Source organism: Sarcophilus harrisii, chromosome 5, assembly GCF_902635505.1.
Source record: "Sarcophilus harrisii chromosome 5, mSarHar1.11, whole genome shotgun sequence".
In the NCBI taxonomy this organism is placed as follows: domain Eukaryota; kingdom Metazoa; phylum Chordata; class Mammalia; order Dasyuromorphia; family Dasyuridae; genus Sarcophilus; species Sarcophilus harrisii.
The window spans coordinates 55488599-55560687 of record NC_045430.1 but is presented as its reverse complement, the minus strand read 5'-3'; positions in this window follow the sequence as shown (position 1 = coordinate 55560687).

Here is a 72089-nt window from a genome sequence, read left to right as displayed (position 1 = left end):
ACCAAAACTATTTGGTATTGGCTAAGGAATAGATTAGTTGATCAGTGGAATAGATTAGGTTCAAGGGATAAAACAGTCAACAAATATAGCAACCTAGTCTTTGACAAACCCAAAGATCCCAGCTTTTGGGATAAGAACTTACTGTTTGATAAAAAATTGCTGAGAAAATTGGAAACTAATATGGCAGAAACTAGGATTGATCCATACTTAACGCCGTACACCAAGATAAGGTCAAAATGGGTTCATGACCTAGGCATAAAGAATGAAATTATTAATAAATTAGAGGAACACAGGATAGTTTACCTCTCAGACCTGTGGAAGGGGAAGGTCTTTATGACCAAAGCAGAACTAGAGATCATTACTGATCACAAAATAGAAAATTCGATTATACCAAACTGAAAAGTTTTTACACAAAACAAAACTAATGCAGACAAGATTAGAAGGGAAGCAATAAACTGGGAAAATATTTTTACAGTCAAAGGTTCTGATAAAGGCCCTATTTCCAAAAAAATATATAGAGAATTAACTCTAATTTATAAAAATCAAGCCATTCTCCAATTGAAAAATGGTCAAAGGATATGAACAGACAATTCTCAGATGAAGAAATTGAAACTATTTCTAGTCATATGAAAAGATGCTCCAAGTCATTATTAATCAGAGAAATGCCAATTAAGACAACTCTAAGATACCACTACACACCCGTCAGATTGGCTAAGATGACAGGAAAATAATGATGATTGTTGGAGGGGATGCGGGAAAACTGGGACATTGATGCATTGTTGGTGGAGTTGTGAACGAATCCAACCATTTTGGAGAGTAGTTTGAACTATGCTCAAAAAGTTATCAAACTGCATACCCTTGATCCAGCAGTGTTACTACTGGGATTATATCCCAAAAGATTATAAAGAAGGGAAAGGGACCTGTATGTGCACGAATGTTTGTGGCAGCCCTTTTGCAGTGGCTAAAAACTGGAAACTGAATGGATGTCCATCAGTTGGAGAATGGTTGAATAAATTGTGTTATATGAAAATTATGGAATATTACTGTTCTGTCAGAAATGACCAACAGTATAATTTCAGAAAGGCCTGGAGAAACTTACATGAACTGATGCTGAGTGAAATGAGCAGGACCAGGAGATCATTATATATTTCAACAACAATACTATATGATGACCAGTTTTGATGGATCAGGCCATCCTCAGCAACGAGATCAACCAAATCATTTCTAATGGAGCAGTAATGAACTGAACTAGCTATGCCCAGAAAAAGAACTCTGGGAGATGACTAAAAACCCTTACATTGAATTCCCAATCCCTATATTTATGCACACCTGCATTTTTGATTTCCTTCACAAGCTAATTGTACAATATTTCAGAGTCTGATTCTTTTTCTACAGCAAAATAACGTTTTGGTCGGGTATACTTATTATGTATCTAATTTATATTTTAATATATTTAACATCTACTGGTCATCCTCCCATCTAGGGGAGGGGGTGGGGGGAGGTAAAGGTGAAAAATTGGAACAAGAGGTTTGGCAATTGTTAATGCTGTAATGTTACCCATGTTTATATCCTGTAAATAAAAGGCTATTAAATTAAAAAAAAAAAAAAAAGAAAGTGTTTGATGAATTCTTTCAATGTCCATTTTACCTTCTGATTCTATTACATCTGGGCGGTTCTTTTTGATAGTATCTAGTAAAATAGTATCTAGACTTTTTTTTATTTATTATTGACTCTTTTTTTTCAAGATAATTTTTGGGAAGTTTAATAATCCTCAGATTATCTCTCCTAGATCCATTTCCAGGTCTCTTATTTTTCCAAGTAGATGTTTAACATTTTTTCCCTAGTTTTTCATTTTTTTGGTTTTGCTTGACTGATTTTTGATGGCACAATGAATCATTGATTTCTATGTGTTTAATTCTAATTTTTAATGAGTTATATTCTTCATTAGCTTTTCTTTTTATATCTTTTTGTATATACCCAATTGAATTTTTAAATGAGTTGTTTTACTCTATGGAATTTTTTTCCATTTCACAATTTTTTTTTAGCGAGTTATTTTCTTTTTCCAATTCACAAATCCTACTTTCTCGGAAGTTCTTTATCTTTTCCTATTCACAAATCCTACTTTATTGGGAGTTTATTACCTTTTCCAATTCACATTTCAGGAAGCTGTCACTCTTTGGCATACCTTCTCTTTCCTTTCCCCATTTTTCTTCTAGCTCTCTTTTAAGATTATTTTATAATTTCTTCTTGGAGAGCCTTCTGTGATGGGAAGCAGATTACACCCCCTTTTGGGATTTTGTCTGGAGACTGTCTGCTATTAGTCTCCTCAGGATTAAAAACCTGCTCTCTTTCTGTATAGAAGCTATCCATCATCCTTTTGATTTTTTTTATTTATCTTTTCAACTCCATTGAGGTTTTTTTAAAAAAATATTTAATACATTTACTTTTTTTTTTAATAATTATGACTTTTTATTGACAGAACCCATGCCTCGGTAATTTTTTTACAACATTATCCATAGCACTCACTTCTGTTTCGACTTTTCCCCTCCCTCTCTCCACCCCCTCCCCCAGATGGTAAGCAGTCCTATACATGTTAAATAAGTTACAGTATATCCTAGATACAATATATGTGTGCAGAACCAAACAGTTCTCTTGTTGCACAGGAAGAATTGGATTCAGAAGGGAAAAATAATCCGGGAAGAAAACAAAAATGCAAACAATTTACATTCATTTCACAATTCAAGAAAGAATTAGTGTCTCTGTTTTCCCACATCCCCTCCAACATTCATCATTATTTTTTCCTGTCATCTTAGCCAATCTGACAGGTGTGTAGTGGTATCTCAGAGTTGTCTTAATTTACATTTCTCTGATTAATAGTGATTTGACGCACTTTCATATGAGTGGTAATAGTTTCATTTTCATCACCTGAAAATTGTCTGTTCACATCCTTTGACCATTTATCAATTGGAGAATGGTTTGATTTCTTATAAATTAGAGTCAATTCTCTACATATTTTGGAAATGAGGCCTTTATCAGAACCTTTAACTGTGAAGATGTTTTCCAAGTTTGTTGCTTCCCTTCTAATCTTGTTTGTATTAGTTTTGTTTGTACAAAGCCTTTTTAATTCGATGTAATCAAAATTTTTTATTTTGTGATCATAAATGGTCTCCAGTTCATCTTTGGTCACTAATTTCTTCCTCCTCCACAGAAAGACACAATTTTAAAAGAAATAAAATATTGCTTAAAGGAAAAATGTGTAAAACACAGAGATACGCAAAAATTGAAAGTTAAAGGCTAGAATAAATTATTTTATATTTCAATGACCCATCTAAAAATAGCCATGAAAATATTTAATAAAATATAAAACAAAATGCTGAGTGTCAATCCACCTTCATCATCCTCCACCTTTAACCCAAACTTGAGTGCCAACTCTTGAGCTCCACTTTTTTTTTCCTAGACTCAGGCTCATCATATCAATTCCTGTTCATATTAGCACCCAATCCCACACTTTCGATTACCATTTCAGAGAAATAAAATTAATTCCACACTACTTTTTCTGGGGAAAAAAAAATATCCAATTAGGTGCCCCATAATTCCAAATCATCATTAGTTCTAACTTCTTTGTCCAAAAGATTTCTCCTTGATTTCCATTCTCTTATATTAACTGTTATTTTCAGTATTACAACATAAAACAATAGAAAACAGGATTTGTCTTGCATATATCAACATTCAGTATAGATCCTGGAATAAAAAAAGGACTTAATAATTTTTTATCCTTAATTTGAAATATATTATCATTATATATAGAAGGAATAATATAGATACCTATGTACATATTCATTTCTTGCATGTTTACTAAGTAGTTTAGCAAATAAATAATTGAAGAAAAAGTTAAGATAAAAATAGAGCAGTGTAGTAATGAATTAATAATAATAATAATTTGAATCTCTTATCAGATCAGATAAAAAAGCAAATAAAATGAAAACTATGGAAGTAGTATGTTGAGGGGAAAGTATATAGACACATAAAGAAAAGTAAATGAAAACGTTAACTGTTCACTTTTGCATGAATACGAGAAATTTATGACCCTACCACCAAAAATTATAAGCAATAAATAACTTATGAATCAAGAAAAATGTTAAGAAAGAACTCATGAATAAGTGCAGAAACTCAGACTCAAGTATTATTGCTGCTTGAACTTGATAGTTTTGAGTTATAATAATGAAATAAGTTGAATAGTGCCAATATTGTGATTCCTGAGTTAGAAATTAAATAGTACAACATTAATTTATACTCACGCCTCTACAAAACACAGACAGACAGGCCATAGTATCATATAATGTATCTTTCTATAATCAAAAATATTGTGAAACCCAACAGTAAAGAACTAGAACATTTCCTAATAAATACAGAAGTAGAGCTAAAAGTTTGCCCACCATTATCTGATAGACTTTTGATCATTTGATCATACCAGTGGTAAGTGAAAGAGCTGAAATTTGCATTCAGGTACTCTGTAGCTTCAACACTCTTTCCACTGTATTACCTTTATAGCTTCCCAAATATCAGATTAAATGAATTTTCTGCAAAAGTTAATATTCTAGCTAAAATGAAAGAATGTATGTATGAATGAATGAATTCAAAAGAAACTTCTTTGAGTAAATGAATGTTTTTGAAAGAAATTTTTTTATTTCTTTATATTTTCACTGTCCATTTCAATTAAAATGTATTCTATATGTAATTAGTTGATGATTTTGAAGTATAAGGCATCTTAAAATTATGTGATATAAGACAGCAACTGTATTATTTTATATAAAACAGAGTGTTTTAGAGATACTAGTGTGAAGGGTCACTTTCCTCCAGAAAAAAAAAATGTTCCTAAAAGTCTTCCAATATTGAATATTTTTTATCTAATAATAAATTATTTTATTTTAAAGCACTTTATTATCAAAACTTATTCATAGATAGTTTAATTTTTAAATTAGAAGTCTTTTATTTTCAAAACATATGCATAGATAATGTTCCACATTCCACCTTGCAAAAGGAGATGTTACATTTTTTCCCTTCCTTTCTCCAACCCTCTCCTCCAGATAGCAAGTAATTCAATATATATTAAACATTTGCAATACTTCTTTACATATTTCCACAATTATCATCCTGCACAAGAAAATAAATGAGATCAAAAAGAAAAAAAAGAAAGAAAATAAAATGTAAGCAAGCAATAATAAAAAGAGTGGAAATACTATGTTTTAATTTACATTCTGTTCCCACAGTTTTCTCTCTGGGTGCAGACGGCTCTCTTCATCATAAGACTATTGGAGGTGGCTTGAATCATCTCATTGTTGAAAAGAGCCATATCCATCAGAACTGATCATCATTTAATCTTGCTATTGCCATATATTAGTTCTATTCACTTCACTTAGGATCAGTTCATGCAAGTCTTTTCAGGCCTCTTTGAAATCATCCTGCTGATCATTTTTTATAGAACAATAATATTCCATAACATTCACATACCATAATTTATTCAGCCATTCTTCAACTAATGGGCATCCACTAAACTTCCAGTTTCTTTCCACGAAAAAAGGGCTACTACAAATATTTTTCAGCTTGGTCCTTTTCCCACCTTTATTATTTCTTTGGGATAAAAGTGCAGTAGAAATACTGCTAGATCAAAGAGTATATAGAATTTGATAGCTCTTTGGACATCAATGTATTACTGTCCCAGTTTCCCCACAACCTCTCCAACATTTATCATTATCTTTTCCTGCCATTTTAGCCAATCTGAGAGGTGTGTCATGATACCTTAGAATTGACTTAATTTGCATTTCTCTTATCAATAGAGTCTTGGAGCATCTTTCCAAATGACTAGAAATACTTTCGATTTCTTCATCTGAAAATTGTCTGTTCATATTCATAATTGGAATTGGCTTCAGATGGATTCTTGAAAAATAAACATAAGGAATGTACTTTAACATCATTCCGGTTACAAATGTAACATGTGTAGCTTGTTTTAACAGAAATAGTTCTGAAATACATCTTGCCTTTTCCAACTTCATATTTATGTGAAGTTGCTTTTTCAGCACTTGTAGACATTAAGTTGAAAAAAAGGAACAGACTATTGGACATGAAGCTGCATCTCAGATTAAAATTAACAACCAGGGAACCAAATTATGACGATCTGTTATCTCAGCACAATTTCATCCTTCTATATAAAAAAATAATCAAAATCAGTGGGACTTGCTAAAGCACATAACAAACCTTTCCTATAAGAAAAATTGCACAAAAGCTAAAAATATGCAGGCTCCTGTGTAGAGGGCTGAAACCATTGGGTGGATGCACTGAGGTCAGGATTGCTGAGAGCTTGAGGCTAACTATTGATTGGACAATACTCTGTGGGCATATGCTTGGAAAATGGTCCTTTCCACTATCCATACTGGCTCAATGATTGCTGTATAGAGGATTGTAGGAGAGACTAGGGAGTGGAGTAAGACAAGTGAGGGACACTCTTGGTGGTAGATGAGGGGGAAGGTGGTCACAGAGATTCTGCTTCCATCCTGTTCAATCCTGCATCTAAGATCAAGAATAAACACGGAGCTTTGCTTATTCTGACTCTGGTTGATTCTGGGGTGTCCTGGGTGCTAGCACAGTCGTTACACTCCTGGAGAAGCCACTATTAACAAAATAAGTTGTCTCTGTAACGAAGTGTAGTATATTCACGTTGTGTCACACAGGACCATCTCACACCTTACATGATTGTCTTGACTTATGAGAACATAGAATTAGGCGCAGCTAAACACGATGCAGTGCATATTCCCACCAAACCAGTGCAACATGTACCTCCACCAAACTCTTCTAGCACCCCTGCGGGTTTGTATACCACACTTTGGAAAATACTGTTCTAGATGAACTTTGTTACTACTTTTTCTAGATATGTAAAATAATTTATTGGAAATTTGATTGGTATGGCACTGAATAAGTAGATTAATTTAGGTAGAATTTTCTTTTTTATTATATTAGCTTAGCACTAGATAGTTTTCCAGTTAATTCAATCTGACTTTATTTACATATTTTTTATGTGTGTTTATATATTTTATAAGTGTGCTTATATAGTTCCTGACTTTCTCTTGACAGGTAGACTCTCAATATTTTGGAGTTATACTATGCAGTTAATTTAAATGGAATTTCTCTTTTGATGCTGGACCTTGTTGGTAACATATAAAAATTCTGATGATTTATTTGGATATATTTTGTATCCTGTAACTTTGCTAAAGTTGTTTCTAGTAATTTCATATCATCTTCAAAAAGTGATAATTTGGTTTCCTCATTACTTATTCAAATTCCTTTTTTTAAAAAAAATATCTTCTCTTATTGCTAAAGCCAAAATATCTAATAAAATATTGAATAATAGTGATGATAGTGGGCAACCTTATTTTGCCCCCTTATCTTTTTGGGAATGATTCTAGTTTATCCCTATTATATATAATGTTTGCTGATAGTTTTAAAAAGAATGTTCTGATCATTTTAATAAATACCCTAATACTATACTGTCTAGAATTTTTAATATGAATGGGTGTTGGATTTTGTCAAATGCTTTTTCTATGTGATTTCTTTTTGTGATTTTCTAAGTGATTTCTTTTAGGCTGTTTATTAACATATTAATTATACTAATAGTTTTCCTTATATACACCCAGTCCTGTATACTGGCATAAACATTTTTACCTTGAAAAATAGTGTTTTTTTCTTTGTTTTCTTGTTTTGCTTTTCTTGAGTTCTGTAACTGAAGATTCAATTTTCTGTTCAGCTTTGTTATTTTCATCAAAATAAATGAAAATCCATTATTCCATTGAAAACCCATCTTTTTCCATGAAAAATAATACTTAATTTTGCTAGATAGTTGATTCATGGCTGCAGTATAAACTACTTTGATCTTTGGAATATCATATACCAGGCCCTTCAATTCTTAAAGGATTCCCCTTTAAAAGTGGAAACATCTAGGTCATGGCTAATCCTGATTATTGTTCCTTAGTATTTGAATTATTTCCTTTTTGCAGTGTTTTTTTTTGGTCTTATAATTCTTAAATTTACCGATAACATTCCTTGGAGTCTTCATTTTGGCATCTCTTTCAGGAGTTGAACAGTAGATTCTTTCAGTGACTATTCAGTGACACCCTCTACTCTTAGGACATCAGAGAAGCTTTTCTTAATTTTTTGAAAGATGTTGTCTAGCATCTTTTGTTTTTCATTATACTTTTCAGGTAGTGCAATAATTCTTAGACTGTCTCTCCTACATCTATTTTCCAGGTCAGTTGTTTTTCCAATGAGGTATTTTACATTTTCTTCCTTTTTTTTCTTCATTTTTTGCATTTTGTTTCTGGGAAGAAAAAGCTTGCAAAAATGCAAGCAATTTACATTCATTTCCTGGTGTTCTTTTTCTAGGTGTAGCTAGTTCTATTCATCACTAATCAATTGGAACTGAATTTCCAAATCTTTTCCATTCCACCAAATCTCCTTTTATTAAAGATTTTTTATTTTCAAAATATATGCATGAAAGTATTTGTGGCAGCCCTTTTTGCAGTGGCTAGAAACTGGAAAATGAATGGATGCCCATCAATTGGAGAATGGTTGGGTAAATTGTGGTATATGAACGTTATGGAATATTATTGTTCTATAAGAAATGATCAGCAGGATGAATATGGAGAGGTTTGGAGAGACATGCATGAACTGATATTAGGTGAAATGAGTAGAACCAGGACATTATTATAACTTCAACAACAATACTACATGATGATCAATTCTGATGGACATGGTGTTCTCTTCTTTTGTATAATATATGATGGTTCTCTGGGAGCAGGTTTCTTGGGGAGGTTTTCTGGAGGCAGCCTTAGTTTCAGTTCTGATCAATAATCACCTCAAACGCAGCCAGGGATTTAAGTACAGTCTTTTATTGTCTTTTCCAAAATAGCCCGGTTAGTTTTCTCAGAGGCTTTTTCTCTGCTTGGTTCCAAGAGCTCTTGCAGCTTGTATTTTTTCTCTTCCAGCTTCTGCCTCTCGCTCAGCTCCAACTCCTGGAAATCTTCTGAACTGACTGAGGATCCAAATTATTCCCAATTAATCTGTAATGAACAGAATCAGCTACATCCAAAGAACTCTGGGAAATGAGTATGGACCACAACATAACATTTCTACTCTTTCTGTTACTGTTTGCTGGCATTTTTGTTTATTTCTTCTCAGGTTATTTTTACCTTCTTTCTAAATCTGATCTTTACTGTGCAACAAGATAATTGTATAAATATGTACACATACTTTAACATATTTAACATGTATGGGACTTCCTGCCCCATACATCTAGGAGAGGAGTGGGGGAAGAAGGGGAAAAGTTGAAACAGAAGGTTTTGCAAGAATCAGTGTTGAAAAATTACCCATTCATATGTTTTGTATATAAAAAACTATAATAAAAAAAGAATGCATATGAATGTTATGGAACATTAATGTTCTATAAAAAATGATTATCTCCACATTCATGGATAATTTTTCAACATTAACCCTTACAAAACCTAGTGTTCCAAATTTTTTTCTCCTCCCCACCCCTCCCCTAGATGGTAAGCAATTCCATATATATTAAACATGTTAAAATATGTTAAATCCAATATGTATAAATATATTTATACAATTCTCTTGCTGCACAAGGATTACAAGTTTTGACTTTGTTGTCTTTGAGTTTGTTTTGATCTTTCCTTTCACCATCTAACTTTCTACACTCAGGATATTTTTCAGCTGTAACTCATTTTCCAGCTTATTTCACTTTTAACTCAATGCTAAAGTGTGACTTTTCAGAGTAGAGAGTACACTATTCCAAGCTTTAGCTTTTCTTTGCAATTATTTTCAGAGATAAGTTGTATTTGCCACTCTTCTGCTTTGTGCTCTGGTCTGCAACTAAACAAAAACATTCTTCCATCCTGGAACAATGATCAGGATCCCAGCTTCCCCACAAGTTGTGATGTGTTAATGTTCCTCGATGTTTTAATGTACATTTCTATAATCAATAGTGATTTAGAGCATTTTTTTCATATAACCCTATATATGGCTTTAATTTCTTCATGTGAAAACTTTTCACATATCCTTTAACCATTTATCCATTGGAGAATGATCAGTATTCTTATAAATTTGACAGTTCTCTGTTTTAGAAATGAAATCTCTAGTCTTGGCTGCATTGGATTTGTTTGTGCATATTTTTGTTTAATGTGGTTAAATTTATTCATTTTGATTGTTATAATGCTCTCTATTTCATATTGGTCATAGATTCTTCCAATTCTCTGTGGATCTGACAGGTATTTGAATAATTGAACTACCTGAAAGCTATGACCAAAAAACAAATCTTGATACAATAATACAAGAAATAACAATAATAAAAATGCCCTAAAGTGATAGAAGGAAAAATAAAAATAAAAACAAATCTCATCACCATCTCAAAGAGAACCTTTGTGAAAAACACACATGAATATTGTTGCAAAATTTTGAAACTCACAGATAAAGAGAAAATTTTGCAAAAAAACAAGAAAAATTAAAATATGCTGGAGCTACAGTTAGAATTGTACAGGATTTCTCAGCAGTCACAATAAAAAACAGCAGGTCCTGGAATTATAGATAGATTAGATAGATAGATGATAGATAGATAGATATAGATATATCTATATAGATAGATAGATCTATATATATATATATATATATATATATATATATATATATATATCCAGCAATCAAAAGTACTTACTAGGCCTGCAACCAAAAAATCATATCCAGCAAAATTATCAGTGAAAAAAATGGACATTGAATAAGCTTGCAGATTTTCAGGACTTTCTATCAATAAAACCAGAACTTAATAGAAAATTTAACATATAAGAGACAATATCCAAGATTAATCCTAAGGAACTTAATGCAGGTAAATTATTTCTTTTTTACACTGAAAGGTATAACATATGTTTGACTGATATCAGTAATTGGGTAGTTCAAGAGAAAAAATTTATACATATGAGGTGCAAAGAATAGACATAGAGGCATTAGAGGAGGTCTCTTAATTCTGAAAATTCACTCACATTGGGAATGGGTTAAATAGGCAACACTACAAATGGAAATTCATTTTAATTATATTAGCTTTGGACTACCCATGAGCACTTGATATTTTTCCAATTGATTAGATATGACATTATTTGTGTGAAAATTGTTTTGTAATTGTGCTTCTATACTTCCTGGCTTTGACAGGTAGACTCCCAAATATTTTATATTATCTTCAGTTATTTTAAATGGAATTTCATTTTGGATCTCTTGCTGTTGGATTTTGTTGGTAATCTATAAAAATGCTGATGATTTATGTGGATTTATTTTGTATCCTGCAACTTTGCTAAAGTTGTGTATTGTTTCAAGTAGTTTTTTTAGTTGATTCTCTAGGGTTCTCTAAGTATAACATCATATCATCTGCAAAAAGTGATTTTTGGTTTCCTCATTATCTACTCTAATTCTTTTAATCTCTTTTTATTCTTTAATTGCCAAAGCTACCATTTGTAATACAATATTGAATAACAATTGTCATAGTCAACAACCTTGTTTCACCCCTGATTTTATTATGAATGGTTTTAATTTGTCCTCATTACATATGATGTTTTCTGATGGTTTTAAATAGATGTTGCTATTTTAAGGAAAACTCATTTATTCCTACACTCTCTGGGTCTTTAATTGGAATGAATATTGGATTTTATCAAATGCTTTTTCTGCATCTATTAAGATAATCATATGATTTATTGTTAATTTGGTTAATGTATAGTGAATTATGCTAATAGTTTTCCTAATATTGAAACAGCCCTGCATTCATGGTATAAATCCTACTTGGTCATAGCGTGTTATCCTGGAGATAACTTTTTGTAATCTTGTTGTTTATATTTCATTTAAAGTTTTTGCATCAATTTTCTTTGGGGAAATTGGTCTATAATTTTCTTTCTCTGTTTTCACTCTATTTGTCTTAGCTATCAGCAGCTTATATGTGTCATAAAAAGAATTTGGTAGAACTCCTTCTTTCCTTATATTTTCAAATAATTTGTATAGTATTGAAATTAATTTTTCTTTAAATGTTTGGTAGAATCCACATGTGAATTCATCTGTCCCAGGGAAATTTTTCTTGGAGAGATGATTAATAACTTCTTCTATTTCCTTTTTTTTAAATGGGACTTTAAGTAATTTATTTCCTCTTCTGCTAATCTGGCAAATCTATATTTTTGTATGTATTCCTCAATTTCACTTAGATTATCAGATTTATTGACATATGATTGGGCACAATAACTCTAATTTCCTGTTTATTGTTGGAAAGTTTTAATTTTTAATTTTGTGAGAATAACAATTTGATTTTAATTTTTTGATTTTATTTTCTTTTACTTTTTTTTAGTCAAATTAACTGAAGGTTTATCTATTTTGCTACTTTTTTCATACCAACTCTTGATTTTATTAATTAATTAATTATTTTATTAATTAATTAATTATTAATTAATTTAATAATTAATTTATTAATTAAGTATTCTTACTTTCAATTTTATTAATCTCCCCCTTTTATTTTCATAATTTCAAATTTGGTATTTAATTGGGGATTTTTAATTTGTGTTTTTGCTAGCTTTTTTATTTGCAAGTCCAATTCATTGATCTTCTCTTTCTCTATTTTGTACAAGTAAACATCTAGAGATATAAAATTTCCTCAAATAAAAGCTTTAACTGCATCCCCCAAATTTTTGTGTGTTGTATTTCTCTTGGATGAAATTATTGATTTTATCTATGATTTGTTGTTTCACCCACTCATTCTTAAAACAGATCATTTGGGTTCCAATTAATTTTGATTTATTTTTGCCTGGCTTTTTATTACATGTACTTTTTATTGCATTATAATCTGAGAAAGATGCATTTAGTATTTCTGCTTTCTGCATTTCATTTTGAGATTTCATGTCCTAATACCTGGTTAATTTTTGCATAGATTCCATGCAGTGCTGAGAAAATGGTATATTCCTTTCTGTCTCCATTCAATTTTCTCCAATGGTCTATCATCCCTAATTTTTCTAGAATTCTATTTATCTCTTTAACTTCTTTCTTATTTACTTTGTGATTTGATTTGTCTAGCTCTGAGAGAGCAAGATTGATATTCCACCACTAGTATAGTTTTGCTGCCTAATTCTTCTTGCAGCTCTCTTAACTTCTCTAGGAATTTGAAAGCTATACCACTTGGTGCATATATATTTAGTATTAATAATATTTCATTATCTATGGTACCTGTAACCAGGATGAAGTTTCCTTCCTTATCTCTTTTAATTAGATATATTTTTGCTTTTACTTGATCTAGGATCACAATTACTACCCCCCCCCTTTTTTTTTATCTCAGGTGAAGCATACAAATTGCGCTCCAGTTTTTTTTGTTTTTTGTTTTTTTTACTTTTACTCTAAATATAGCATTCTACTTTAAATATATTTCTTGTAAAAAACAAAATTGTAGGATTCTGACTTTTAATCCAGTCTGCTATCTGCCATACTAACTTCCAATTTACACAGCATTTTTTGTCAAACAGTGAATTTTTATACCAAAAGCTGGGATCTTTGGGCTTGTCAGACACTAGATTATTATACTTAATTAATTCCACTGATCAATTAGTCTATTTCTTAGCCAATACCAAATAGTTTTGGTGACTACTGCTTTGTAATGTAGTTTTAGATCAGGTACAACTAGGCCACCTACACTTGATTTTATTTTTTTTTCATTAGTTCCCTTCTTGCCCTTTTGTTCTTCTAGATGAATTTTGTTGTTATTTTTTTCTAGTTCATTAAAATAGTTTTTGGGGGTCTGATTGGTATAGCACTAAATAAATTGAATAATTTAGGGAGTATTTCCATCTTCATTATATTCACTTGACCTATCCAAGAGCACTTAATATTTTTCCAATTAGTTAGATCTAACTTTATTTACGTGGCAAGTATTTTGTAGCTTTGCTCATATAGTTCCTGATTTTCCCTTGGCAGATAGATTCTAAAATATTTTATAGTATTGACAGCTATTTTAAATGGAATTTCTCTTTTATTTCTAACTGTTGGATTTTATTAGTGATATATAAGAATGCTGATGATTTATGTGGATTTATTTTGTATCCTGCAACTTTGCTAAAGTTAGCTTTTTAATAGAATCTCTGGGATTCTCTAAGTTTACCATCTTATCAAAGAATTTCATAGGACACCTTCATTTCTTATTTTTTCAAATAGTTTGTATAACATTAGAGTTAATTGTTCTTGAAATATTTGGTAGAATTCACATGGAAATCCATCTGGTCCTGGGAATTTTTTACTTAAGAAGCTCATTAATAGCTTATTCTATTTCTTTTTCTAAAATGGGACTATTTAAGCAAGTTACTTCCTCCTCTGTTAATCTGAGAAATCTATAGTTTTGAAGTAATCATCAATTTCATTTAGGTTATCAAATTTATTGGCATAAAGTTGGGCAAAGTAATTCCTAATTATTGCTCTAATTTCCTCTTCATTTACTGGAGAGTTTTCCCTTTTCTGTTTTTAAGACTAACAATTTGATTTTCCTTTTTCCTTTCTCTAATTACATTTACCATAGGTTTATATATTTTGTTGGTTTTTTCATAATACCAACTCTTAGTTTTATTTATTAGTTCAATAGTTGTTTTTTTTTCTTTCAATTTTTTAAATTTCTTCTTATAATTTAAGAATTTCAATTGTAGTATTTTATTGGCAGTTTTAAAATTTGCTCTTTTTCTAGCTTTTTAAGTTGTAAGTCCAATTCACTGATCTTCTCTTTCTCTATTTTATTCAAGTAAGCCTCTAGAAATATAAAATTTCCCCTTATTACCACTTTGGCTGCATCCCCCAAGTTTTGCTATGTTGTCTCATTGTCATTCTCTTGGGTAAAATTACTAATTGTGTCTATCATTTGATGTTTCCCCCAATCATTCTTTAGGATGAGATTATTTAATTTGCAATTACTTTTTGGTCTATTTTCCTCTAACTTTTTGTTGAATGTAGTTTTTATTGCATTGTGAGCTGAAAAGAATCCATTTATTATTTCTGCCTTTCTGCATTTAATTTTGAGGTCTTTATGTCCTAATATATGGCCAATTTTTGTATGGTTTCTATGACCTTCTGAGAATAAAGTGTAGTATTTTTTTTGTCTCCATTCAGTTTTCTCCAAAGATCTATCATACCAAACTTTTCTAATATTCTATTTACCGCTTTACCTTCTTTCTTATTTGTTTTGTGGTTTGATTTATCTAATTCTGAGAGTGCAAGGTTTGAGATCTCCCACTATTAAAGTTTTGCTGTCTATTTCTTCTTGCAACTTCTCCTTTAGGAAGTTAGATTTTTTTATCACTTGGTACATATATGTTTCGTTTTGATATTGCTTTGTTGTCCATGCTACCCTTTAGCAAGATATAGTTTCCTTCCTTGTCTCTTTTAATTCGATCATTTTTTGTTTTTGCTTGATCTAAGATAAGGATGACTTCCCCTGTTTTTTTTTTTTTTTTGACTTCACCTGAAGCATGATATATTCTGCTCCAGGCTTTTACTTTTACTCTGCATGTATCTTCCTGCTTTAAATGTGTTTTCTGTAAAAAAAAAAAAAAAAAAACAAACAAACAAACAAAAACATATAGTAGGATTCTTGCTTTTGATGCAGTCTGCTATCTGCCTCTGTTTTATGGGAGAGTTCACCCCATTCACATTTACAGTTATGACTGCTAATTCTGTATTTCCTGCCATCTTATTATCCCCAGATTAAGCTTTGCTCTTTCTTTTCCTCTTTATTCACCTTTCCAGTATTAACCTTATGGGCACCACACAGCTCTCCCTCTTTAGAATCCCTCCCATCCCCCTTTGAGTGCCTCCCCCTTTCTTATATCTTTTCCTTATTTCTATATTCCCTTCTATTTTGCTTACTCATTTCCTTTTCCCTTTTACTCTCCCATTTTTTAATAAGGTGATATAAGTTTCTATGTAAACCATATATGTCTAATATTTTCTCTTTGAGCCAAATCTAATGAGAGTAAGATTCACACAATATTCCTCCCCCTCCCTTAATTCCCTCAGATATGATAGGTTTCTTTTGCCTCTTCATGAGATGTAATTTCCCTCTTTTTACCTCCACTTTTCCCTTTTACTGATACAATCTCCTTTCCACTTCTAATTGCCTTTTTTATATTATGAAAGTAAAATAAAAATATATATGCACTCTTTATGTATGCCCGTAACAGAAATACAGTTCTCAAGGGATTTAAAAAAAATTTTTTTTGGCTTCTCTTGAGTCTTATATTTGGAGGTCAAATTTTTTTGTTTAGCTCTGGTTTTTTCATTAGGAATAAATGGAATTCAACTATTTCATTTAATGTCCATCTTCTTCCCTGGAAAAAAATGCTCAGCTTAGCTGGATAGTTTATTCCTGACTGCATGCCAAGTTCTTTTGCCTTTGGGAACATCAGATTCCAGGCACTTTGTTCCTTTAATGTGGAAGCTGCTAGATGCTGAATGATCCTTATTGTGGTTCCTTGGTATTCGAATTTTTTTTTCTGTATGCTTGTAATATTTTTTCCTTAGTCTGCTAGTTCTGAAATTTAGCCACAATATTCCTTGGAGTTTTTATTTTGGGGTCTCTTTCAGAAGGTGCTTGATGAATTCTTTCAGTGCCTATTTTACCTTTTGGTTCTATTACATCTAGGCAGTTCTCTTTGATGATTTCCTGCAAAATAGTGTGTAGGCTCTTTTTTTCATCATGGTTTTCAGGGAGCCAAGTAATCCTTAGATTATTTCTCCTAGATCTATTTTCCATGTCTGTTTTTTTTCCAAGTAGATATTTAACATTTTTTCTATTTTTTCATTTTTTTGGTTTGTTTGATTCTTGATGTCTCAATGAATCATTCATTTCCATTTGTTCAATTATGGTTTTAATGAGTTATTTTCTTCATTTACTTTTTTTTTTTACTTCTTTTTGCATATGTTCAATTGAGTTTTGAATTACTTGTTTTGCTCTATAGAATTTTTTCCATTTTCCAATTTTTTTCTTTTTTCTAATTCACAAATCCTACTTTCCTGGGAGTTCTTTATCTTTTCCAAATCACAAATTCTGTTTTCTTGGGAGTTCTTTACCTTTTTCATTTCACATTTCAGGTAGTTGTTTTCTTTTTCCACTTCATAAATCTTTCCTTTAATGTCATATGTCTTTTCCATACTCTCTTGAAAATCTTTTCTTTCCTTTTCCCATTTTCCTTCAAGCTCTTTTTAAATATCTTTTATAATGTTTTTTCCAGGAGAGCCTTGCGTGGTGGGGATCAGATTATATCCCCCTTTGGGTTTTTGTCTGAAGATGGTTAGTCTCCTCACATTTGGAATTCTGTTCTCTTTCAGTATAGAAGCTATATATAGTTAGGGAACTCTTTGCTTTTTTATTCATTTAAAAAAAATCCTTAGATGGGCTCTCCTAAATTTTTTTTTTTTTTGCAATTAGGTATTTTAAATATGTTCCTGTTTTTTTTCAATTTCTTTAGTTTTGTTTGACTGCTTCTTGAAGTCTTATTTATTTATTCACTTCGATTTGTTCAATTCTAATTTTTAGTGAATTATTTTTTACCTTTTGCATTTAGTCAAACTTTTTTTTTTAATTTAATAGCCTTTTATTTACAGGTTATATGCATGGATAACTTTACAGCATTGACAATTGACAAACCTCTTTTTCCAATTTTTCACCTCTTACCCTCCACCCCCTCCCCTAGATGGCAGGATGACCAGTAGATGTTAATTACACTAAAATATAAATTAGATACACAATAAGTATACATGACCAAAACATTATTTCGCTGTATAAAAAGAATCAGACTCTGAAATATTGTACAATTAGCTTGTGAAGGAAATCAAAAATGCATGTGGGCATAAATATAGGGATTGGAAATTCAATGTAATGGTTTTTAGTTATCTCCCAAAGTTCTTTCTCTGGGCATAGTTGGTTCAGTTCATTACTGCTCCATTGGAAATGATTTGGTTGATCTCGTTGCTGAGGATGGCCGGGTCCATCAGAACTGGTCATCATATAGTATTGTTGTTGAAGTATATAATGATCTCCTGGTCCTGCTCATTTCACTCAGCATCAGTTCATGTAAGTCTCTCCAGGCCTTTCTGAAATCATCCTGTTGGTCATTTCTTACAGAACAGTAATATTCCATAATATTCATATACCACAATGTATTCAGCCATTCTCCAACTGATGGACATCCATTCAGTTTCCAGTTTCTAGCCACTACAAAGAGGGCTGCCACAAACATTCGTGCACATACAGGTCCCTTTCCCTTCTTTATGATCTCTTTGGGATATAAGCCCAGTAGTAACACTGCTGGATCAAAGGGTATGCACAGTTTGATAACTTTTTGAGCATAGTTCCAAATTACTCTCCAAAATGGTTGGATTCGTTCACAACTCCACCAACAATGCATCAATGTCCCAGTTTTCCAACATCCCCTCCAACAATCATCATTCCTTTTTCCTGTCATCTTAGCCAATCTGACAGGTGTGTAGTGGTAACTTAGAGTTGTCTTAATTTGCATTTCTCTGATTAATAATGACTTGGAGCATCTTTTCATATGACTAGAAATAGTTTCAATTTCTTCATCTGAGAATTGTCCTTTGACCATTTTTCAATTGGAGAATGGCTTGATTTTTTATAAATTAGAGTTAATTCTCTATATATTTTGGAAATGAGGCCTTTATCAGAACCTTTGACTGTAAAAATATTTTCCCCGTTTATTGCTTCCCTTCTAATCTTGTCTGCATTCGTTTTGTTTGTACAAAAACTTTTCAGTTTGGTATAGTCGAAATTTTCTATTTTGTGATCAGTAATGATCTCTAGTTCTGCTTTGGTCATAAAGTCCTTCCCCTTCCACAGGTCTGAGAGGTAAACTATCCTGTGTTCCTCTAATTTATTAATAACTTCATTCTTTATGCCTAGGTCATGAACCCATTTGGTCAATTAAACTTTTATATGAAGTGTTTTGTTCATTGCACTTTTTTTCCCATTTTACAGATTTTATTTTCAATGAATTAGTTTCTTTTTCACATTTATTTTGTAAGGAATTATATTCTTTTCCCCTTTCATTGCCTGTTTTTTTAAGGAGTTTTCTTCAGATTATTTATAATTTTTCCTTTTCCATACCCTCTTGAAAAGATCTCATTGTCTTTTCCTATTTTTCTTCTCACTCTCTTGTAAGATCCTTTTTGAATTCTTCCAAGAGAACCTTATGAAATGGGGACCAACTCATATCAACTTTGGGGACTATTATCAATGGTGATTTAGAGCACATTTTCATATAAATAGAAGTAGTTTCCATATCCTCAAATGAAAAGTTTATTTTCATAACCTTTAATCATTTATCAATTGGACAATAGCTTGAAGTCTTATAAATTTGAGTCAATTCTCCAAATATTTTAGAAAGGAGGCTTTTAGCAGAATCCTTGAATATAAACATGTTTTCCAAGTTTATTGCTTCCCTTCTAATTGTATCTACATTTAGTTTTGTTTGTATAAAAGCTTTTCAACTTAATATAATCAAAATTATCTATTTTGTCTTTGCTAATCATCTCCACTTCTTCTTTGATCAGAAATTCCTTCCTTCTCCACAAATGAGAGATAAACTATCCTGTGTTCTTCTAATTTGTTTATAATATCACTCAACAGAGAATACAATTGAACATAAGAAAAATTTTGAACTAATGAAAGTAGGATCTGGTTTCATGAAGAAAAAAATAGGTTAAACATCAGTTAATTTGATTTTTAAAAAGAGAGAAGAAAATGAAATTACCAGTATCGACAATGACAAGGGTGAATTCATCATCAATGAAGGGGAAATTAACGTAATAATTAGAAAGTATTTTAAAGTTTTAAAGATTTAATTTTTTCTTTTCTATACTATCAAAAACCATAATAGTGGGGGATTGCAATTTCTCTCTATAAGAAATAGATAAATCTAACCCAATAATAAACAAGATAAATGTTAAGGAGGTGAATAGAAATATTAGGAATTGTGGATGAGGTGAATAGAAAATTAGGAATTGTTAGGCCCTTTTTAAGATCTTTGAGGACAATTGAATACAGATGAGAAAATATACAAAAAATGACCATGAATATAAAAACCACACAAGCAAATGAAGAATGATGGAAATTTACTACATAGTAAATTGTAAATGCATCTTTTTCAGATCATGATGCAATAAAATTATATTCATTAAAGAGCCAATGAAAAATACACTAAAAACCTATTGGAAATTAAATAATCTGATCCTAAAGAATTACTGGGTTAAACAACAAATCACAGAAAAAATTGATAATTTCATCCAAGAGAATGACAATGATGAGACAACATACTAAAATTCATGTTATACAACCAAAGCAGTTCTTAGAGGACATTTTATGTCTCTAGATGTTTATATGAATAAAACAGAGAAAGATAAAATAAAAAATGGGTCATGCAACTAAAAAATCTAGAAAAAGGATAAATTAAAAATTTCCAATTAAATTCTAAATTAGGAATCCTGAAAATGACAGATTAATAAAATTGAAAGTAAAAAAAATAACTATTGAACTAATACACAAACTAAGAATTGATTTTATGAAAAAATAAACATTTCATTAATTTGATTAGAAAAAGAAAAGAAAAAGCAAAATGCCAATACCAAAAATAAAATGTATGTACTTAAAACAAATGGAATGAAAACTACAGCAATAATTAGGAATTATTTTGCCCAATTGTATGCCAATCAGTCTGGTAACCTAAGTAAAATACATGGATGCTTGCAAAAATATAAATCGCCCACACCAATAAATAAAGAAATAAATTACTTCAATAAACCCATTTTAGAAAAACAAATTAAACAAGGCACTGATGAACTCCTTAAGAAAATATCTCCAGGGCCAGATGGATTTACATGTGAATTCTACCAAACTTGTAATGAACAAATAATTCCAAAACTATGTAAACTGTTTGAAAAAATAAGGGAAGAAGGAATCATACCAAATTCCTTTTATGACACAGATGCTATTTAAATTAGGAAAAGTCAAAAGAAAGAAAGAGAAATGTACATCAATTCTCCTAATGAATGTTAACACAAAAATCTTTTTAAAACAATAACTTTTTATTTTCAAAGTACATGCAAAGATATTTCCAACATTCACCCTTGCAAAACCTTATGTTCTAAATTTTTGTTACTCCCTTCTCCTCATCACCCTCATCTAGACATCAAGAAATTCAATATATCTTATATGTGTGCAATTCTTCTGTATATAGTTCCACATTTATAGTGCTGCACAAGAAAAATCAGATCGAATACAAGAAAAAAATGAGGAAAAAAACAAACAAAAGGTAAAAATACTATGTTCCACGTTCAGTCCCCAAGGTTCTTTTTCTGGATGCAAATGGTGGCTTGTATCATCCCATTGTTTAAAAGGGCCACATCCATTAGAGTTGATCATCACATAATGTTTTTGCTATGTACAATGCTCTCTTGATTCTACTCAGTATCAGTTCATGTAACTCTCTCCAGGCCTTTCTGAAATCATTCTACTGAAAGCTTCTTATAAAACAATAATATTCCATAACATTTATAAACCATAATTTATCCAGCCATTCCCTAACTGATGGGCATCCACTCAGTTTCCAATTTTTTGCCACTACAAAAAGGACTGCTACAAACATCTTGATGCAAGAATCGTAAATAAAACATTAGGAAAGAAATTACAGCAATTTTTCAGCAGCAACTTACCACCAGGATAATATACTGTGATTAAGAAGGATTTGTAGTAGGTATGCAGGACTGATTTAATATCAGGAAAACTCTCAGCATAATTGATCATATCAATAACCAAACTGACAAAATTCATGATATCCCCAATAGAGATGCAAAAAATCATTTGACCAAATACAACTCTCATTCATATCAAAAACACTACATAGCATAGAAATAAATGAAGTTTTCCTTAAATTTATAAGTAGCATATTTTAAAACCATCAACAAACATTATATGTAATGTGAGTAAGCTAGAAGCGTTCAAATAAGATAAGGGATGAAATAAGGATGCCCACAATCACCACTATTATTTAATATTGTAGAAGAAATATGGGCTTTAGCAATAACAGTTATGAGGGAGAATTTGGGGAACATGACCTTGAAAAGGGTAGAAAAAAAACTGACAGAAGAAAACAATTCTTTTTTTTTTTTTTTGTTTAATAGCCTTTTATTTACAGGTTATATGTATGGGTAACTTTATAGCATTAACAATTGCCAAACCTCTTGTTCCAATTTTTCACCTCTTATCCCCCACCCCCTCCCCCAGATGGCAGGATGATCAGTAGATGTTAAATATATTAAAATATAAATTAGATACAAAATAAGAATACATGACAAAACCGTTATTTTGCTGTACAAAAAGAATCAGACTCTGAAATATTGTACAATTAGCTTGTGAAAGAAATCAAAAATGCAGGTGGGCATAAATATAGGGATTGGGAATTCAATGTAATGGTTTTTAGTCATCTCTCAGAGTTCTTTCTCTGGGCATAGCTGGTTCAGTTCATTACTGCTCCATTGGAAATGATTTGGTTGATCTCATTGTTGAGGATGATCAGGGCCATCAGAACTGGTCATCATATAGTATTGTTGTTGAAGTATATATATTGATCTCCTGGTCCTGCTCATTTCACTCAGCATCAGTTCATTTAAGTCTCTCCAGGTTTTTCTGAAATCACCCTGTTGGTCATTTCTTACAGAAGAATAATATTCCATAATATTCATATACCACAATGTACTCAGCCATTCTCCAACTGATGGGCATCCACTCAGTTTCCAGTTTCTAGCCACTAAAAAGAGGGCTGCCACAAACATTTGTGCACATACAGGTCCCTTTCCCTTCTTTATGATCTCTTTGGGATATAAGCCCAGTAGTAACACTGCTGGATCAAAGGGTATGCACAGTTTGATAACTTTTTGAGCATAGTTCCAAACTACTCTCCAAAATGGTTGGATTCGTTCACAACTCCACCAACAATGCATCAATGTCCCAGTTTTCCAACATCCCCTCCAACAATCATCATTATTTTTTCCTGTCATCTTAGCCAATCTGACAGGTGTGTAGTGGTATCTTAGAGTTGTCTTAATATGCATTTCTCTGATTAATAATGACTTGGAGCATCTTTTCATATGACTAGAAATAGTTTCAATTTCTTCATCTGAGAATTGTCTGTTCATATCCTTTGACCATTTTTCAATTGGAGAATGGCTTGATTTTTTATAAATTAGAGTTAATTCTCTATATATTTTGGAAATGAGGCCTTTATCAGAACCTTTGACTGTAAAAATATTTTCCCAGTTTATTGCTTCCCTTCTAATCTTGTCTGCATTAGTTTTGTTTGTACAAAAACTTTTCAGTTTGGTATAATCGAAATTTTCTATTTTGTGATCAGTAATGATCTCTAGTTCTGCTTTGGTCATAAAAGTCCTTCCCCTTCCACAGGTCTGAGAGGTAAACTATCCTGTGTTCCTCTAATTTATTAATAATTTCATTCTTTATGCCTAGGTTATGAACCCATTTTCACCTTATCTTGGTGTATGGTATTAAGTGTGGATCAATGCCTAGTTTCTGCCATATTAGTTTCCAATTTTTCCAGCAATTTTTGTCAAACAGTAAGTTCTTATCCCAAAACCTGGGGTCTTTGGTTTTCTCAAAGACTAGGTTGCTATAGTTGTTGACTGTTTTATCCCTTGAACCTAACCTATTCCACTGATCAACTAATCTATTCCTTAGCCAATACCAAATGGTTTTGGTAACTGCTGCTCTATAATATAATTTTACATCTGGTAGAGCTAAGCCACCTTCATTTGATTTTTTTTTCATTAATTCCCTTGAAATTCCTGACGTTTTGTTTTTCCATATGAATTTTGTTGTTATTTTTTCTAGGTCATTAAAATAGCTTTTTGGGAGTCTGATTGGTATAGTGCTAAATAAATAGATTAGTTTAGGTAATATTGTCATCTTTATTATATTTCCTCGCCCTATCCAAGAGCATTTCATATTTTCAAATTGGTTAAGTCAGACTTAATTTGTGTGAAAAGTGGTCTGTAATACTGCTCATAAATTTTCTGATTTTCACTTGACAGATAGATTCCTAAATATTTTATATTATCAGTAGTTACTTTAAATGGAATTTCTCTTTGTAACTCTGACTGTTGGATTTTGTTTGTGATATATAAGAATGCTGATGACTTATGTGGGTTTATTTTTGCTAAAATAACTTTGCTAAAGTTGTGGATTATTTCTAATAACTTTTTAGTAGAATCTCTGGGGTTCTCTAAATATACTATCATATTGTCGGCAAAGAGTGATAATTTGGTTTCCTCATTGCCTATTCTTTTTCCTTTAATCTCTTTCTCAGCTCTTATTGCCAAAGCTAGCATTTCTAATACAATATTAAATAGTAACAGTGATAGTGGGCAACCTTGTTTCACTCCAGATCTTGTTGGTAATGGTTGCAGCTTGTCTCCATTACATATGATGTTTACTGATGGTTTTAAATAGATGCTGCTGATTATTTTAAGGAAAAGTCCATTTATTCCTATACTCTCAAGTGTTTTTAATAGGAATGGATGTTGGATTTTGTCAAATGCTTTTTCTGCATCTGTTGAGATGATCATATGATTTTTGTAAATTTGGTTATTAATATGGCCAATTATACTGATAATTTTCCTAATATTGAACCAGCCCTGCATTCCTGGTATAACTCCTACTTGATCGTAGTGTATTATCCTGGGGATGATTTTCTGTAGTCTTTTTGCTAATATTTTATTTAAGATTTTAGCATCAATATTCATTAGGGAGATTGGTTTCTTTCTCTGTTTTCTGTCTCTGTTTTCAACCTACCTGGTTTAGGTACCAGTACCATGTCTGTGTCATAGAAGGAATTTGGTAGGACTCCTTCATACCCAATTTTACCAAATAATTTATATAGCATTGGGGCCAATTGTTCTTTAAATGTTTGGTAGAATTGACATGTAAATCCATCTGGCCCTGGGGATTTTTTCTTAGGGAGTTGTTTAATTATCTTTTTCTGAAATGGGACTATTCAAGCAATTTACTTCCTCTTCTGTTAGTCTGGGAAGTCTATATTTTTGGAGGAAGTCATACATTTCACTTAGATTATCAAATTTATTGGCATAAAGTTGAGCAAAATAACTCCTTATTATTTCTCTAATTTCCTCTTCATTGGTGGAAAGTTTTCCCTTTTCATTTTTAAGACTACTAATTTCATTTTCCTCCCTCCTTTTTCTAATCAGATTTACCAAAGGCGTATCTATTTTATTGGCTTTTTCATAGAACCAACTCTTAGTTTAATTAATTAGTTCAATAGTTTTTTTACTTTCAATATTTTTAATTTCTCCTTTTAATTTTAGAATTTCAAATTTAGTATTTGATTGGGGGTTTTTAATTTGGTCTTTTTTTGTTTTTTTTTAGTTGGAAGCCCAATTCAGTGATCTTTTCTTTCTTTGTTTTATTCAAGTAAGCCTCTAAGGATATAAAATTCCCTCTTATTATTGCTTTGGCTGCATCCCATAAATTTTGGTATGACGTCTCATCATTGTCATTATCTTGAGTGAAATTATTAATTGTGTCTATAATTTGCTGCTTCACCCAATCATTCTTTAAGATAAGATTGTTTAGTTTCCAATTACTTTTTGGTCTATTTAGCCCTAACTTTTTGTTGAATGTAGTTTTTATTGCATCATGATCTGAAAAGAAAGAATTTACTGTTTCTGCTGTCTTGCATTTAATTTTGAGGTCTTTATGTCCTAATATATGGTCAATTTTTGAATGGCTTCCATGAAGTGCTGAGAAGAAAGTATATTCCATCTCCATTCAATTTTCTCCAAAGATCTAACATACCTAATTTTTCTAATATTCTATTTACTTCTTTAATTTCTTTCTTATTTGTTTTGTGGTTTGATTTGTCTAATTCTGAGAGTGCAAGGTTGAGATCTCCCACTATTACAGTTTTGTTGTCTATTTCTTCTTGCAACTCTCTTAACTTCTCCTTTAGGAAGTTGGATGCCATACCACTTGGTGCATATATGTTTAATATTGATATTGCTTTGTTGTTTATGGTATCCTTTAGCAGGATATAGTTTCCTTCCTTATCTCTTTTAATTAGATCAATTTTTGCTTTTGCTTGATCTGAGATAAGGATGGCTACCCCTGCTTTTTTGACTTCACCTGAAGCATAATAGATTTTGCTCCAGCCTTTTACCTTTACTCTATATGTATCTCCCTGCTTTAAATGTGTTTCTTGTAAACAACATATTGTAGGGTTCTGACTTTTGATCCAGTCTGCTATCTGCCTCCTCTTTATGGGGGAGTTCATCCCATTCACATTTACGGTTAGAATTACTAATTCTGTATTTCCTGCCATCCTAATAACCCCAGATTATGCTTTACTTTTTCTTGTGTCCCCCAACACTCTTTCCCATTTTTGAACTTATATACCCCACTTGTATCACAATGCTTACCCTCTTAAGAATCCCTCCCTCCCCCCTTTGAATCTTTTCCCCTTCCTTCCCTTATTACTCTTTTTCTTTCCCCTTTTCCTCTCCCCCTTTTTAGTGAGGCGAGAGAAAATTTTCTCTAAAACAAATGTCAATTATTTTCTCTTTGAGCCAACTCTGATGAGAGTAAGATTCACACAATGTTCCTCCCCCTCTCAAATTCCCTCAGATATGATAAGTTTCCTTTGCCTCTTTGTGGGATGTGGTTTTCTTCTTTTTATCCCTCCTTCCCACCTTATTCTGCCATCATCCCTTTTCCATATCTACTTCCCTTTTTTATGTTATATCAATAAAATCAAATTATACATATATTCTTTTTGTATATCAACAACAGAAATACAGTTCTCAAGATTTCTTTTTACCTTTTCTGCATCTCTTGAGTCCTATGGTTGGAGATCAAATTTTTTGTTTAGTTCTGGTTTTTTTCCTTAGAAACAAATGGAATTCATTCGTCTCATTAAATGTCCATCTTCTTCCCTGGAAGAAAATGCTCAGCTTAGCTGGGTAGTTTATTCTTGGCTGCATTCCAAGTTCTTTTGCCTTTCAGAATATCAGATTCCAGGTCCTTCAATCCTTTCATGTGAAGGCAGCCAGATCTTGGGTGATCCTTATTGTGGCACCTCGGTATTTAAATTGTTTTTTTTGGCTCCTTGTACAATTTTTTCCTTAATCTGATAGTTCTGAAATTTGGCCACAATATTCCTTGGGGTTTTTATTTTAGGGTCTCTTTCAGAAGGTGTTCGATGAATTCTTTGAATGCCTATTTTACCTTCTGATTCTATTACATCTGGGCAGTTCTCTTTGATGATTTCTTGTAAAATAGTATCTAGGCTCTTTTTTTCATCATGATTTTCAGAAAGTCCAATAATCCTCAGATTATCTCTCCTAGATCTATTTTCCAAGTCTGTCGTTTTTGCAAGTAGATAATTCATGGTTTTTTCCAGTTTGTCATTTTTTTGGTTTTGCTTGACTGATTCTTGCTGTCTCAATGAATCATTAGTTTCTATTTGTTCAGTTCTAATTTTTAAAGAATTATTTTTTTCATTAGCTATTTTTTATTTCTTTCTGTATATGTCCATTTGAGTTTTTAAATGTATTGTTTTGATCTATGGAATTTTTTTTCCATTTCACTAATTTTTTTTTAGTGAATTATTTTCTTTTTCCAATTCACAGATCCTACTTTCTTGCAAGTTCTTTGTCTTTTCCAATTCGCAAATCCTACTTTCTAGTGAATTCTTTATTTTTTCCAATTCACAATTCTTACTTTCCTGAGATTTTTTTTACTTTTTCCAATTCGTATTTCAGGAAGTTGTTGCTCTCTTGTAAGGCTTCTCTTTCCTTTCCCCATTTATCTTCTAACTCTCTTTTGAGACTTTTAATGGTCTCTTCTATGAGAGCATCATGTAAAAGAGGACAGTCTGATGCATGTTTGCTAATAGTGTCTTCAGGTTTGCTGACCTGCTCTTTTTCTGCATAGAAGCTGGCAATCATTCTTTTCATCTTTTTATTCATGTTTTAAAGCCTTTAGGGTATGTTTCCCAGGCAAGGGGATTACCAGCTTCCTCTGCAGAACAGGAGAGATGTAAACCGGTTTCCGGCTCTGAAGTATGGGAGTGCTCTGAGTGAGAGTTTTCCCTTCCTCCAACAGGAGGTGGATTCAGCACTGGGCAAGCTATCAACGTGCCCAGTTGGGCTGTGTGGGTTAGCAATTGCCATAGGCTAGAGACTAAGGAGTGAAAGTGTCACTGCCCCAGGCCAGAGCCTCTTGTGGGGCTGTGGGTATTAGCAGCTGACTGCAGACTGCTGATTCTACTGGGAGTCTGCCCGGAACTCTGCCTGGAACTGTGCCCCAACATCTCTGCCCCGCAAATCGGCCCTGCACAAGCTGTATGGCCCCAAGCTGAGCCCCTCACTGCACAGATTAGAGGCTAACCTGGGCTTTGCCCTCCTGCTGTGCAGGTTCGCAACTGCCCCAAGGAAAAACCCTGTACTGCAGGTTGGGGCTGCAAGCTTGTGGTGAGATCTGTGCTTTCACTTTTGGTTTGAGGCTCTCCTCGTAACCTAATTTCTCTCCCAGTCTACGCTGATCTTCCCCCTAGCCCTGGAACAAACCTTTTTTGGTGAGACTGCAGATTTTCTTTGGATGGTGAGTTGTTATACTTCTTATCTTTATGAATTGTAGCAGTCAAGACTATTTTTGAGGCTTGATATAATATTGATAAAGAGGGTAAGAAGAGTTTAGAAAGTCGAGTGTGCCTTCTCTGCCATCTTGGCTCTGCCCCAAGAAAACAATTCTTTAAAAAAAACAGAACTAGCAAAATTTTAAAAATACATTAAATAAAACAACTCCTTAAAAATAGAATTGATGAAATGGGAACAAATCTGCTAAAGAAAATAGTTCTTTTAAAAGAAGAATTTACCAAATTGAAAAGATCTTAAAAAAAAAAAACTAAATGAAGAATATAATTTCTTAAACATTAGAATTGGGCAAAGGGAAGCAAATGATTCTTTGTGACATCACAAATCAACAAAACAAAATAAAAGAAAGAATAAATAAAAGATAATGTAAAATACATTATTGGAAAAACAACTTCCCTAGAGAATAGATTACAGGAAAAATAAACAAGAATTATTGGACTAAGTAAAGGCTACCAATCATAATTGAAAATAATCATTCATATTTAGAAAAAGAGCCTGGAAATCATCTTTCAAGAAATTATTAAGGAAAACTGCCCTGACATCCAAAAACCAGAGAACAAAATAGTCACTGAAAAAAATTTGGATTGCTATGTGGTGTTCTCTTCTTTTTTATAATATATGATCATTCTCTTTGGGAGCAGGTTTCTTGGGGAGGTTTTCTGGAGGCAACCTTAGTTTCAGTTCAGAGTAATAATCACTTCAAATGCAGCCAGGTGTTAAAGTAGTTCTTTATTGTTTCTTCTAAAATAGCCCAGTTAGCTTTCTTTGGTTCTGAGAGCTCTTGTTGCTACCTTCAGCCTCTCTCTGAATCTTGGTTCTGCCCAACTGCAGATTAGTTCTCAATCTCCCATATGAATTCTCACTCTCTCAATCTTCCAAAGTGACTTCTGGCTTTAGCTCAACTCCGACTCATTTCCTGAAAGAGCTTCCAAAATGAAACCTCTAAGGAATATTATAGGCAAATCCTAGAATTATCTGATCAAGGAGAAAGTACTGCAAGCAGTAAGAAAGAAACAATTAAAATATCAAGGAGCAACAGTCAGATTACAAAGGATTTAGCAACCTCTACATGTTGGTGGGCAGAAACAAAACAATAGTGAAGAGGGGCAGGGCCCTTTATCTTTTAGAGAGAAAAGTATAAACATGGAGAAAACAGGATGAATGGCAAAATCTATCATCTTAACTGTGAATGTGAATGGGATAGACTTCTATATAAGTAAAAGAGTTGTTTAAAAATCAAAATGTTGTGATATCGTGTTTACAAGCACATTTGAATCAGAGATATACACACAATGTAAATATAAAAAGCTGGAACAAAATACATTGTGTTTCAGCTGAAGGCCAAAAGGCAATAGTAAGAGTTCTGATGACAGAGTAAAAAAAAAAATAAAATAAATGCAGATAGAAAAGAGCATTCCCTTTTCTCAGTGGTACATGACACATTCACAAAAATTGGCCATTAGGACAAAAAAACTTCAAAATCAAATGCAGAAAGGGAGATTTTCAAATGTATCATTTTCAGATTATGATGCAATAAAAATTATGTGTGATAAAAGATTATTGAAAAAATAGGCTACAACTTAATTGGAAACTAAGTAATCCAATCCAAAACAAAAGACTAGTTCAAACAACAAATCATAGACACAGTTGATAATGCAGTCCAAGCAGTTCTGAAGGGAAATTTTTATATTAAAGCTTTTTATTTTCAAACATATGCATGAATTCACCCTTGTAAAACCTTGTGTTCCAAATTTTTCCCTTCCTTTCCCCCACTCCCTCCCCTATATATCAAGTAATCCAATATATGTTAAACGTGTAATTCTTTTATACATATTTCCACAATTGTTGTGCTGCAGAAGAAATATCAGATCAGAAAAGGAAATAAAATGAGAAAGAAAACAAAATGCAACAATAAAAAGAGTGAAAATGCTAAGTTGTGGCCCACATTCAGTCCCCACATTCCTCTCTCTGGGGGCAAATTACTGTCTTCATCATAATATTATAGGAACAGGCCTGAATCATCTTGTTGAGAAGAACTATGTCTTTCAGAATTTATTATTGAATAATCTTGATGTAGCAGTGTACAATGATTTCCTCATTTTGCTTAATTTAGCATTAGTTCATGTAAATTTCTTCAGGTCTTTTTGAAATGATCCTGCTGATCCTTTCTTATAGAACAATACTATGCCATAACATTTATATACCATCACTTATTCAGCTGTTATCCAACTCATGGGCATCCAGTTCTTTGCTACTTCAAAAAGGATTGCTATAAACATTGTTGTGCAATGTACGACCCAAACATTGTGGGTCCTTTTCCATTTTTAATGATCTCTTTGGTATAAAGGACAAGTGAAGACACTGGTGGATCAAAAGCTATGTACAGTTTGATAGACTTTAAGCATAATTACAAATTGCTCTCTCAGAGTAGTTGAATAAGTTCACATTTTCATCAATTTATTAGTGTCCCGGTTTTCCCACATCCTATGCAACATTTATCATTATCTTTTCTTGTCGTCTTAGCCAATCTGGGAGATGTGTAGTGGCACCTCAGAAATATCTTAATTTGGATTTCTCTGATCAATGGTGACTTGGAGCACCTTTTCATATAACTAGAAATACTTTCAATTTCTTCAAATGAAAATTGTCTTTTCATAGCCTTTGACTATTTGTCAATTGGAGAATGGCTTGAATTCCTATAAAGTGGAATTATTTCTCTGAGTTTTAGAAATGAGACCTCTATCAGAATCCTTGAGTGTAAAAATTTTTTTCCAGTTCCTTGCTTCACTTCTAATCTTGTCTGCATTGGTTTTGTTTGTACAAAACTTTTTTAATGTAATATAATCAAAATTATCTATTTTGTATTGAATAATGTACTCCAGGTCTTTAGTCACAAGTTCCTTTTCTACAGAACTGAGAAGTAAACTATCCTTTGTTCTTCTAATTTGCTTTTAATATTATTCTTTATATCTAAATCATGAACCCATTTCAACCATATTTTGATATATGGTAGAAGGTCATGAATGAAGGTTTTTACAAGGGTGAATTCAATGGCGAATTTCTGTCATACATTTATATCCATCTTTCCCAGCAGTTTTTGTCAAATAGTGGAGTCTTTGTTTGTCAAATAAGATTACTATAAAGACTGACAATTTTATCCTGTAAACCTAACCAATTCCACAGGTTCTTTGACCAAATAGTTATTTCTTAGCCAGTACTAAATGGTTTTGATAACCACTGCTTTATAGTATAATTGCATGTCTGGTACAGATAGTCCACCTTTTTCATATTTTCTCAAATTTCCCAAAATATTTTTTGAAATTTTTGACTTTTTGCTCTTCCAGATGAACTTATTATTTTTTTTTTAGCTCTGTAAAATAATTTCTTGGGAGTTTGGTTTGGAATTGAATAAGTTGATTTAGTTAGGTAGTATTTTCATTATTATATTAGCTCAGCCAACCCATGAGCCCTTAATATTTTACTTTTTTATTAAAACTTTTTTTTATTTTCAAAACACATGCATGGATAAATTTTCAGCATTAACTTTGCAAAATCTTGTGTTCCAATTTCACCTTCCTTTCCCCAAGCCTTCCCCTAGATGGCAAGTAATCCAATATATGTTAATCATGGTAAAATATATGTTAAATACAATGTAGGCATACATATTTATACAATTATCTTGCTGAATAAGAAAAATAAAATCAAAAAGGAAAAAGTGAGAAAGAAAATAAAATGCAAGGAAGCAACAATAAAAAAGTGTGAACATCCCATGTTGTGATCCACACTCAGTTCCCATAGTCCTTTCTCTATATGCCTCTCTTCATCACAAAATCATTGGAATTGGTTTGAATCAACTTATTGTTAAAAAGAGCCACATCCATCAGAATTGATCATTACATAATCTTGTTGCCATGTATCTCCTGGTTCTGCTCATTTCATTTAGCATCAGTTCATGTAAGTCTCTTTAGGTCCCTCAGAAATCATCTTGCTGACCATTTCTTATAGAAAAATAATATTATATAGCATTCATATACCATAACTTATTTAGCTATTCTCCAAATGATGGGCATCAACTCAATTTCCAGTTTCTTGCCACTCTAAAAAGGGCTGCCACAAACTTTTTTGCACATGTGGGTCCCTTTCCCTCCTTTAAGATCTCTAAGAAACACTGCTGGATCAAAGGGTATGCACAGTTTGATAGCCCTTTGGGATAGAATCCCAGTAGAAACACTGCTGGGTCAAAGGGTAATGCACAGTTTGGTAATTTTTTGATCATAGTTCCAAAATGCGCTCCAGAATGGTTGATCCATTCACAGGTCCACCAACAATGTATCAGTGTCCCAGTTTTCCTATATCCCTTCCAATATTCATCATTATCTTTTCCTGTAATCTTAGCCAATCTGAGAAGTGTGTAATGGTATTCCATTGGGTAAGCCCAATTCATTGATCTTTTTATTTTATGCAAGTAAGCTTCTAGAGATATACATTTTCCCCTTATTACCACTTTGGCTGCATCACACAAATTTTGGTATGTTGTATCATCTGTTGGATGAAATTATTGATTATGGCTATGATTTGTTGTTTCGCCCATTCATTCCTTAGGATGAGATTATTTAGTTTCCAAATACTTTTTGGTGTATTTTCCCCTGGCCTTTTATTGAATGTAAATTTTATTGCGTCATGATCTGAAACAAACGCATTTACTATTTCTGTCTTTCTGCATTTGATTTTGAGGTCTTTATGTCCTAATGCATGGTCAATTTTTGTATAGGTTATGTGAACTGCCGAGAAGAAAGTGTATTCCTTTCTGTCTCCATTCAATTTTCTCCAAAGATTTATCATACTTAACTTTTCTAGTATTCTATTTACCTCTTTAACTTCTTTCTTGTTTCTTTTGTGGTTTGATTTATTGAATTCTAAGAGAGCAAGATTGAGATCTCCCACTATTATAGTTTTGCTGTCTATTTCTTCTTGCAGCTCTCAACTTCTCCTTTAGGAATTTCCATACTATACCACTTGGTGCATATATGTTTAGTATTAACATTGCTTCATTTTCTATGGTATCCTTTAGTAAGATATAGTTTCCTTCCTCATCTCTTTTAATTAGATCAATTTTTGTTTTTGCTTGATCTGAGAACTGAATGGCTACTCCTGCCTTTTTTTGTTGTTGTTGTTGTTGTTTTTTACTTCACCTGAAACATAATAAATTCTGCTCCAGTCTTTTACCTTTACTTTGTATGCATCACTCTGCTTTAAATGTTTCTTGTTTTATATATATATATATATATATATATATATATATATATATATATATACACATATGTGTGTGTGTATGTATGTATGTATATATTCACATTTATGGTTAAAACTACTAATTCTGTATTTCCTGCCACAGAGGATTATCATTTAAGCCAGGCCCTTGAGATGGTACCTTACTGAAGATTCCAACCTTCAGACTCAGAAGAGTCTAGAGAAAGCTAGGAGATAAGACAATGGGTTAATAGGAGAGACACCTATTTATCTGATTGCTCCTTCTCATTCAACGGTGTTCTCTTCAGTTTTTTGTATAAAATCAATTTATACTCTTTTTTTCAAAGAATTGACATAGTTTAGGTTTAGTATTCCTGGAAGAATTTCTCTCTTCTTAAGGTTTTTTAAACTATAAGTAAACTATAAGTAACATAAAGAAGTAAGAAACCCAATTATCCACCCCCAGACACCAAAAATGCCTGGGAGAAATCAATATTTGCAGTTTATTATAAAAGAAGATACCAATATATCTATATCTATATATACCCACTAGCCCCAGGGCTGCCCATTTACTGTTTCTTTGGAGCTAACCTGGAGGTGTTTACACTTCACAGTGGTTAATCCTAAATCAGAAGGGGGGGAGGGGGAGAAGGGAAGGGGTCCTTTCTTTAGGTCTTCTCAGGTGGTTCTAGGAAGGCTCCAAGTCTTATTTGTCTTTCCCTGATCTATATTTACCCTGAGGCACAATTTTGTTCTGTTTGTGGAAGAAATCTAGAGAGCCTGAAATCTTTTGACCTACTTAGGCATCTTCCCAGAATTCTATCCCAAGATTTTTCTACTTGCATTCATAGTTTTATGGGTTTCTTTATGTTTGTGTCTTTTTTGAGAGTCCTTAGGAACTGGAGAAAATGTCTAGTTCTCTATCTTCTTGGTCATGGAACTTGATTTCCATAGTGTATTACCAAAAGTAAATATACTGATAAAAATATTTTTTACAAAGTGATAGAATTTACTTATTTGTGATGAAATCAAACATTTAAAATATTATTGAAAATATTTTGCTATATGCTATTCTCAGAGAAATTTTTTGTAATATACTTTTATCTCTACCTACATTTTAGAGATTGATATATATGATCAATATCACTAAAAACAAAGAAATAAACAAAAAATCTGAATAAAGATTCAAAATTTTATTGATACACATCATTGTGATTTCTCCACCTTAAAATATATTCACTTACCATTGAAAGATATCAATAGACATGGCATTCCAACAATTCACAGAAGACTTATTCCTTGTCTTCTAGCATACAAAATATGTAGAAAAAGAAAAACAATTATTGTATATATTTGTGTGGCCTTGATCAAGTCATTTAACATTTTAGACTCAGATTTCATTTCTCAACTATAAAATTAAGAATTGAATTTATTTCTGAAAGCTATTCCTACTTTAAATCTATGATGTGATGCCTTCTGATGTTTGCGTGTTTCTCAGCATTCCTCAAAAATGCATTCATGGTATTAGGATATTGCAGTGGTTCTCAAACTTTTATTTTCAGTATCTCTATCCTATTAAAAATTATTGAGGATCTCCAAAAAGTTTTTGTTTATCTGGATCATATTTATAGACATTTACCACATTGGAAATTAAAACTATTTTTGAATTTGTAGACCCTCTAAAAGGGTTTCAGAGATCCCCAGGATTCTCTAGACCATACTTTGAGAATCACTGGGATATTGTATTGTGTGAAAAGTACACTATGAGAAAAAACAGGCATATTTTTAATTCAGTTGCATTAATTTAATTACGTATATTAGTAAAACAAGAAACAGTTATTACACATACTTATGAGGAAAATTGACCTCCTTCTACTATTTCCAATGCACTTCATCATTGTGAAAGACTAGCAGAAGAAGAAAAAAAAGCACAAAATATGATTGCAATTCTTTACTGTCCACTATGGGATTATAGGTGAAAAATTAAAACTGGACAATTCAATTAATATTTAGCTATCCTCTAAAGAAAAAAGTATAACACAATTAACAATAACTAACATTTCTCTAGCACTTTAAGGATAGTAAACTGTTTTATAAATATGATTTTAAGTTATATAACATTGCAACAACCAGAAATTGAAATAAGCCAAGATTAAATATCTTGTCCAAAGTCAGTAATTAGTAAGTGTATGAGCATAGATTTTAAGTCCTTCCTTACTCTAGATTGAATGCCCTATCATGTTATGTAATTGCTTATATTATACCAAATAATATTTGTTACTAAAAACATACATAAAAATCACTTTAACTTTTCTTTGATCATGTAAATTATTCAGTTCATATTAGATATGAATTACAAAAAGTATTCAGTACTTTAATGAACATCTGAAATTTTTACAAAAAATATTCAGTACTTTAATGAACATCTGAAATTTTTTCCATGTACAGAGTTCTTATGCTACCTGACACATACTGATATTTACTTATTCCTTCTAATGTGTTCCTAAAGAGTTACTATGATAAAAACAAACAAAATAAAATTGCCTAGGGATCAATCTCCTAGCAATAAGCTCAAAAGTCTCCTACTAGGAATAAATGAAGTATAGCAGCTGTTACAAAAATATCCAAACAGACATTTTTGATTACAAAAAAATAATTGAAAAGCATTTACAAAAATGCATTTAGGAAAAAGAGAGAGAAAGACACCATGGGAAAAAAAAACAAAAATAATTTACACTTAATATAAACTGAACAGGAATGATAAGCAATATATTACAGGGAAACTTTGAATATATAAAATAAATTATCCTAACTCTGCTAGTGACTGGGCAAAGAATATAAATAAAAATCTTTAAAGAAAAATTATGAAATATGAACGATTATGTTAAAAGCTACTCTAAGTAACTCATAATAACAGATGTGAAAATCAAATCTAGGTATGCCTTTCCAATTTGCAAAGATTACACAATGATGATACTAATTATTGAAAGGGTTATGGGGAAACGGATATATTAGTGTCAAAATTTATGAAACTATGAATTGGTCCAATTGTCTTTTAAAGCAATTTCAAATTATAAAGACAGAAAAACTGAACATTCCATATTTTTGACCCATTGATTCCATTGCTAAAATTATTCCCTGGGTAAAAGATAAGGGAAAAAACATTTATGTACAACAAAACATTTAGAACAGTATTTTGTTGTAGTAGTAGTATCTGTGGCAAAGAACTGAAAAAAAGTACATATTAATCAACTGGAAATAGTTAAACATAATATTACACATGAATTTTCATTCAGTGCTAAATTGTGAGGCATGTGGTATACGATACAAACAGAAAAACATGGGAAAGCATTAAGTAAGCAGATAAAATAACTCATTAAAAATCAGAACTGAACAAATAAAAATTAATGATTTGTTGAGACATCAAGAATCAGTCAAGCAAAACAAAAGAAAAAAGAAAAAAAATAGAAAAATGTTACATATCTACTTGGAAAAACAACAGATCTGGAAAACAGATCTAGGAGAGATAATCTGAGGATGATTGGACTTCCTGAAAATTATGATTAAAAATAAAGAGCCTAGACATTATTTTACAGGAAATCATCAAAGAGAATTGCCCAGATGTCATAGAATCAGAAGGCAAAATAGGCATTGAAATAATTCCTTGAACACCTTCTGAAAGAGACCCTAAAATAAAAACTCCAAGGAATATTGTCACTAAATTTCAGAACTATCAGACAAGGAAAAAATATTACAAGCAGCCAGGAAAAAACATTTCAAATGCAAAGAAGCCACAATAAGGATCACTCAGGATCTAGCAGCTTCCACATTAAAGGACTGAAGGGCCTGGAATCTAATATTATGAAAGGCAAAAGAACTTGGAATGCAGCCAAAAAAAAACTACCCTGCTAAGCTGAGCATTTTCTTCCACGGAAGAAGATGGACATTCAATGAAACAAGTGAATTCCATGTATTCCTAATGAAAAAACCAGAGCTAAACAAAACATTTGACCTCCAAATATAGAACTCAAGAGAAGCATAAAAGATAAAAAGAACTCTTGAGAACTGTAATTGTGTTATGGGCATACACAAAGAGCATGTGTATACTTTGATTTTACTGTTGTAATACAAAAAAAAGGGAATTAGAAGTGGAAAGGGGATAAAAAGAAAAAAGGGGAGGTTAAAAAGAGGGAAAATAAATCCCACAAAAAGGCAAAGAAAACCTATCATATCTGAGGGAATTAATGGAGGGGAAGGAACATTTTGTGAATCTTACTCTTATCAGATTTGACTCATAGAAAAAAATATTAGACACATTTGGTTTACAGAGAAACTTCTCTCACCTCATTAAAAAGTGAGAGAGGAAAAGGGAAAAGGAAACAAAAAGGAAAAGAGAAGGGTATACAGAAAAAATAAGGGAAAGGTATAAGAAAAGGGAAGGGACTCTAAGGGGATGGAATGATTCTAAAGAGGGAGAGCTGCGTGAGGCAAGTGGTGCCCATAAATTTAATACTGGGGAAGGGGTTAAGGGGGAAAGGAAAAGAAAAGCATAACCTGGGGATAATAAGATGGCAGGAAATACAGAATTAGTAGTTTTAACCATAAATGTGAATGGGATGAATTCTCCCATAAAAAGGAGGCAGATAGCAGATTGCATCAAAAGCTAGAATCCTACTATATATATATATATATCTTTAAACAGAAAACATTTAAAGAGGGGCGATACATGCAGAGTAAGGGTTAAAAAACTGGAGCAGAATCTATTATGCTTCAGGTGAAGTTAAAAAAGCAGGGGTAGTCATCCTTATCTCAGATCAAGCAAAAGTAAAAATTGATCTAATTAAAAGAGATAAGGAAGGAAACTATATCTTGCTAAAGGGTACTATAAACAATGAAGCAATATTAGTATTAAGCACATATGCACCAAGTGGTATAGCATCTAACTTCCTAAAGGAGAAGTTAAGAGAGTTACAAGAAGAAATAGAGAGCAAAACTATAATAGTGGGAGATCTCAACCTTGCACTCTCAGAAATAGACAAATCAAACCACAAAACAAATAAGAAAGAAATTAAAGACGTAAATAGAATATTAGAAAAATTAGGTATGATAGATCTTTGGAGAAAACTGAATGGAGACAGAAAAAAGTACACTTTCTTCTCAGCAGTTCATGGAACCTATACAAAAAATGACCATGTATTAAGACATAAAGACCTCAAAATTAAATGCAGGAAGGCAGAAATAGCAAATGCTTTCTTTTCAGAACATGATGCAATAAAAACCACATTCAATAAAAAGCTAGGGGTAATTACACAAAAAAGTAATTGAAAACTAAATAATCTCATCCTAAAGAATGATTGGGTGAAACAGCAAATCATAGACACAATTAATGATTTCACCCAAAACAATGACAACAATAAGACAATATACCAAAATTTCTGGGATGAAGCCAAACCAGTCATAATGGGATATTTTATATCTTTAGAGGTTTATTTGAATAAGATGGAGAAAGAGAAAATCAATGAATTGGGCTTCCAACTTAAAAAGCTAGAAAAAGACTAAATTAAAAACATCCAATCAAATGCTAAATTTGAAATTCTAAAATTAAAAGGAGAAATTGATAAAACTGAAAGTAAAAAACTATTGAACTAATAAATAAAATTAATAAATAAAAAGAGTTGGTTTTATGAAAAAAACCAACAAAATAGATAAACCTTTGGTAAATCTGATTAGCAAAAGGAAAGAGGAAAATCAAATTGTTAGTCTTAAAAATGAAAATGGAGAACTTTCCACCAATGAAGAGAAAATTAGAGCAATAATTAGGAGTCACTTTGCCCAACTTTATGCCAATAAATTTGATAACCTAAGTGAAATGGATGACTGTCTTCAAAAATATAAGCTTCTCAGATTAACAGAGGAGGAAGTAAATGGCTTAAATAATACCATTTTACAAAAAGAAATAGAACAAGCTATTAGTCAACTTGTTAAGAACAAATCCCCAGTGTGAAGGTTTTCCGGAGGCAGCCTTAGTCTCAGTTGAAATAAATAATTACTCCAAAATGCAGCCAGCTGATAAAAATGCAAACGTTTATTTCTCCTTCCAATTTAGCCTGGTTAGTTGAGGCCTATCTCTCTGCCTGGCTCTAAGAGATCTTGCAGCTTTGTCCTTGGCTTCTGCCTCTGCTTTCTTCAGCCTCTAGTAAGCACCAAGTTGGAAGATGCAATGAATCTCTTGCCTTGAAGATAGGTCTTGTGGGTTCCAAGAGCTCTCTCTGACTCCAAGTAAAACTCTCTCATCTGCCAGAGTTTCTAGGAACTCCTCAAGTAACTAACTCAAGTAAGTACCTCAAGTAAGTACCTCCAGTCAGTCCCACAAGAAGAAGTAAGTTCAAGCTTCAAAAGCTCCCTATATATGTGATCTCCCAAAGGTTAACTCCACCTTCTGGAGGGAGAGAGATTCTGGGTTATCTCCCAGAGTGCTCTCTGGCCATAAGGGAGGTATGAATTCGGACTAAGCCCTACTAAGCCCTGCATCCTCCCACACATGTGAACTCCATTGAGTACTTAGATACTTATGAGCTCTCTAAAGGTGTGAACACAAGCATTGTTCAATCAGTTCCACTTAGTACCTTGTTTCAAGTTCTGGCCCAAAATAACTCTTTCTAAGATTAAATTAAATCCAATGGCTTAACAGTTTGTAAAAGATTCCAACACCTAGTCTTTGACAAACCCAAAGACCCCAGCTTTTGGGATAAGAACTTACTGTTTGACAAAGATTGCTAGGAAAATCGGAAACTAATATGGCAGAAACTAGGCATTGATCCACACTTAACATCGTACACCAAGATAAGGTCAAAATGGGTTCATGACCTAGGCATAAAGAATGAAATTATTAATAAATTAGAGGAACACAGGATAGTTTACCTCTCAGACCTGTGGAAGGGGAAGGATTTTATGACCAAAGAAGAACTAGAGATCATTACTGATCATAAAATAGAAAATTTCGACTATACCAAACTGAAAAGTTTTTGTACAAACAAAACGAATGCAGACAAAATTAGAAGGAAAGCAATAAACTGGGAAAAATATTTTTACAGTCAAAGGTTCTGATAAAGGCCTCATTTCCAAAATATATAGAGAATTAACTCCAATTTATAAAAAATCAAGCCATTCTCCAATTGAAAAATGGTCAAAGGATATGAACAGACAATTCTCAGATGAAGAAATTGAAACTATTTCTAGTCATATGAAAAGATGCTCAAAGTCATTATTAATCAGAGAAATGTAAATTAAGACAACTCTAAGATACCAGTACACACCTGTCAGATTGGCTAAGATGACAGGAAAAAATAATGATGATTGTTGGAGGGGATGTGGGAAAACTGGGACATTGATGCATTGTTGGTGGAGTTGTGAACGAATCCAACCATTCTGGAGAGTAGTTTGGAACTATGCTCAAAAAGTTATCAAACTGTGCATACCCTTTGATCCAGCAGTGTTACTACTGGGATTATATCCCAAAGATTATAAAGAAGGGAAAGGAACCTGTATGTGCACGAATGTTTGTGGCAGCCCTTTTTGTAGTGGCTAGAAACTGGAAACTGAATGGATGTCCATCAGTTGGAGAATGGCTGAATAAATTGTGGTATATGAATATTATGGAATATTACTGTTCTGCAAGAAATGACCAACAGGATGATTTCAGAAAGGCCTGGAGAGACTTACACGAACTGATGCTGAGTGAAATGAGCAGGACCAGGAGATCATTATATACTTCAACAACAATACTATATGATGACCAGTTCTGATGGACCAGGCCATCCTCAGCAACGAGATCAACCAAATCATTTCTAATGGAGCAGTAATGAACTGAACTAGCTATACCCAGAAAAAGAACTCTGGGAGATGACTAAAAACCATTACATTAAATTCCCAATCCCTATATTTATGCCCACCTGCATTTTTGATTTCCTTCACAAGCTAATTGTACAATATTTCAGAGTCTGATTCTTTTTGTACAGCAAAATAACAGTTTGGTCATGTATACTTATTGTGTATCTAATTTATATATTAATATATTTAACATCTACTGGTCATCCTGCCATCTGGGGGAGGGTGGGGGGTAAGAGGTGAAAAATTGGAACAAGAGGTCTGGCAATTGTCAATGCTGTAAAGTTACCCATACATATAACCTGTAAATAAAAAACTATTAAATTAAAAATAAAACGAAAAAAAAAAAGATTCCAATACCCCAGGACCAGTTGGATTTACATGTGAATTCTACCAAACATTTAAAGAACAATTACCTCCAATGCTATATAAACTATTTGAAAAAATAGGGAATGAAAGAGTCCCACCAAATTCCTTTTATGACACAGACATGATACTGATACCTAAACCAGGGAGGCTGAAAACAGAGAAAGAAAATTAGAGACCAATCTCCCTAATGAATATTGATGCTAAAATCTTAACTAAAATATTATGAAAAAGATTACAGAAAGTAATTCCCAGTATAATACTCCATGACCAACTAGGATTTATACCAGAAATGCAGAGCTGGTTCAATACTAGGAAAACTGTTAGCATAATTGTCTATATCAATAACCAATTTTTAAAAAAATTTTGTCAATCTCTCTTTTGAATTTCAAAATTTTTAATTTGCTGTTTAATTGAGTATTTTAATTTATTCTTTTTCTAGCTTTTAAAATTTCACACCCAATTCATTGATCTCCTTTTTCTCTATTTTATTTATGTATTTAGAGATAGAAAATTTTCTTTAACAACTGATTTGGTTAACTCCCATAATTTTGGTATGTTGTTTCCTTATTGCCAATCTCTAAATGAAATTAATTTTTCTATGGTTTGTTGTTTGAACTACTCATTCTTTTTTTCTTTTATTATTTTTATTAAAGCTTTTTATTTTCAAAACATATGCATAGATGATTTGCAATATTCACCCTTGGAAAGCCTTATGTGCCAAATTTTTTCCTCCCTTCCTTTCTACCCCCTCCCCTAGACATCAAGTAAATCATGTGCAAAGCTATAAATACTTCCACATATATCATGCTGCTGCACAAGAAAAATCAGATCAAAAAGGGAAAAAATGAGAAAAAAATGCAAGTAAACTAAAACAAAAAAGTGAAAATACTATCTTGTGATCCACATTCAGTCCTCAGATCTTCTCTCTGGATGCAGATGGTTCTCTTCATCACCAGACTATTGGAACTGGCTTGCATCAACTCAATGTTGAAAAGATCCATGCCCATCAAAATTGATCATCATAAAATCTTGCTGTTGCTGTATAAAATGTTTTTCTGGTTTTATTCATTTCACTTAGCAATGGTTCTTTAAGACTCTCCAGGTTTCTATAAAATCATTCTGCTGATCATTTCTAATAGAAGAATAATATTCTATAACAATCGAATGCCATAACTTGTTCATCCATTTTCCAACTGAGGGGCATCCACTAAGTTTCCAGTTCTTTGACACTACAAAAAGGGCTGCTACAAACTTTTTTGCACATGTGGTCCTTTTCCCTTTTTTGATGATCACTTTGGGATACAGGCCCAGTAGAGTCACTACTAGATCAAAGGTATGCAGAATTTGATAGCTCTTTGGGTATAGTTTGGATCAGTTCACAAATTCACCAACAATGTATTAATGTGCTAGCTCTCCCACATCTCTTGCAAAATTCATCATTATCTTTTCCTGCCATCTTAACCAATCTGTAAGATGTATAGGAGTCGTTCATTCTTTGGAATGAAATTGATTAATTTCCAATGAGTTTTAACTTTATTTTTCTATGACCTTTTACTGTATGTAATTTTTATTGCATCATGATTTGAAAAGGATGCACTTAATATTTCTGCTTTTGATTGTGAAATTTTATGCCCTAATACATGGTCAGGTTTTTGTAAGTATTGCTGAGAAAAAGGCATTTTTTTTCTATCCCCATTCTATTTTCTCCACATATCTATCATATCTAAGTTTTCTAAATTTTTATTAATCTCCTTAACTTCTTTTTTGTTTATGTTGTGATTCAATATACCTAGTTCTGATACGGGGAAATCCCCTCACTAGTATAGTTTTTCTATCTATTTCTTCTTACACTTCTCTTAGCTTTTCTAGGAATTTGGATGTTTTACCATTTGGTGCATATGTTTAGTATTGATATTATTTAATTATCGATGATACTCTTTAGCAAGATGTGGTTTCTTTATGTCTTTTATTTAGATATATTTTTGTTCTTACTTGATCTGAGATCAGGATCACTAACCCTGCTTTTTTTTTTTTTTTTTTTAACTTCAGCTGAACCATATAATAGATTTCTGCTCTAGTCTTTTACTTTTACTCTATATGTATCGCTTTGCTTCAAATGTGTGTCTTGTAAAGAACATACTGTAGGATTCTGGCTTTTAATCTCTTGCTTCTGTTTTATAGGAGAGATCATCCATTCACATTTACAGTTAAAATAACTAACTCTATATTTCCTCCCATCTTATTTTCCCAAAGTCATGCTTTTCTCTTTCCTTTCCCCTTTTCATTTCTCAACATATTTTGTTTCTGAACACCATCTCCCTTAATTCGCTCTCCCTTTTTCAGCCCTTCCCCCTTCTACTTCCCTATAGGATGAGATAAGTTTTTAAATCAAACTAAATTATATATGATATTCCCTCTTTGAACAAAATCCAATGAAATTAAGGTCCAAACAATGAGGAACCTCATCCTCCTCTTCTTTCCCTCAACTGTAATAGGTCATTTTCCCTCTTCATGTAATATAATTTACCCCATTTTATCTCCCATTTCCTCTTCTTCCAATACAATTTTTCCACCCATAATTTATTTTTTGTATCATCACAATAAAATCAAATTATACCTACACCCTCTAAGTAGATCACTAGCAAAGATACAGTTCTCAAGAATATCATCTTCCTTTGCAGGGATATAAACATTTTAATCTTTAAAAAGCTTGTTTTTTTTTTCCCCCTTTCCCTTTTACCTTCTCATGCTTGAGTTCTGTATTTGAAGATCAAATTTTCTGTTCAGCTCTGATCCTTTCATCAAAAATAATTTAAAATCCTTTATTTTGTTGAAAGTCCAGCGTTTTCCCTGAAAGAAAATGCTTAATTTTGCTGGATGAGTTGATTCTTGGCTGTATATCAAGCTTCTTTGCCCTAAGGAATATCATATCCCAGGTACTTTGATCCTTGAAAGGGGAAGTTGCTAGGTCCTGGGTAATCCTTATTGTGGCTCCTCAATATTTGAATTACTTCTTTCTGACTGATTGTGGTATTTTCTTCTTGATCTGATAATTCTGGAATTTAATTATAATATTCCTGGGAGTTTTCATTTGGGTTTTTTTTTTTTTCAGGAGGTGATCAATGGATTCTTTCTTTTTAGTTTTTTTTTTAAATAATAACTTTTTATTTTCAAAATATATGCAAAGGTAGTGTTCAACATTCACCCTTGCAAAACCTTGTGTTCCAAATTTTTCTTCTTCTCTTCCCCTCACCCTCCTTCCCAAGACAACATGTAATCTAATATGTTAAACATGTATAATCTTTTGTTACATATTTCCACATTTCATTATGCTGCACAAGAATATTAGATGTAAAAAGGAAAGAAAGGGGGAAAAACAAGCAAAGAACAACAAAAAGGTGAAAATACTGCTTTTGATTGTGACGTTTGTGCCCTAATATATGGTCAATTTTTATGTGGGTGTCATGTACTACCAAGAAAAAGAAAAGGTATATATATATTTTACCCCCATTCAATTTTCCCCATACATGTATCATTTTCTAGGATTTTATTAGCCTCCTTAACTTTTTTCTTCTTTATTTTGTTGTTAGATTTTTCTCATTCTGAAAGGGGGAACTTAAGGTCCCCCACTAGTATGGTATTGCTGCCTATTTCTTCCTGTAATCTATTTAACTTCTTTAAGAATTTGGATGTTATACCACTTGGTGCAAATATGTTCAGTATTGATATTACTTTATTGTCCATGGTACCTTGTAACAAAATGTATCTTCATTTCTTCAGGTATTCCAATAATCTATTTTTCAGGTCAGCTGTCTTTCTATTGAGATATTTTGTATCTTCTTCTATTGTTTCATTCTTCTTGTTTTGTTTTGTTTTTTTGCTTATTCTTGATGTCTTATAGACTCATTAACTTCCATTTGCTCAATTCTATGCATGTTTTAATGCATGATTTTCTTCAATTAGCCTTTATAACTCCTTTTCCATTTGATTAATTCTATTTTTAAATTCTATCATTTTCTTCACTGAGCTCTGTTTTTGCATTTGGCCAGTTGTATTTTTCAGGATATTATTTTCTTCTGTCAACTTTTGTTCTTCCTTTCCCAAACTGTTGACACTCTCTTACACACCTCCTTTATTTCTTATTTCTTACTTTTACCTCTCTTATTGATTTTTAAAATTCTTTATAAGCTCCTCTAACAAGGCTCTTTAGTCTTGAGACCAATTCATAGCCCCCTTTTAGGTTTTACATGTATTTTGTCCTATTCTGAATTTGGTGTTTTAATCTTCCCAGTCATTATAGCAGTTTTTTATGGTAAAAGTTCTTTTTTGTTTCTTGATCATTTTCTTTCTTTCATCCACTACCCCCCATTTCATAACTTTTAAAGCTTTTTTTCAAAGCTTTTCAAGCTCATCTCATGGAGATTAGGTGGCACTGTTCCAACTTTCTTGTTAGCTTTGAACCTGTGTTCACACACAGTCACAGTAAAGCTATGACTTGCTCATAATGCTGGTAGTAGCTTAACCTAGTCCTGCCTGTTGTTGCTGGGTTTCCCTGGCTGAATATTTGCTTCTATATTGGGATCAGAGGCTGCCCTGTTGATCTGCTGTTTTATTGAATTAGGACTTGGTTGCTGATCCATTCTGTAATTAAGACCCTCCCAATGACTTTCCCAGACATTGTCTGAGTTGTACTGCATTCTTCTTTCATCCCAGTGAAACTGACTGATCCTTCTAGAAGTTCTTCCCATCTATATGGCAAGTTGTTTCATTCCATCTCTTTGTAAGTTTTTTTATGCCAGAATCTGTTTAGAGGCTTGGTTTCATGTTGGTTTTTGAGTGAACCTGGAAAAGTTCAAGCAGCTTCCCAGCTTCACTCTGCATCTTGACCTCTGCCTCAGAAGTCTATCCAATTAATTTTAATCTATCTTTTCAAATATACTTGAATTTGTTAAATATAATTTTATTGCATTGTTATCTGAAAATAGTACATTTAATATTTCTATTAGCATTTCATTTTGAGATTTTTATGCCTATGGTCTTTTTATTTATTTATTTATTTATTTTTGTTATCTGTTGTTGACAAAAGGTATATTCCTTTCTGTTTCTATTTAGTTTTTTTTCCAAAGGCTTGTCATATCTAACTTTTCTAATACGCTATTTACCTCTTCAGTTTCCCTTTTGTTTAATTTTTACTTTGATTTCTGGCATTTTAAAAGGGAACAGATGATGTCCTCCACTAGTATAATTTTGCTTGCTATTTCTTCCTGCAATTTTACTTATTTGAATGCTACACCACTTGGTACATATATGTTTAGCACTTATATTGCTTTATTGTTTATGACATGTTTTAGCAAGATTTAGTTTTCTTTTAAGTCTTTTTGTTAGGTCTATTTTTGTTTTTGCTTTGTCTAAGATGAGGATTGCTATGTTCCCCCCATTTTTTTCTTTAACATTTTTATTTCAGCTGAAGCATAATAGATTTTGCTTCAGCCCATTACCTTTGCTCTGTGTGTCACTCTGCTTTAAATGTGTTTTTGTAAACAAAATATTGAAAGATTCTATTTTTTGTTCCAGTACACTATATACTTCTGTTTTATGGAAGAGTTCATCCTATTTACATTCACAGTTATGACTACCATCCAAGGATTTCTATCTATCCTAGTTTTCCTCCTATCTCTCCTTTCACCTTTTCCCTATTCACCAGTGTTTTATTTCTGTCTAAAATCTCCCCCTTGTCAGTCCCCACCACCTCCCTTACTTAATCTTTCCCCCTACTTTCCCTGATTGATAAGATAGATTTAAAAATTCAACATATTCTATATTTTTGAGCCAATAGAGATGAAAGAAAATTCAATTGATAGTGATCATCCACCCTCTCCTCTTTCCTTCCAATTATTACAGGTCTTTTGTGCATCTTCATGTAAAATAATTTACACCATTGAACATCTTCCTTCTGTATCCAGTATATTCTTGTTTCTCATCCCTCAATTTTTTATACAATTCTCTCAAATTTACCTTATACTCATACCCTCTATGTAAATTGCTTTTAGCTACACAACTTTGACACATTTTTTTTTTAAATTACAAGTATCATCTTCTTGTGTGTAGATATAAGCAGTTTGGTTCTATTGAATTCCTTGTACTTTTTTCTCCCTTTTTTACTTTATTTATGCTTCTTTGGGGGTCTTGATATTGGAGATCATTTTTTTGTTGTTGTTGTTGTTGTTTTTGTTTGTTTGTTTCAGTCTGGTTTTCTTATAAAAAGTTTGATTTGTTTTTCTATTTCATTGAATGACTACTTTTCCCATTATTGTAGTAAGTTTAATTTTGCTGGGTGATATTGTAGCCCCATCTCCTTTTCCTTTCAGAATATCATGTTCAGTGACCTTCATTCCTTTAATGTTGCAGCTGCCAACTCCTAAGTAATGCTGATTGTGATTCTCTTATATTTGAATTAATTCTTTCTGGCCACTTGTAGAATTTTTTACCTTAACCTGATAGTTCTGAACTTTGGCTATAAAGTTCTTTTGAATTTTTCTTTTGGGATCTCTTTCTTTAGGTGACTGGTGGATTTTTAATGCCTATTTTGCCCTCTGGTTCCAGGACAGCAGGGTATTTTTCCTTGATAAATTCTTGTAACATTCTCTCCAGTTTTTCCTTTTATAAATATGGCTTTCAGGTAGCTTAATAATTTCAATACACTTTTCTGGCTCTATTTTCTAGATCAGTTGCTTTTCCAGTGAGGTATTTTATATTTTCTACAACTTTTTAATTATTTAATTTGTTTTATTAATTCTAGATATCTCAGAGTCATTAGCTTCCAGTTGCCCAATTGTAACGTTTAAGGTATTGTTTTCCTCAAATAAATTTTGTACTTTCTTTTCCATTTGGTTAATATTACGTTTTAAGCCATTTCCCAAGTTATTGGCTGTTTTTCATAGTTCCCTTGCATAATTCTCATTTCTTTTTCCCTTTTCCCTCCCTTTCATACATGATTTTTAAGCTCCTTTTTGAGCTCTTCCATGAATTCTTTCTGAGCATGAGACCACTTCCTCTTTATCTTTGGGCGTTTGACTATAGGTATTTTGACGTTATTGTCCTCTTTTGAGTTTGTGACTTCATCTTCCCCATCACAATAATGACTTTCTTTGAATAGATTTCTTTTTCCTTGTTTTTTACTCATAATTTTTGGCCTTTTCCCTTTCATTTGAATTTGAGCTCTGTTCCCATGGTAGAAAGAGTACTGTCTCAGGCTTTTTGTGCCAGTGACTGCAGGCCTTGGCTGTTTATCTGGTGATGCACTGTTACTGCTTTAGGGTGCACAAGGAACTTGTGTGTGGTGCTTTTCTGCATGGTGGCATGCTGGATAGTTGGCTCTGTCAAAGGGTATAGGCATATAGTTGCTGAGCTGGTGTTCTAATCATGGTGGTTGGTCACGTGGGGTTTTTGTGCATTTCCCTGGTCCTACACTGAAGCACATGGAGGCTTGGCTGCTAGAAGATGCTGCTTGCTACGCCCAGAGAAAGAACTCTGGGAGATGACTAAAAACCATTACATTGAATTCCCAATCCCACCTGCATTTTTTATTTCCTTCACAAGCTAATTGTACAATATTTCAAAGTCTGATTCTTTTTGTACAGCAAAATAACGTTTTGGTCATGCATACTTATTGTGTATCTAATTTATATTTTAATGTATTTAACATCTACTGGTCATCCTGCCATCTAGGGGAGGGGGTGGGGGGGTAAGAGGTGAAAAATTGGAACAAGAGGTTTGGCAATTGTTAATGCTGTAAAGTTACCCATGCATATAACCTGTAAATAAAAGGCTATTAAATAATAATAATAATAATAAAAAAGAAGATGCTGCCTTTCTGGAAGTCTCATAGCTTCTGGAGAATGCCTACTTACCTTTCTAAAAAGTCTGTGGTAATTCCTGGGTCTGGACTCCCCTGGCTCCCCTGGCTATATCGAAATACTTGAAGGGTCCTAGTAGTTAGCATCTAGCAATTCCATTACACTGGACCTCCTACAGGTTTACTAAGAAAAGGCTTTTTCCTGCATTTCTGGTAAGCTTCCTGTCCTAGACTTTTGAGATGGATGCCCCTCCTGAAGATCCTCCATGCTTCCTGGGCTAACAGATTGTTTCATTGCTGGTTCTGTCACTCTGGGACCTATTTTGGGATTTTATTTTATGTTTGCCTGATCATGGGAGGGTTACAGTGATTCACTGCATATTTTGTTCAGTTTTGGCTTTTGGAAGTAGAACAATTTATATTTTTGATATATTTCTATGTCGTATTATATATTCAATATATCTTCTTTCTATGGGGCAGGGTAATATTGGTTTCTTATAAAGGGCTCCAAATTTCACAAGTGTATTCTCTTGGAATTGATGAAGTCATGATGATGCTCTTCAGGAAACCTCATCTAACAAGAAAATTTGATATTGATATTGAATCAGCTTTGGTACCCACACCTCATAAATTTCCATAGTATTGTTACCCTCTCTATTTGGCAGAAAAAAAATACTTCTTCCAAAACCTCTGTTAAAACAAAATGTTTCAAAATCATCCATGTTTTCATTTCCCACAATCCCTTTTGCTGGACATCTTCCTTCTTCCTAAATGTTTAGTTTCCTTTTGAGTGTTGTTTCCCACCATTAGATTGTAAACTCCTTAAGGGAATGAATAGCTTTTCTTTTGCTTATGTCCTCAGCAATTAGCAGATGATCATTAATAAGTGTTTATTGACTAAGAATTGACTGACCAAAACAAGTTAGGAAGAAATTATAACATTGCATGTGGTTCAGGATTCTATCAGGATCTACTGTTATTAATATTGTCCAATATGATCACAGAACATTATTTTCCTATTGTTACTGAGGGAGTGTGCATTCTGGTGTGGGAGGTTGATTATAAATGACCATAAAGTAAAAGTAAGAGAACCTAATAAAATATGTTAAAATGAATAAAAAACTTGTTCTATATTTTAACAGTTCAGTTGTTCAAAGACATTTCCTTGGTATTCTAATATCTAATAAATATCTAAAAAAAATGTGAAAAGTAGACAGTCTTTTGTTGAGACTGTTAATTTTTTCTTGAATGAAGTTATAAATTTCATGACTATCAGATACTCAGAGTTTACAAAATTGATGATAGCTAATTTGTTAGGTAATAGGATTAATGTCCAGAAATGTATTAATAACCTACAATATTGGGACAAACCTAATAAGATGAAATATAGTAGAGGCAATTATAAAGTCTCATACAGGTTTAGGAACTCAAACTATTATAAGACATGGAAAACTAGTTGCTATGAAGCAATTAATGTAGAAAAGCTCTGTACCTTTCCCTAATCTTGATGGATCACACATACATGAAAATGCAACAATATGATGTATTGTGTTCTCTTCCTCAGCTAAAATGTACACAAAGTTAGGATATTACAGTTGTCTTAGGGATCACCATCTACTACAATATTAAATTTGCTTTTTTATGAGTATTTACTGAAGACTCAAGATAACACTTCAGAAATTTAGTCAATAAATATCTATAAAACTTTCTCCACTAACTTTTGGAATTAAATTCAATCGGATGAATGAAGAAGTGTTTTTTTTTTTTTCAGAATCTAATGCACCTTTGAGAGTAATACATTCAGCCATTTTGATAATTACCTTTTTATTCCCCCATGATGTAGAAAGCCAATTTAAGTAGATATAATTCTACTACATTTGACAAAATCTTAATTGTTCCCAGGAGCACACTAAAGCGTTAGATTCATGCAGCAACATTAAAGTCACCTAAGAATGCAGAATAAGCTTCTTCTATTTGGTCTTACCATCAGATTTCCTGTAGTAATGTTACTATTTTGTCTGTAAAGGGGTAAAGTGGGATTGAAAAATGCTGATGATATCTTGCAATTACTATACTTAATGCATCTTAGAAATGAGGATATTATTACTTTTAAATTACACATGTTAAGTGCCGAGTAGACAGGAAAACTATATGACATAATAGTATTGACACTTCAATATTTACTTGTGATGTTTGTTGTATTTCCTTGAAAATGGAAGGATTTTTTCCAAATAGCTAATTTTACTAAAATTTTCTTGAGATAATTTACAAATGATATAGCCACATAAAGTAGAGACAATAACAATTAAAAAATGCCACTTCTGTGTCTTTAAAAGAGAGTAAAATTTAGTAATATTCTAAGTCAAGGATTCTTAAACTTTGTGTATCTTAAATTCCTTTATCAATTTGGTAAGCATCCTCAGAATAACATTTGTTAACTGAATAAAATAAAATAAATAGATTACAAGAGAACTCCATCATATTCAAATGAAATTATTAATTTAAAAAATTCAAACACACTAGGCTAAGAACTTCTGCATTAATGATGTCTTCCATTATTGAAATTTAACTGATATTCATTACTCCTGGAGGGGGATGGGTGCAGTCAGATTAAATCAAGGTTAGAAGGTCCTCATTATTTTTTATTAGTGCTGCCCTGACCCTGCCAATCAGTTGACAAAATTGACATCTACAAAATTTATTGGCCACAGAACTTTGTTCAAAAATGCTTTAGAATTTTTTAAAAAGGTCCATAAACTCTTCAAAAAAAATTGAATCAAATGATCATGAGACAAGTTTGTCTGCTCACTTGCTAAACTCCACTCAATCCTCTCTTTGAAAAGCATTTACAATTTAATGGTCAGGACATTTTGATATGGAATAGAGAACATTATTTCAAACCCTGATTCCGCTATAATTATTTGAACCACTCTTTTAGGGATGTGTAGGAATTTTCCCAGTAGAAAAATAAGTCATCTCAATTTGGGGAATCAATAGATTGTTTATGTTATCCTAGTCAAACTTCTTAAGTCTTAACTAGGTGGGTTTTTTTTTTGTTTGGTTTTTTTTTTGTTTTGTTTTTTGTTGTTGTTGTTGTTGTTGTTGTTGTTGTTGAGGCATTTGGGGTTAAGAGATTTGCCCAGGGTCACATAGCCAGGAAGTGTTAAATGACTGAGACCAGATTTGAACTCAGGTCCCCTTGACTTTAGTGCTGGTACTCTATTCACTACACCAACTAGCTGCCCTCCAAGTTTCTTAAGCCTTATAAGCTACAGTTTCCTCATCCAAAAGTTAAGGGGGTATGTTAACTGATTCTTAGGATCTCTTTCATCTATAAAAAGCATTTTGAGAAAGAAAATTTGCAAACTTTTTCTTTATACAACTATATAATGACCAATAAACAATAAGGGCTTAGACCATAGATAGTAATATCATCAACAACAACAACAGCAACAACACAACAACAAAAGTACAAAAATAATTTTTATGTGCTCAAGGATATTTAAGTGATTAAGCATATGAACTGGGCCTTAATTTCATTCATATAGAGGGGTGAAAGGTGAGAAAAATCTCTTGAAAGATCAAGATCTTCTCTTCAACTTATAGTCTTAGAGACCTTCTTATAGCACAGACTCACATAGTATGATAGAAGTGGAATTCAAATTCTGTTATTTTTGCCTCCAAGGATAGTATTCTGTATGCTACCCCACATCCTCTCATATAAATTGTTATTAAAAGCTAAGGTGCCCCATTACAATGATCTAGATATGATGGCAATGATCATTTTAAACTCCCCATGACATTAACAATTCTGGAGCAAGTTATCATTTATATTAAAATTTCTTACAAACTATGACTAGGCACTGGGTTAAGAACTACTGTAACAAATACAAGCAAGCAGCACAACAATCCTCAAGGAAATTTCATTCCAATTTGATAAGATAAAACATAAAGCAAAACAAAAAATGGGGGAAGAGGAGACCGGGTGAGAGACAAAACAGTTTAGAGAGAGTCTTATTATAGGTACAGGTCAGTATGTGAGGTCTTTTGGAACACACAAAGATGGATACAAATTTCACTGATATCAGGGGCCCTCAAAATGCTTGCAGTTTATTAGGATTGATAAAAAGTATGCAATACAGAGTAGAGAGCATGTGAAATTACAAAACATTAATGGGAATTTAAAGGAGGAGGAGATTTTGTCCTAGAAGGATCAAGAAAGATTCTTTAGAAGAAACAGCAATTGACTGCATTCTTGAAGGATAGGTGAGGATTTGGTAAGCAAAATTAGTGAGTTTCTTAAGTTTAGAGTATATCATAAGCACAAAGGGTGGTGATCAGAAAGATACAAAAGAGGAATATTAGGAATGGAGGATAACTAATTCATTTAAACTGGAGTTTATGGTCCATGACAATATTTAAAGAGAAAGAATGCTAGAAAACTGAATTAGGATAAATATTGGAATAATTTAAATACAGTCTACAAAGTCTTCTCATTATTAAGTGGATCACTGGGAATGATTTAAGGATTTTTGTTTGTTTTTAGCATGAGGTGGAAGGATGAGAATTGTGATTTACAAAGATTTTCTAGCTGCTATGTATATAGGGATGATATATTGGAAAGTAGAAAAATGAGAAGCAGACAAAAGTTCTAGTAAGGTTTTGTTGGAGGTGTGAAGTAAATTTATTACAGCGAAAATGTAAAAAATAAAATGAAAATGAAAATAATGTGTAGCTTTATGATGATTTCTGGATTTTTTCTATTTTGGAAGGCTACTTTAGATTTTATGTTTCATTGAACATCAAGACATATTGTCATTCAAGCTAAATATTGACTTTGCCTTTGGATCAATGAATCATGATGTATTCCTCCAGAGAAGTCAATACCTGCTTTATTGCTTTGCTGGACTACAAATGATAATTTTGACAAATGTCTTGAGTTTTCTCTAGCTTCTGATGTAATACTCTCTAAGTAACAAACATAAACTCTAGAGAATCTTACTCAATTAATCATAAGATAAATCCTTGCATCTCCAGAAACAAAAAATAATTTTAAAAACCTTCCCCCCGGATAGTAGGAACAAAAGTGGATTTTACCTAATGGAAGAAAATAAATAATTCTTCTAAAATGATTTGAACTTAGACACTGTCTGGATGTTTTCTATGTCTAATAAAACAAAATTTCTGATAGTCCCTTTCTTTTGTGTGTATTGAATGTCATTTCTTGTACTATTTTAATGATATACAATTATTATAAATGTCTCAAATCTCCTTGAAATTTTCATATTTTTACTTTTTAAAGGTGATCATTTTTATTTGAATATTTGAAGGATTTTAGACATGAAAACCCATTGAAAGTCCTGCTAAAGTATAATAAAACTAAGGGTACAATCGCCATATCCCATGTCTCTAGTCTAAGAATAGGTATTACTCAAGATAAAATGGTTTCACACCTACTATTTTATCACCAAAATCTCACTTAAGACAACAGAGTCATTTGTGAAAGTGAGGTTGTTTATACCTGATGAATAACTTTTCTCTGAATCTATGATGTCAATGGTATCCATTAGTACAGATTACAAAACAACCATCATTGTATATAATGTAAATTCTTAACAGAAATATTGTCTGATATATTGACGGATCTTCCCCTAGATCTTTTGCTATTCCATTTATACAGAGCACTTAGGTAACACATTGGCTATGTTTTACTCTGACTCCAGGATTGGTCCAGATTCTTTTTTCCCCATCATATATTTTATGATCGTACCAAAAAGGAAAAGATAAAAGTAATTACCTTATAAAGACATTAGTCCTTATATAATAAACATCTAATAAGGAATTCCTATGTATCAGACAGTGTGCTAAACACTGGGAATAAAAATATGAAAAAGAAAGACAGTTTTTGCCTTCAAGGAGATTATATTCTAATTACAGAAGACAGCAAACAAAAGAAACTAAAAAGGGAGGAGGATGCAGGAAGTAAGTCAGTTTGAGAGACTTGATGCAAAAGTCTAATAAAGAAGAGCCACTTTGGAAATAAGGAAATAGTTGAATTTTAAAGCCCTCTTTAAAATGGGGGGCGGGGCAAGGTTCTATGTTTTTTCTGCTCCAGTTCTCAATATGGAATTCACAAATTCTCTACTCTTGAATTCTCTCTCTAGATAGAAAGATCTGAGAAAAGCAAGATTCCCAGACCAATCATTTCTGGTTTCTCTCCAGACTATACTTTTGGACTTATCTACCATCCTTTTTTCTCTTCTCTTCTATATTGTCTTTCATATTGGAACAAAATCTTCTTGAGGGCAAGGACCATCTTTCTTTTTGCTTGTATTTTAATTTCTATCCATTAGCTAGGGAGTTGGCATGTAGTAAGGGTTTAATAAATACTTGTTTATGTAGTAATGTTTTAATAAATATTTGTTAAGTTGTGATTTAACCCAGAGAAAATCAGGAATCTTATCCACAGCATTCGTGAAAAATATAAATTCAGATTCTACTCAAAGTTCTTCAGTGATCTCCTACTTCCATAAGAATACTTTTTCACTTTTGGACTATAAGCAATATTTCCTTGCATAAAAATGAAATCTGCTCTCTGCATCTTTCATCCATTGCTAGAATATTCTGCCTCTAAGCTCTAATCAGAACATGTCCCATTATCTTCTAGAGATCAGTTTGTCATGAATTTGATGATAGCTATTATATACTGTATATTAGCTTTATTTTTTACAAAAATCCTTTGTGTTTTAATTGGTCATTATAAATCCAAAATAATTGTTAATCATTTACTATGTGCCACATGCACAGTGGTAAATGCTAAGCATACAAATAAAAGCTAAAACAATGTCCCTGCCCAATCCAACCAAATATACATTTATTACTGCACTACAATGGAGCCAGATGTTGAGTCAGGAATGCTCATATTCTCGGTTCAAATCTGGTTTCAAACACTTACTTGTTGTGTAAATCTTAGTGAATCATTTTACTTTTTTGCCTAAGTTTTCTCATTTTTAAAATGAGCTGAGTAAGACAAAGGTAAGCCACTTCAATATCTTTGCCAAGAAAACCCCAAATGGGATCATGATGAGTTGAAAATGACTGAAACAATTCAACAAGAACAAAAATACTGGTGATATTATCAGAATAAAAAAAAAAAAACTTTGACCCTTCCCTGAAAGTTCTCACAAAAAAGAGGCAGAAAATAAAAAAGTTAGGAGACTAAAAAGTAATCAGCATGGAAGCTTGTTTATCTTGTTTATGGAATAGAAACTAGGCAGAGCAGCAAACTCTAGAGTAAGCAAAAACACAGTCTCTACCTTTTGTAAAGAAAGACACTAGAATGAATTTAGAACTCTATATACCAATAAACCAATCAGAAGGAAAACATGAGTAGCTAGGTGGATCAGGAAAAGCTTTCTAAAGTAAGAATAGCAATAATATTGAAAATGATATTTATATACTATTTTAATGTTTGCAGAACATTTTTAATGATAAAGTTATCTCATTTTATTCCTACAACAATTTTATTGATATAAGTGCTATTCTTATCACCAATTTACAGAAGAGGAAACTGAGGCAAAAAGAGGTTAATAACTTGCCAAGGGTCACACAATTAGTAAGTATTTAAGGTGGAATTTAATTCAGCTTGTCCTCATTTCAAATCAAACATACTTTTCCAAATAGATCAATAAGTTGAAATTTGAGCTGTTTTGAATGAATTGAAGAAAATTAAGAAATGGAGGAGAGGGATAAACTATTATATGTATAGGAATACATGATTTATTTTCTAGTCAATTTATCATCTTGATTCCTGTGAAGATCGTGTATTTTAAGATCAGCACGAGACAGGAATTCAGGTTAGGGGAAAATCGTCAGTCTTTATTCTCAGTGAAGAAGGATCGGAGGTGGAAGAGAATCGGCGATAGCAATGTGTTCAGCTGAGTCAAGAAGCTAGCTCGACCAGCAGCCACACAACCAGCAGCTCGGAGTCTTGAACCCAGCCCAATCTCTCCCAGCTTGTCTTCTTCCCTCTCTCTCTGCCTCCACCCACCAAAATCGTCATTTCCTATACAACACATCAGGACTTGCACGGAGAGTGGGCAGGGACCATTCTTTATCCAATCATGTATATTAATAGAGTATAGCCCAATTACTATCTAGCCTCATGTACTTGGGACCTCAGTGCATCAGCTCAAACCTCAGCCCATTACAGATTCCCATCTCTGAATACTCTTTAGTTCTTCTGGTTGCCAGAAGAGAATACTCTTTAGGTCTCTCTGGTTGCCAACCCTAACCCTCACCCTAACCCTAAAGCCTCTGATCCTGAATCCAGTGGAAAAAGTCTCCTCAATACAGAAATTAGGGTGAGTACAACAAAGAAATTTTGTTAAAAGATTTAAAGTAGAATTTCAGCTAAGATGGGGCAGATATTTAGAAAACAGCCTGTTTCTGTTCAAGGAAAAAGTTTAGAGAGCATTGTCAAAGTTATTGAAAGCCACTGGCTATAAGAGGTTATTTAAGTGTTAGAATGAAGAAAAAGAAAGTGCAGCAGGGAGAGCTGCCAATTAAACTAGGTGATAAGCAGGAAATTTCAGATAAGAATGGGGTTAAGTACAATTCACAGCAAGAGGAATTAGATCATGATCCTCCCCCATCAATTAACCCTTCATGGGTGGAGGAAGAATGGGGAGCGAGAGAGGCAGAAAAACAGTCAGCTTCTCCTGTGAAGCAGAATATGACAAGATTAGAAGAAGCATTAATTAAGGCAAAAAATAAAGGAGAAGATATATCTGATTTTATAAATGCATATCCTGTGATTGAAAAGCTTGACTCTTCAGGTCAAAAAAAGAGAAAAGACACTCCTTTTAATTTGGAAAAAATTAAAGATTTGAAAAAGGGTTGCACTCTTTATGGGGCTACATCATCTTATATGAAGATGTTACTAGATAATTTGTCTTATGAAATCTTAACCCCAAATGATTGGAAATCCATAGCGAAAACATGCTTAGAACTGGGACAAAATTTGTTATGGCTTTCGGAGTTTCATGAATTATGTAGGATTCAAGCCCAACGCAATAGGCAAACAGGAGCTATTGGACAAATCACTTTTGACCACCTAGCTGGTGAAGGTCAGTATGGAGAGAATTCAGAACAGATTTATTATCCCATAACAGTGTATGAGCAAATTTCTAAGGCTGCAATAAAAGTTTGGAATTCTCTCCCTGGACAGAAAGTTGGAAATAAAGCCTTCACAAAAATAGAGCAAGGTCCCAATGAACCTTTTGCAGATTTTGTGGGACATTTGCAAACAGCTGTAATAAGAACCATTGGAGATAATGCTGCCACAGAAATAATGACTACACATCTGGCTAAGGAAAATGCCAATGAGATTTGCAAAAGAATTATATGGGGACTAGACAAAGATGCTTCTTTAGAGGAGATCATAAGCCACTGTGCCACAGTGGGCACAAATGCTTATTATACCCAAACTATGATGAACATGGAAAGACAGGGTCCTTCTTGGCAAAGGAATTCTAGAGAAACTTGCCGATGTTTTCAGTTTGGAAAAGTTGGACATTTGAGAGCCCAATGTAGATACAGAGATAGAGTGAGAGGACAGGGTGAGAGAAAACCCAAAACCCCTTGTCCAAAATGCAATTGAGGCTTTCACTGGGCCTTGGAATGTAGATTGACCCAGAGGAATGAGGGGCAGGGCCCAGCTCCTAAGTATCAATCAAAGGACAGGTGGGGCATGATAGCAGCTGAGGTTGCACCCAGAGAGTCTTTAGAAATTCAGGACTCTGATGTCATTAATCAACAGAAAAGCAATCAGGATTACAGTTGGGGAGAATACAGATTTTTCAACCCAACAGGGCAGTGTCCAGTGCAAACAGCTCCAATGTAATTACCAGATGATAAGGAGAAACCCCCAAAGTGGTAAACAGAAGGGAATTACATAGGTTAATTGCTTGGGGAAGAGGGTTTGTTTGTATCTCTACAGGAGGAGAAGGAATCAGATGGGTGCCTTGTCCATCAGAGAGAAACAGAAAAAGCAGAAAAACCTTAAAACAAAGGAGAAGATTCAAGAAACATCTGACACTGAAAGAGCATGGCTGATAATGAGACTTAAAATAACTTTAAAATCTTCATGAATCATGGGATTTCCTAACATAAGATGTGACTCTTTCAGTTCTTGAAAACCACCAAGAATCACTTGATTTCCTTGAGATGAAAAATTGTTGATGAAACTATTGCAGTACTTCAGAGATTACAGGAATTTTTGGATTCCTGGCAGATGATCTAATCGACAATGGATTCCTTTTGGACTATTTTTAGGACTTATGGACTGTATGATTCTGTATATTGATTCATGTTATGAAAAATTGTTTACTTCAAAGCTGGCACATGAACTAATGGACAATGGATTCCTTTTGGACTATTTCTAGGACTTATGAATGTGTACAAATTCTCATGTTGATTCATGGTATTTGTTACATTACTACTAGCCTGTGTTATGTTGCTACGAGCTCATGTGTAATGCCTCCCATATTGATGGATTTATGCGTACCTGTTTCAAGTGAGCCCCTTTAGAAACCCGCTAATCTGATTTGATTTTCTATTTTCCTTTGGTGTTTTCATCTCTCTTCCTAGGAGGGCGTGATCACCTTCTTTTTATGGTGTTTTCACTCCTTTTCTGAGCAGTCAGGGAAGGCGTGATCACCTTTTTGGGGTTCTCATCTCCTTGAGAAGTCAGGGAGGTCATGACCACCTATGTTCTAAATCAAAAGAAAAGGGGAGATGTTGGAATCTTTACAAACTGTTAAGCCATTAGAGTTGATAGAGACAATAATTATCTAATTTAGCATGGTTCAATATGATTGATTTGATCTTAGAAATAGATATTTTGGGCCAGAACTTGAAACAAGGTACTAAGTACAACTGATAGACAATAATGCTTGTGTTCACACCTCCCTTGAAGTTCTTAGGGCCAGAGAGCACTCGGGGAGATAACCCATAATCCCTCTCTATCAGAAGAAGAGTTAGCCTTTGGGAGATCATATATATAGAGAAAGCTCTTAGATCTTGGAGGGTCAAGCAAATCAGAGAAACAAAGGCATACACCTAAGTTGTAAGGAATGTCAGAAGTCATCTAATATAAACCTCTGAGTTTATAAAGAAGAAATTGAGATCTAGGGAACTTTAGTGAATTGCCTACATTACCCAGATAGAAGAAACAGATACATCTCAAATTATATCTTGATGCATAAATATCAATATCTAAAAAGGATAGATATAGACAAATTTAGATGATACATAGGGTTGAATTGAGTGCTATACCTAATTAGATGATCAAAATAATTTCCACTTGATTTCAGACTTGTGGGCTATATTAAAGTCATTGAAATATTAAAAACAGAAATATGAGATAGAATCATAATTAGGTCACTTTTTTATTATGAAACTGTATGTGAGTATATGTGTGTGCATAAAAGTCACTTTGAAAGAACATGGAAAGTAACCTTAGAAGAAGAGAAGGCAGTAGCAACTGGAAAACCAGTAACTGAACCCTGATAAAGTTGGTAGTTTAAGTTTTGAAGGAAGCAAAGCGTTCAGAGGCAGAGGCGAAAAGAGATATCATTCAACCATGGAGGTTAAGCATTGAAAAAACACAGAGACAAGGAATGGAATAGATACGTGAACAATGGCAAAAGATACAAAAGTTCAGGAAGGAGAGTAGTATAAAAGACCAGAAAAGTAGGCAAGGGCCAGGTTATGAATTACTTTAAAAGACAAAAGGAGAAATTTATTATGATAGTAGATGCAATAGGATTGCTACTGCTCCTTGTATGGGAAGGTTTAAGAGTAGAAAGGAAAAAAGAAGAGATGTAGTGATAAAAAGGGGTTTTATATTTCTGTAGTAATAAGCTCTACAACACTGGGGGATGGGTTTGCTAACCATTTGAGGATTGAATTTAGACATAGTATCAGAGGATAGAGAAACATCAGCTAAGGATAGCAAATTGTAAGAATGTTTGAAGTTATCCCCCTGGCAAGGGTGTTTAGCTGTGTTCTACCTTTAAAAGGTAGCCTGATGGACAAGAGGTAAGCTTTGCTGTCTGATTCAGTGCAAACTTATTAAGGACCTATGGGGATTACAGCATAGAAACCCCCAGAAGCCCAGCAAAGCAGCAGTAAGTGGGATACCATAAATTCATTGTTCTTATGGGAAAAAAATTCTTTTTATATCACTAAGAAGGGACACACACACACACACACACACACACACACACACAACTACGTTATATGGTTCAATAGATAGAGGATTGGTCCTGGAGTCTAAGAAGACATCTTTCTGGGTTTAAATCTGACCTTAGATACTTACTAGCTGTGTGACTCTAAGCAACTTCCTCTTTGTCTCAGTTCCTCATCTGTGAAATGGCTTAGAGAATGGAAATGACAAATTACTGCAGTATCCTTGCCAAGAAAATACAAAATAGGGTCCTGGAGAACATAACTGATACATAGGGTTGAACTGAGTGCTATACCTAATTAGATGATCAAAATAACATAGTTTGAAACAAATACACACATATATGCATATACATATGTGTATGCATATATAAATATATGTATGTATATACATACACAATATATTTGTACATGTATGTGGCCATAGGTTCCATATCACTACATGTATATGTGTTTGTGTGTATATTGTGCTTAAATAAATATAAGTGCATGGGGAGGGGAGTGAAAGCATCTGCACTCAAATAAGGAAGACCCAATCTCACATACATACATATGTACAAACACAATATGTGTGTATACATATATAAGCATATATTATGTGTTATGACATGTATATGTATGCATGTGTGCAGGTGTATTTATGTATTTGTAGCTATATATAGAAATAGATAGACAGGTAAATAGATAGATCTAATCTAATCTATTAATAGCTATGCTTTTAAAGTCTGATTCATTTAAGATTAGTGACCTCACTTGAATTCACTAGTCTGTTTGATAGATCTGAAAGAGTTAACATGCCTTTGAATAGTAGGTAATTTATTCTCTTCTGACAGGCTGAATCAATCCTTTTATAACCATGTGGGTAAACTTCACCTGAAGATTTATTTTTGATGATGACATTTTACCAATAGTCATCTGCTAACTGCTCCTTTACAGATATGAAGAGGAAATGGACAATTTTAAATTACTGTCTGACAGATCTTCTACTGTATTGATTAATGAATTCATCCTGCTCTTCTATTCACTATGGTCCCCTATTAATCATCAAGAAATAACATTAAGAATTTTAAAAGTTTTACAGTATTACATTTTGATAAGGGTCCAATAGTCATCCATTATCCAACAGTTGGGCAAGCTGAAAAATGCTGTATTTAGTCTTTAAGTCATACTATTATAAATTTAATTATAGAAGGGATCTTTGAACTCATTGAGTATGATCCTGTCATTTTACAGATAAGGAAACTGAATGTCAGAGAATTTAAATGAGTTGCCAGGGATCCCACAGCTAGTAAATGTTTAAGGAATGATTTAGAGTCTTTCTGTCTCCTACTTAAACATTATTCACTATATCAGGTTGCTTATTATGAGATCCCTGCTTTCCCCTGCTTCTCATTGGAATTTCTGGTAATGCTGCATATTCCTATATTTGAGAATAAGAGCATGGAAAATTGAAGTAACTTAAATTACAGATTTGAAATGGAAATCATACAGCAATTTTAAGTAATTTTATTTTACTCCAGTTATTCACCTAACACAGATTGTCATCACTTCTTCGTTCTTTAGGATAAAAAGTGGAATGATTTGGTAGTAGAATAAGATAATATAGGAATTAGATTTAAATAATCTCTTCAAGGAAGATGAAAGGACATTGAAAGAAAAAGAAGAAACAAGTGAAGTTTTCATTGCAAATGTACATCTCTTCTTCACACAAACATAAATCAAGCAAAGGTGGTGTCTGCATCATATTAAAAGCAATGTTAAATGAAACTAAAGAGAAATTAAAATTTGTTTTTTGCAATGACAAATATCCTGCATCTACCCTCACACACTAATGTGATACATGGCCTAGGGCACCCAGTTTCCCTCCCAACTCGGTTTAAATGCTAGTTAATTTTGAGTAATTATGTATTGTAAGGAAACTGATCAGCATTAGTTTTTTTTTAATTTACTGTTTATAATTTTTTTAATTGAAAAAGCAAGGCAAGTTTATGATGATTCTGTAACAGGCTAATTCTAGACTTAAAATTGTTGAAGCTGCTCCCTGATGGCAATCTGGCAAATTATTTGGGACTTATTAGCTGGGTTTTTTTTGTTGTTGTTGTTTTTTCATTTTTTGGGGAGGGTGATATTGCAAGTTTGTTTTTTTTTTGGGGGGGGAAGGGATTAATATAGTAGTCAGTGGATAGTTTGGAAAGGTTAATTCCCAATAGTCAGCAAATGTAAGTACTATATCACCAGTCAGACATGTTGAGTATAGAGCTGATAACCAAAGTATGACTTGAACAGATTTGAAGGAAACTAAAAACATCATTTCTGTTCATTATACAAATCCAAATAAATTTTGAAAGTCAAGAGACTTGATACTTAGAAATGTTATCAGTTTGGGTATCACATAAATATCATTGGTCACATCCAAAAGGGAGTTGATTTTTCATCAGTACCATAACAGGGAACAAAAGGGATTGTTCTTTTAATAACTAGCAGTAAAAGAAAGTGAAGCCATTAACTTAATGCCTTCAATTTGACCAAGAAAACTGTAAGCACATAGTATATGAGTGATCTTCTTAGTTGGATTTATACAAAGCACAAGGTGTGGATATTTTTTTTCAAAGATGATGGAAAAACCTTTCATATTCAGTATTTGTATTGTTCAAAATGAATTCATCAAAGACATTTAAGTCTTTAAAAATAAAAGTACTTTAAAGTAATTCCTTATATGCCTTTCAATAAATATAGAAAAATAAAGCTGATATGTGGGATTCACATATGGCTTAAATAAATTATTTTTGGAATGTTCATTTGCTTTTAAATGTATGATAACATGTTTTTAGTGTATCTGAGAACTACTTATTGTTGGTATGACTTCAGGCAAGTCACTTCGATTGTCTGGGTATCAGAATAATAATTTTAAATTAAGGGAATGGGATTATGTGATTTCTGAGGTTCCTTCTACATCTAAATATATGTTTCCTATGATTCATCAGTTCATGTTCATAATAGTTTGTCCTTATATTCTTGAACTTTCACTCTAGTTCTACTAAATATTTTTTTTTAGGAATTTTTTAAAACACTGAAGTTTGGGTTATAGAGGGACTTCTACTGTAGGGAGCCTAGTCACTCTTTTCTGCAACAGTGTCATTGAAGCAACTGTGGGAGAGTAAGAAGAAAAGAAAAAAAAAGTATTTAGCTGCAGATCTAAGGCAACACAAAGATAGAATCCCAAGACAACAATTGGGTCATTGGTGCATTGTCTGTATCCAAACACACTCATCACATCCGTGAAGCACACCATTAGATTTCTCTATACTTATTGACATTACCAGGTATAATAGTCACAAATAGAACTGGTCTAATACTAAAAAAAAAAATTAAACTCTCAAATATGATATATTATGAAAGTTACTATGCAAAGTCTCTTCTTCCACCCCTCCTAAAGATATCTGTTTAATACTACTTAAAATGATAAAATTTGATTGTTTTGGGGTTATGTGTTATGGTCATTGCCATTCAATATTCAGTTAATAAATATTTATTAGATTTTTATTTTAGACAAATTCTGAGAAGAAACCAAAAGATAATAGAGATAATTTTGTATTTATAGAAGAATGTGCCTATGCTTAATGTCCCTGGGTAAAATATAGTGGCTTCACAAGGGAGGTGCTATTATTTGGGAACTGGAGAAATAGGCACATTTTGACTAATAAGAATATCAAAATTAGAGAACATCTCTGAGATCTCTTCAAGCCTAAGTTTCTAAACATGTTTAATATCAAGAAGACAGCTAAATTGTTCAGGGGATATAGTACAGGATGTGGGGTCAGAAAGACCTGAGTTCAAAACTTGCCTTGGACACTAACTAAATGACCCTAAACAAGTCATTTAACTCCATTTTTCTCCATTTCTTTATCTGTGAAATGATCCAGAGAAGGAAATAGTAAAACTACTCTAATGTCTTTGTCAAGAAAACCCCAAATGGCATCATAAAGAGTTTGACATGACTGAAATGATTGAATAAATGATAAAGAAATTGGGGCATAAAAACATTTCTCAGTCAGTTGTATCTAATCAGAGGCTAAAATAGGGTTTTAAGTAATTTTCTTCCTGGAGGACCTAGGACTTGATCTGATCTATTTAAATAATGGTATAAATGATAATGACAAAGATAATAATAACCATGATGATGATGATGTCAAAAATTACAATCATGACATGAATGAAAATATCATGTTTTTAAAAACAACCATTTTTTTAAAATAGAGAAACAATTCATTAAGTCATCCTAAGCCCCTCATTAAGTTTTTAAATCCCTTTCTATAAGGGATTTAAAAGGGATCTATAAGGGATCCCTTTCTATAAAGGAAGGGATTCCTTTATATCATATCATACTTCACATAAGTATCATAGCAAAGTCAACAGCGTTCTAGGTCTGGAATTATTAAGATTTGAGTTCAAATCTATCCTCAGATAATTATCTATTTTGTGAAAATAGACAAATCACTTAATCTCCATGTGTTTTAGTTTCCTCAACTGTAAAATAGGAATAATATTATCCCCTACCTTCCAGGCTTTGAAGAACAAATAAAGTAGTATTTGAAAAGTGTCTAGCATACTTCTGGGCACATAAAAGATAATTAACAAATTTTTTTTTCCTTGTAATTCCATTTAGGTAGCATAATCTCAGAGAGAATTCAAGTGCTGTCTCAGACACTCACTGAATTTAAGTTTCTTGACTGGAAAGTAAAAATAATAATAGCATCTATCTCACAAAATTATTATGTAGGACAAATATAATAGTATATATAAATACAAAATTTGGAACTATTTAAAGCTAAATAAATATAGATAAAGCTAAATGAATATGTCCTTGGAAAGAATATTTATATTGTTATAACTTTTACTTAGCTTAACTCCCCAAGAAGATGGTAAGAATGGAATATAAGGCATGCCTCAAAAGGCAAAAATGATCAATATTTGAATGTGTTAAATTAATAATTTTCAGCAGAAAAGGGGTATACAGCTTGTTTATTGAATAAAGAATAAAATTGGGGCCATCGTCATGTCTACCTCATTATGAAGCCACCCAAGTTCTTTGCAAACTTTTAAACACCAGAAAAATGTTAACTATTATGATTATTTTTTTTTCTTTTTTAAGTCATTGCAGAGTAGAAATATGCAATCTTTTTTTTAATCATAGCTTTTTATTCACAAAATATACACATGGGTAATTTTTCAGCATTGACAATTGCAAAATCTTTTGTTACAATTTTTCTCTCTCTCCCCCTACCCGCTGCCCTGGATGACAGGTTGACCAATACATGTTATATATGTTAAAGTGTATGTTAAATACAATATATGTATACATGTCCATACAGTTATTTTGCTGTATAAAATGAATCAGACTTTGAAATAGTATACAATTAACCTGTGAAGGAAATAAAAAATGCAGGCAGACAAAAATAGAGGGATTGGGAATTCTATGTAGTGGTTCATACTCATTTCCCAGAGTTCTTTTGCTGGGTGTAGCTGGTTGAATTCATTACTGCTCTACTGGAACTGATTTGGTTCATTTCATTGTTGAAGAGGGCCACGTCCATAAGAATTGATCATCATATAGTATAGTAGTATCCTGGTCCTGCTCATTTCACTCAGTATCAGTTCATGTAAATCTCTCCAGGTCTTTCTGAAATCATCCTGTCATTTTTTACAGAATAATAATATTCCATATATTCATATACCGCAATTTATTCAGCCATTCTCCAATTGATGGGCATCCACTCAGTTTCCAGTTTCTGGCCACTACAAAGAGGGCTGCCACAAACAGTCTTGCACATACAGGTCCCTTTCCCTTCTTTAAGATGTCTTTGGTATATATGCCCATTAGTAGCACTGCTGGATCAAAGGGTATGTAGTTTTATAACTTTTTGAGCATAGTTCCAAATTGCTGTCCAGAATGGCTGGGTATATTCAAAATGTGCAATCTTTAAGTATAAATTCATTACAAAATTTGGTACTCCCCTCCATTTTTACTTATAACTTAGGCTCTTATATTTTGAAGAACTCATTAATATTTCCAATTTCATATACAATATGAATATTTAATTCATATTCAATTCATATACAATATGAATATTCAATTCAAAATATTCAATTTTGTCCTCCTGGTTTGGTATAGTTTCAATCAATTAGTTCTTAGGAATAAGATAATGAATTATTGTCTCCCATCTTGATTTTATTTTGTTGTGCCTGATTTTTCATGAAACCATTTGGAGTTCTCTTGGAAAAGATATTGGAGTGGTTTGTTATTATCTTTTCCAGCTCATTTTACAAATTAGGAAACTGAGGCACACAAAGTTAAGTGACTTGGTCATGATAAACACTTGTTTGAAGACAGATTTGAACTCAGGAAGATGAGCCTTTTTGACTCTAACCCCAGTATTCTATCCACTGTGCCACCTATCTGTCTTTTTATCTTGATAGTTTTATCTTTTATTTCCACTTTAAAAAAATAATCAAATCTATGTCCATCGAATCTCTTCTTTCATATAGAAGCAGAGGTGAGAGAACTAGGGTTAATATTAAAACTAAGGCTAACTTCTAAGCAGTAGCACAAATAACAAAATGAAATTCAAAATATTTAATTTGTTAGAAACCAAATAGATCCTCATTTTTCCTGACATTCCATTTCTGTTGAAACTCCAGTCACCCACCACTGTAAATTTATAATCACTTAGCAAACACTACACTTCATTTGCCAGATTTAAATGGATTTCATGGCAGATTGTGACAATAATGCCTCTTTTTTTTTGAAAGAATAAATGTCTGTCACTTTCCACAATGTGACATAAGGCAATAGTAAATTGTATTTGAATGATTCATTTACTAAATTAGCAAATAGTGAACTCCCAAAGAGATCTTAAAATTATCATTATTAATTCATAAGGGAAAGGAGATTTAGGTAATATTCTGGTTAGCTTTCTCGAGGTCTCTGGACCAGCCTTTTTTCAGCAGAATAATCATCACCAGAATAGTCAGGGATAAAGTCCAAAGTCTTTATTATTGCCTTCACATACCTCTGGAATGCGTCTTGGTTTCAGTGGCAGAAATGCAAGAGGCAGGAGAGCCACCAGGAGGCTGGTCAAGTCTTCTCTGTCAAAGTGCAGGAGGCAGGAGAACCACCAGAACAGTCTCTCTCTTGAAATCTCTTTCTGGCTGAGTTTGTCCCCAGTTTATATACTCTTATTATAATTATATCATTACAGTATACTGAATGTAAACCAATAATAATATCACTAGGGAACCATTATTTGTTGTAAGATTAAATCAATCATACTGAACTAGAAAACTCACATGCTAAACTAGATAACCATTGTCTTATCAATTCCAGAGTTAACACGTTGTTGTAGGATTAAATCAATCATACTGAGTCCCTCCCCTTTGCATCTTCCACTTTCTTTTGTTTTAGAACATTAAGAGGTCACACCTTCCCTGACATCTCAGGAAGGGACATGAAAACACCAAAGGAAAATGGGGAGTGAAACCAGATTTTGTTGGGTTCTGAAGAGTCTCACTTGAAACAGGCATACATAAATCCATCAACATGGAAGGTATTACACAAGCACCATACCAATATAATACAGGCTAGTAGTGATGTAACAAACAACGTGAATCAACTTGAGGAATTATACATGTCCATAAGTCCTAGAAATAGTCCAAAACCAATCTGTTGTCCATTACTTCATGTGTCAGGGAATCCAATGATTCCTACAGATTTTGAAGACCTTTATCAGTCTTATCCTATTTCAAGGAATCCAATGATTCCTGCTGGTTTTGAAGTTCTGAAACAGTATTATCAACAATTTTTCATCTCAGGAAATATACTGAAGATTTTGAAGTTCTGTAACAGTCTTATCAACAATTTTTGATGTTCATAAGTCAATTGCCATACACAATGAATTAACAGTCATGCTTTTTCAGTGGCACATGTAGTCAGAGATGGAACCATTCAATTTTCTTGATTTTTCTCCTTTGTTTTGAGGTTTTTTCTCTTTTTCTGTTGCTTTCTGATGGACAAGGCAAATATGACTTGTTGACACCTATCTGATTCCTTCTCCATCTATAGAGATACAAGCAGACCCTCTCCCCCAAGAAGTTAACTTATGTGGTCCCTTCCATTAACCACTTTCTGGATCTCTCCACATCACCTGGCGATTATCTTGGAGCTGCTTGAACTGGACACTACCTTTCTGTCATGTTAAAAAGCCTGCATTCTCCTAATTGTAATCCTTTTCTCACCCCAGATTGCTTTTTGGCTGATTGATCATGTAATACCTTTCTTCCATCACATTGCTTTTGGTCCAGTTAATCTCATCTGAGTACTGAAGACTCTTTGGGTGTAACCTCAGCTGTCATCATGCCCCACCTAATTTTTGCCCTAGGCCCTGGAGTTGGCCCCTGTGTCTTGTTTCTCTGAGTCAATCTACATTCTGAGGACCACTGGAATCCTTTGTTACATTTTGGACACAGGGTTTTGTGTCTTGTTCTCTCACCTTGTCTTCTCACTCTATCTCTATGCCAACATTGAGATTTCAAATGTCCTATTTCACCACATTGAAAGCATTGACAAGTCTCTCTGAAAGTCCCTTGCCAAGGGAAGGGATTCATCTTCCCATTTTTTGCATCATAGCCTGGGTATAAAAGACATTTGTGCCCATTGTGGCACAGCGTCTTATTATCTCCTCTAAAGGACCCTCCTTGTGTAGCCCTAGTATAATTCTTCTACAAACCTCATTAGCTTTTTCTTTAGCAAGTTGTTTTATCCTTATTCCTGTTGCTGCATTTTCACCAATAGTTTGTATGACTGCTATCTGCAGATGTCCCACAAAATCAGTAAAGGGTTCATTTGGACCTTGCTCTATTTTCATGAAGGCTTCCCCTCTATCTTGTTTTCCTGGGAGGATGCCCCATGCTTTATAGCAGCAGCAGCAGCAGCAGCAGCAGCAGCAATTTGCTCATATGCTATCAAAAGCCAATTAATCTGTGCTAAAGTGTCTGCATAATGACCTATACCTGCTAATTGATCAAAATTGATTGGCATATTAACTCCAGTTTGCATATTTCACTGGTCTTGTATTCTACAGAGTTCACTATACTCAGAAAGCCATAAGTTTTGTCCAGGTTCTAAACATGTCCTTGCTATAGATTTTCAATCACTAGGGGTTAAAATTTCAAAAGCCAAATTCTCTAATACCATCTTAACATAAGACGATGTAGTCCCATAAAGAGTACAACCCTTTTTCAGATGTTTGATAATTTCCAGATCAAAAGGAGTGTATCTTCTCCTTTCTTGACCTGAAGAGTCAAACTCTTGAATAACAGAGTATGCTTCTATTCTTAAATCAGATATATCCTGTCCTTTTTTTAGCTTTAATTAATGTCTTTTGTAATCGTGTCATAGGGGGTGGACAAAGCTGCTTCATAGCAGCTTTCCTTCTCCCTCTCCCCTCATCCTTCTCCCTCCATCCATGAAGGGTTAATTCAGGGAGGTAGGTCAAGGGATGTGGTAATGCCCTAATGGCTCCTGCTGTGAAGCACCACATTTCTTGATTTCATCAGCACTGTACTT